At 29.6% G+C, this 72,089-nt stretch overlaps 8 protein-coding genes and 1 long non-coding RNA gene across 12 annotated transcripts in view; 4 read left to right on the plus strand and 5 right to left on the minus strand.

The window, feature by feature from the left end:
- The first annotated feature begins 739 nt into the window (after window positions 1–739).
- On the plus strand, window positions 740–8,689 carry LOC123270204 (clathrin interactor 1). 3 transcript variants are annotated; one of them, XM_044736150.1, is made up of 8 exons: window positions 740–924; window positions 1,179–1,278; window positions 3,972–4,051; window positions 4,161–4,282; window positions 5,568–6,570; window positions 7,164–7,283; window positions 8,168–8,389; window positions 8,467–8,689. In XM_044736150.1, the coding sequence occupies exons 2-8, from the start codon at window positions 1,238–1,240 to the stop codon at window positions 8,532–8,534; spliced, it is 1,656 nt and encodes a 551-aa protein (XP_044592085.1). In that variant the 5' UTR covers window positions 740–924; window positions 1,179–1,237; the 3' UTR covers window positions 8,535–8,689. The 3 variants fall into 3 exon arrangements, with proteins under 3 accessions (XP_044592085.1, XP_044592087.1, XP_044592086.1); XM_044736152.1 differs by having other exon boundaries at window positions 7,167–7,283; XM_044736151.1 differs by having other exon boundaries at window positions 740–892.
- Window positions 8,690–9,992: 1,303 nt separating this feature from the next.
- On the minus strand, window positions 9,993–13,282 carry LOC123270205 (nucleolar protein 56). The gene is made up of 2 exons (XM_044736153.1): window positions 13,127–13,282; window positions 9,993–11,707 (listed from the first exon to the last, which is right to left on the minus strand). The coding sequence occupies exons 1-2, from the start codon at window positions 13,127–13,129 to the stop codon at window positions 10,229–10,231; spliced, it is 1,482 nt and encodes a 493-aa protein (XP_044592088.1). The 5' UTR covers window positions 13,130–13,282; the 3' UTR covers window positions 9,993–10,228.
- A 14-nt stretch (window positions 13,283–13,296) lies between these two features.
- LOC123270206 (eukaryotic translation initiation factor 3 subunit M) lies at window positions 13,297–18,855 on the minus strand. 2 transcript variants are annotated; one of them, XM_044736155.1, is made up of 6 exons: window positions 18,670–18,855; window positions 18,339–18,518; window positions 16,503–16,597; window positions 15,930–16,417; window positions 14,567–14,710; window positions 13,297–13,385 (listed from the first exon to the last, which is right to left on the minus strand). In XM_044736155.1, exons 1-6 carry the CDS (start codon window positions 18,712–18,714, stop codon window positions 13,318–13,320), a joined length of 1,020 nt encoding a protein of 339 aa, XP_044592090.1. In that variant the 5' UTR covers window positions 18,715–18,855; the 3' UTR covers window positions 13,297–13,317. The 2 variants fall into 2 exon arrangements, with proteins under 2 accessions (XP_044592090.1, XP_044592089.1); XM_044736154.1 differs by lacking the exon at window positions 13,297–13,385 and adding an exon at window positions 14,022–14,324 and having other exon boundaries at window positions 18,670–18,854.
- A 953-nt stretch (window positions 18,856–19,808) lies between these two features.
- LOC123270821 lies at window positions 19,809–21,734 on the plus strand. Its single transcript, XM_044736969.1, has 3 exons — window positions 19,809–19,865; window positions 19,944–20,418; window positions 20,482–21,734. The coding sequence occupies exons 1-3, from the start codon at window positions 19,809–19,811 to the stop codon at window positions 21,732–21,734; spliced, it is 1,785 nt and encodes a 594-aa protein (XP_044592904.1).
- A 5,093-nt stretch (window positions 21,735–26,827) lies between these two features.
- Window positions 26,828–43,706, plus strand: LOC123270571. Its single transcript, XM_044736691.1, has 5 exons — window positions 26,828–26,995; window positions 34,691–34,834; window positions 41,863–42,031; window positions 42,113–42,473; window positions 43,394–43,706. The coding sequence occupies exons 2-5, from the start codon at window positions 34,732–34,734 to the stop codon at window positions 43,634–43,636; spliced, it is 876 nt and encodes a 291-aa protein (XP_044592626.1). The 5' UTR covers window positions 26,828–26,995; window positions 34,691–34,731; the 3' UTR covers window positions 43,637–43,706.
- On the minus strand, window positions 27,930–34,694 carry LOC123270822 (homeodomain-interacting protein kinase 2-like). Its single transcript, XM_044736970.1, has 2 exons — window positions 34,650–34,694; window positions 27,930–30,203 (listed from the first exon to the last, which is right to left on the minus strand). The coding sequence occupies exon 2, from the start codon at window positions 30,171–30,173 to the stop codon at window positions 27,930–27,932; it is 2,244 nt and encodes a 747-aa protein (XP_044592905.1). The 5' UTR covers window positions 30,174–30,203; window positions 34,650–34,694.
- A 10,795-nt stretch (window positions 43,707–54,501) lies between the features above and the next one.
- Window positions 54,502–55,079, plus strand: LOC123270572. The gene is made up of 3 exons (XR_006510630.1): window positions 54,502–54,678; window positions 54,736–54,873; window positions 54,939–55,079. It is a non-coding gene; the product is annotated as an uncharacterized LOC123270572 (long non-coding RNA).
- Window positions 55,080–59,632: 4,553 nt separating this feature from the next.
- On the minus strand, window positions 59,633–61,727 carry LOC123270644. Its single transcript, XM_044736777.1, has 2 exons — window positions 61,655–61,727; window positions 59,633–60,610 (listed from the first exon to the last, which is right to left on the minus strand). The coding sequence occupies exons 1-2, from the start codon at window positions 61,713–61,715 to the stop codon at window positions 59,811–59,813; spliced, it is 861 nt and encodes a 286-aa protein (XP_044592712.1). The 5' UTR covers window positions 61,716–61,727; the 3' UTR covers window positions 59,633–59,810.
- Window positions 61,728–67,275: 5,548 nt separating this feature from the next.
- Window positions 67,276–72,089, minus strand: part of LOC123270824 — a 7,169-nt gene continuing 2,355 nt past the window's right edge. The window contains exons 2-3 of the mRNA XM_044736971.1: window positions 69,121–69,276; window positions 67,276–68,075 (exon numbers count right to left, since the gene is read on the minus strand). Of these exons, the coding sequence (XP_044592906.1) occupies window positions 67,276–68,075; window positions 69,121–69,276 (956 nt within the window). The remainder of the gene's footprint in view (window positions 68,076–69,120; window positions 69,277–72,089) is intronic.

Here is a 72,089-nt window from a genome sequence, read left to right on the forward strand (position 1 = left end):
TATTAATTTTCGTTTTTTTTTTTTAAATATATTTTATAATCTATTATAAAATTTTGTGCATTTTAATAAAATTTTATATTTTTTTATAAATTAATGTGAAATTTCACAATAATCTATATTAGATAAATTTAAGAATAAAAATTCAATGCTTATAATTAATTTCATAAAATTCAAGTCTTAATATAACATTAAATAAAATTTATTCAAAAAATTTTATTTTACGAATTCTTTCACATTTCTACAAAATTTTATTGAATATATAAAATATCATCCTTAAAATTTAGAACTTAATAACAATTTTACAAACTATTATGTAATTTTGTCTTTTTTTTTTATAAAATAATATAAAATTTTATAATAATTTATGTTAGATAAATTTTATAATAAGAATTCCTCCTAGTCTTATAATTAATTTAATAAAATTCGAGTCTTGGTGTATCAATAAATAATATTTATTTCAAAAATTTCTATTTTACAAACTCATAAATTTTTATAAAATTTTATTAAGGTTATAAAATGTCATCCTAAAATTTAAGATCTTAATAATAATTTTATATAGTAAAAAATTCAACAGAATTTTTTTCTAAAAACCGTATGAAAAATTTTTTTTTCTTGATTTTACCATCAGTCCATCAAATCTAATGTATTCAACATTAAATTCTAAAAATTAGTTCCTAAAGCCCCCCACAGATGTCACCACAGCTCTCTTCTTCTCCAATATCACAACATGTATATGTCATAAGCTACATACCCAAAGATAAGGATAAAAAAGTGAAAAGTAAAGGACAAGATACACGAGTAAAATAATCAGCTGAAAATGGTCACACTGTAATTTCACATTACAACACAGATCTCACACACGAAACACATATTTAAAACCCAATTATCATCAGTTAGTTAATATTATCTAACAAATAAGTTCAAGTGCGTGCTAATAACGTTTTTTTTCTTACATTAATTACCTTCTTCACCCCGCTAATTCATTTTTTCACCCACAATATTGTTGATATTTTCCCCCCACTCCATTTTGTTTATCAGTCAATTAATAACTCCACTAATTGTTTATCAATTTTTTTTCCCATTAATAATTAATTCCACATTAATCTCGCTTATTAGCTTGCATCTAATGTGGTGAGTTATGACAGAAAGTTTTATTAATCGAATGTTTGTCCGTCCAGGTAATTGGGGATTACGCTAGTTATCATAATTGATAAGAAGTTAATAAAAAAACGCAGCTATGATGAATATGTGGAAAGTTCGAGAACTAATGGATAAAGCGTGAGTATTAATCTTTGAATTAATTTCTTAATTGATTAATTTTGCTTTATTTCAAGGTCTTTTAGTTCACTGATTTTAAAAACTTGTTTGTCCTTGAGAAACTAGTAATTTTTTTACAATTAATTTCCGCAGGTGGGGCTCTTTAATTTTCAGCCGCGTAAATAAATTATTTACGCTAGTAAATTAATCAAATCTTTGATTAATGATTAATAGTAAGCGGCCATTTTCTTGATAATATTATTGAATCTTTTCCTTGGATTTAAATCAATTTTTCATTGTTTAAGTCTGACAATTTTTTCCACCTTCCTTCTTTAAATAAGTTAACTTCCTTGGATTTAAATCTTTGAGAAAATTATCGAGCTGTTTGACACTTGAGCAGTAGATTAACTTTAAGAATAATAATTTGTTGACCCGCCAAAGACTTTTCTTGAGCGAACAATGTTACTTAGTTGACTCTCGGTTATCAGAGTCTCCAGCCCAACAAAGTTTCGCCCCGGATTCCCTGTCGGGTCAACAACAGACACCGATAAAACTAATTCGGGAATTGGTTAGAGCTTCGACAGCTCTAAGGACAGTGCTCAACACTTTTAATCATAAATATCTGAGTTAAAGTCCCACCAAAAGGACACCAACGATTTTGTTTTCAATAAATCTTTCAACAGCTCGACAAATTTATTTCTTCCAGGCTCAATAAACCTTTTTTCGATACTTAACAAGACAACTGTCTTAAAGAGCAACAAATATATTTATCGGGTTTTTTTGAGGAACATGTTAAACGCCCGAGAACAAAACATTCTCAAGCTCCACCAACACTTTTTTAAACCTTCAAACAATTATTGTTGTTGGTTCGATCATTTTTTCTATCGAGTATCTTTATTTTTTCTCGGCTCAGTAGCCAACTGTCCAAGGCTACCAAAATATTCGTCGGCTCGAGAAAAACATTCACCCGACAAACTTTTTCTCCGCTCAATTTATTTTTTTCCGACTTAATGTCTGCTATTAAATTTATCATTTGTTCGGTACTGTTATTCTAGATCTTTATTATTGTTAAAACTAATGTAAATTCCTTTTGACATTTTAAATTTGTTGGTAAGGTAAAGTACCCAGTAGTTGAACAGATTTCAAAGTAAAACATATTTGACTCTACTTTTAATATATAAAGATGTAATTATTAGTTCAAATTAGTGATTTTCATGAAAATGTAAACAATTTTAAATTGATTGAAGCGCAAAATAACAAAGATAATTGGTTATTTATATTTTGACAACGTTTTTAAAAAAGACTATGAAAGGAGTAGTAGTTGAACAATCAATTCTGACAAGCCGCAGTAGTTGAACACTCCGGGAGCAGTAGTTGAACTAATAAAATATATGGCAATAGGCGCACCAAAAATTTTCAACGTTTTATTGAAATATCAAAAGAAATATAAAATATTATTGAATAATATTAAAAATAATACTGTGAATATTTAATATGTTCATTTAAAAATGATAAATATTTTTATTTAATTTTTTAATTACATTTTTTATGAATGACAAAGCAAATTTTCAATCATAAATCAAAAAAACTCCATTCAAAACGTTCAATAATTTTTAATTACACTAATTTTTAGTCATAAAACTTATTTAAATTGCAGTAATTAATACAAATCACAATTCTGATCACTAGTCTATAAACCTATTAGAGGTTATAGTGCTGCTAAATTTATACGGCCTCAGCCTGTTCAAGTTCTGGGTACCACTTTAAAAATTTGGAGGTATAGTTGAACGCTAAAATTTAATATAAAAATTATAGTTTATGTCTTTGCAAAAAATATATGTTATTCAGAAAAGACTGTTTCATTAGATGGTACAATTTTTTTTACTTAAAATGATGATATACCGTTTTTTTGACTGATTGTTCGGTTTACGATTTAGTACCTTTTTCATGAAAAAAATAGCATCTATCGACGATTCTCGACATGTCAACTTTCAAGTTAATAAAAATATAATTGTTTTGATTTATAATTGAAAAAAACTTACAGAAATCAATTACTGTATCATTTAATAATTATAATATGCGCATATTACTCATAATAAATTTACGGATTTTGTATTATAACAATTCGAAAAGTCTGTTCAACTACTGGTCCCATTTTTACAAGTGTTCAAGTACTGGGTACGTTACCTTACAATTGAAAAAAATAAGTCAGATTTACAAAATACATTTTTTGCAATATTTAATTCAATTTTATAAGCTTAAAATTCAATACCTAAAAAAAAACCAATCCTCGCAACAAAGAAAATTCTTAAAAAAAAACCTTTAGACTTATCTTCCTCTTCAATTATCGGATGCAAATCTTTCCCGTTCCGATTTTCCATTCTAAATTTCTTAATTCTATAAAATTACCTCCTAATTATTGTTGCAAAAAATAAGTAAGATTTAAAAATACATTTTTTGTAATATTTAATTCAATTTTATTGGATTAAAAAAATCATTCTTCCCTCAAGAAATTTCATTATTTTTCCATAAAACAGAATTTTATCAAAATTCCGACCCTGAATTTAATTACCGTCCAACTCCAGGAGCGTTGTTATGATTATGACCTGCATAATTACGAAACTTTCTACAAGTTTAATCAATTTTCTCTTACACCGGCAAACTAAATATTTCTTCAATTAATAATTCATAATTGAATTTGTCATTGTTTTCAGGACAAATGTCGTGATGAATTACACCGACACAGAGGCTAAGGTACGGGAAGCTACCAATGACGATGCTTGGGGCCCTACAGGTTTGTACAACCTTATTATATATGATTAACACCTGTTTATTGTATTGATTTATTGGTAAATATTGTATGTTGTCGCAGATGATAAAAGTTTTGTTCATTTTTAAAACAGGTGCTATGATGCAAGAACTTGCCCAGGCGACATTTACGTACGAACAGTTTCCTGAAGTTATGTCGATGCTTTGGAAACGTATGTTGCAAGAAAATAAACGTAATTGGAGACGTACGTACAAGGTAATTGATATGCTCGAAAATAAGTAAACTATTTTTAATTTTTTTTTTTTAGTAAGTAAATAATTTACAGTAAATATATGTTAAAGTTATCATTTTTATTTCTTTAACTGGTCGGAAAATTTTTGTAAATCCCGAAAGATTTGATTAAAATTTTTTAAAAAATTTATATAATTATATATGACAGTAAGAAGTTAATATATAATTATATATTGTCTCTTCTATGATTTTACACTGCATTAATTTAGATTAATTTAAATTAAGTCAAAAGTTATATAAATTTATTTGATATAGAAATTATGTAAAAATATATTTTTATATATGTAAAATTATACGTTTCAAAGTCATAGAGAATTTAATATGAAACTAGATATAAAGCCATATAATTATATACGACTATAAAAAATTATATTTTATAAAAAATTATAGATGTAGAATTTTATATAAAACTAGCAACCTTGCAGTCACTATGTGACTGCCGTGACTTGTGAACTATAGATAAATAAAATGTTGCTTTATTAAATAATGACCTTTGTTAAATTGCACGGTATTATCTTAAATATTGATGTTTTTAAAGATATAAGCTCATCCCGATGTTACACTCATCAAGAGCTTTCATTTGAGTACCCACATGCACTTTTTATATATTTTTCATACATACATATATATAATATATATAAATATATAAAAAATTGATGTGGGTACTCAAATGAAAGGTCTCGATGAGTGTAATGTCGGAGTGAGCTTATATCTTTAAAAATGTCAATAGTTAACAAGATACAAGGTCATTTATTAATTACCCACAATTTTAAAGATATAAGCTCATCTTGATGTTACACTCATCAAGAGCTTTCATTTGAGTACCTACACGGAAAGAACAAAATGACACTGGATATCATCCCAGATTATACTGAGTTAAAGAATATTTCAGATAGTAGCTAGTATAATCCAGATTACAATGAGTATAATCCAGATATCACGTAGTATAATCTGGATTTTTCTAGCTACTATCTGAAATTTTTTTTCACCACAGATATCACTGAGTATAATCTGGGATAATATCCAGTGTCATCTTGTTCTTTCTGTGTACATGCATTTTTGATATATTTTTCATATATACATATTTATAATACATATAAATATATAAAATATATGAAAAATTGATGTGGGTACTCAAATGAAAGGTCTTGATGAGTGTAAGGTCAGGATGAGCTTATATCTTTAAAAATGTCAATAGTTCACGAGATACAAGGTCATTATCTAGAATAAAATTTTTTTCTATTTCTAGAGTCTTTTGCTTCTTAATTACTTAGTACGCAACGGATCAGAACGCGTAGTAACGTCCTCTCGTGAGCACATCTACGACCTTCGGTCCTTAGAAAACTACACATTTGTCGACGAAATCGGCAAAGACCAGGGAATAAATGTGCGACACAAAGTCCGTGAATTAATAGAGTTCATCCAGGACGACGACAAGTTAAGGGACGAGCGCAAAAAAGCCAAAAAAAATAAGGATAAATATGTCGGAATGTCTAGCGAAGCAATGGGAATGAGCTTCCCGACCGGCGATCGCTGGTCCGACAATCCAAAATGGCAGACGAATACCAAGACCGACAATTCTGTGTCGGCTTACAACGATTGGGGCGACACACGGCGGAACTTCGACGACACGAACAATTCCGACGACGGAGAGCGCGAAGATTCTGATAATGATAATGTCAATTCAAGGTCGCCGAAGAAGACTATAGAGAGTAGTAATAAAGATATCCGCGAATCTTTGGACACTTTGGATAAAATAAGAAAATTCACTGCCACTGCGTCGGTTCCTGCGACGAATTCGCCCAATCGCTCGCGGCCATTAAAAAAAGTTGATTTAGGCGCCGCTGCTAATTACGGGCGTGATTCTAATTTTGATAATAACGACAAAGATAAAGATAAGTTTAAGGAAAAGGATAAAGATATTATTAATGTTGATATTAAATTAAGTAGCGAAAAAAGTAAAAATATATTTAATGATATTTTTGATTCTCAAAATAATGGCGGTGATTATGATGATGATTTTAATCCTAGAGAGAATTCTGAGACTGGGAAAAATTTGAATTTTGATTTTAATAGAGCTTTTGATAAAAATGGTAAGGTGGAAGATAATAAAAAAGAAAATGGCGCGGATGAATTTGCCGATTTTACTTCGGCGTTTAGTTCGGCTGTTACGATAGACAATTGGGCCGCGGGACCAAAGGATGATGATTTGTTTGGGAACAATGGTACGAGAAATAGCAATAATAATACGGGTAACTATTTTTTTTTTATTTTTAACGATTAATCATATCAAGTTTTATCAAAATTTATTTTTATGTAAAAATTGAGGTTTAAAAATTGGAAAATTTATTTTTATATAAAAATTGAGGTTCAAAAATTGGAAAATCTATTTTTATGTAAAAATTGAGGTTCAAAAATTGGAAAATTTTTATTTTTATTGTATATGTAAGCTTTTAAAAATTTTTGAACAATTCAATTTAAAAAAAAAAAAAAACCATTTTGAATGAGTTAAATGATTAGAAAAAATTTATTTTTAATAATTATGTATAAATATAAATTTTGCATTAAGGTAATATTTCCAAATTCGTTTTTCTGATCAAGGAATAGATATTTAAAGATGAAAATTTTTAGAATTGTTTTTTTTTATTGAAAAAATTTTTATAAAAAAAATTTCATTTGTAAAAAAACCTTTAAAAACTGTAAGTGAAATTTTTGAAAAAATATTTTTTCGTTCTAATTTAATTATTAAAAAAAAAAAATCAAAAAATTTAGTATTATTATCTAGAGCGCTTTAAATTTGAAATTAGTAAAAGTTAGTAATTTTTTATTTTATTTTTGATTTTAGGAATGACTGCAGATTTGTTATCGGATTTTGATGGGTTTAATACATTTAATAGTTCACAACAAAATGTTGATATTTTTAATAATTCTACCAATCTTGACAACAGTGCCAATTTTATGTCATGTAAGTATCTATAATAATAATAATAATTATTATTATTATTATTATTATTATTAGCAACCTTACAGTCACAATATGACTTTTGTTACTTTAGAAAAGTTAGAAAATAAAATTTTGCTTCATCAGATAATAACTTTCAATAAATTGCACTGTAATTTCTCAACTATTGACATTTTCAAAGATATAAGCTCATTCCGATGTTACGCTCATCAAGAGCTTTCATTTGAGTACCCACTTGCATTTTTGATATATTTTATATATTTATATATATAAATATATGAAATATATAAAAAATTGATGTGGGTACTTAAATGAAAGGTCTCGATGAGTGTAATGTTGTAATAAGTTTATAACTTTAAAAATATCAAAAGTTCACAAGATATCTGTTAAATTGCACTGTAATTTCTTAACTATTGACATTTTTAAAGATACAAGTTCATCTTGATGTTACACTAATCAAGAGCTTTCATTTGAGTACCCACATGCATTTTTGATATATATATATATATATATATATATATATATATATATATATATATATATATATATATATATATATATATATAAAATATATGAAAAATTGATGTGGGTACTCAAATGAAAGGTCTTGATGAATGTAACATCGGGATGAGCTTATATCTTGAAAAATGTCAATAGTTTACAAGATAAAGTCATTTCTTAATTACGTATCTAGAATTAGAGCATTTTCAAATTCAGCCTAAATACTTAACATAATAAATTAACGATTTTATCATATGACTGTCATGGAGTCAAAATTTTTCTCATTCTCTTAATAATCAAATTTAATCATTCTCTTATTAATTAAATTAAAAATCTATTAATATAGATTATTATTAATTAAACCATAAAATTATTACATTAATCAGGTACCAATGATTCTGGATTTTTATCACCAATACCAATAAACAATAGAACGAATGAATCGATAACATCGCAATCGTCAACGATAACACCTCAAATTGGCTCGACGTGGGCCGGAGCTGGTCTTAAAATCGATTTAGATAATTTAATGGGCAGTAAAAATAAACAAACTGGTCCAGCACCGACTATGAATCAATTAGCATCTACAAGTCCCCAACATCAACCTCGTAAGTGATAAAATTTTATTAATCTAATAACAATTCAATTTATTTAATTAATTTTATTTTTTTTTATTTTTTTACAGAACCGAATTCAAGAATGCAGCCGTTAGGAACCCAACAAAATCCAAATACTTTTCCATCGTTTCTTTGAGTATAATTTTTCATTATTTTTGATGAAATATTTTTTTTTTTAACTTTTATTAAGTAAATAAGTATTAAGTTTTGCAGCTAAAATGTCTGATGGCATTAAAAAAAATTTATAAAAGTTTTTTTTTTTTTTATAAAGAATAATAATTAACTAATAATTACGAGAAATAATAATAAAAAGACAATACCTGTAAGCTTCCGAAAAAATTAACTATAATTTTTTTTCACGTGAAATTAGTATTTTTATTTGCGACAAAATGGCCGATATTTAATTTTTCTATTTTAATTCAATTAAAATGTCTAGAAAATTGTTAAATCATGGACCATACCTTTCTACTTGTCACTTACTTCACTTCCATGTAGTTTTTTTCATCAAGTTCCACTTTGGAACATTTTTAACCATTTGTGCGCATGCGCAGACCTAAATTTTTAATTTATTGCTTTTTATGGTTAAATATTGAATAAAAATATCTGCTAAAATGATTTTTATGATCAACAACCTTCATAGAATCATAAATTACAATATATACCCTCGGTTCCGCTGTGGAACATTTGGAACAGCTTTTGCGCATGCGCAGACCTGAAAAACTAATCTAAGCGCAATTTACGTTGTTTTTTTTTTTTTTAATAATTATAGTGCAAATGTAAATACTAATTTTACGGAGAATTTTAAATATTTAAACTAAAATTTAGCCAAAAAAAAAAGTTTTTTATTTTTTTAATTAATATTTGAGGTTAGATAAAATTTATTTTGGTGTGGGTAATTTGTGTGATTCGGGGTTTATAAATTTAATTTTGAGTTTCAAGACTTCTAACCTCAAAAAATTGGCTTAGCACAAAAATGATCATTCCAGTAATAAGAAAAATTGCAATAAAAATTTATAAAATCATTCCAAAAAATATAAATAATTGTAAATTAATTAGCAACCATGTAAAATAGACTAAGAAAAAAACATCACTTGTTAACAAAAAAAGAAAAAAAAAACTACAAAAAAAAACATATCTGTATATTTCATACGTCAATTAATTTGTTAATTGTCTTAAAATTTCAAAGCAATAAAAACTAAGTTAATAAAATAAAACTAAGTTTACACGGAAAGAACAAGATGACACTGGATATCATTCTAGATTATACTCAGTGATATCTGTGGTGAATAAAAATTTTCAGATAGTATTTAAAACAATATTTGAATTTCCTAATATTTAAAATACATAATACATAATACGCAGGCATTAGAAAAAAAATCCCGGAGATATCACTGGGTATAATCCAAGATTATACTGGGTATAATCCAAGATTATACTGGGTAAAATCAAAGATTATACTAGCTACTATCTGAAATTTTTTTTCACTTAATATAATCTGGGGTGATATCCAGTATCATCTTGTTATTTCCATGTATCAGTTGAGTAAAACAAAAAAGTTAACCATAATTAAACTTGTTAATTAATTTAAGCAGGATTATGTTATTAAATTCTTTATTGTACCACCTTAAAATGTACATACATAATAATTAATGCATTTAATAATGGATAATTATAGTTGTACATTGATATTAAAAATATTAAGCAATTATAAGTCCTTACGACTAAAAAAAAAAAAAAAACAATTACTTTTGTTTATAGTTAATGGTTACAAATGTTAACTTTATATATTTTAATTAAACACTCATTTGGTGCTGGTAAAAGATTTATTATTTACTCCGCCTCACTCTTCTTCTTCTTTTTTTTCTTCTTCTCGCCATTTTCTTTCCCAACGCCATTTTCCTCTCCATTGACCTCCTCTTCCACAATTCCCGCCTCTTCAGTTTTCCTCTTCTTATTCTTCTTTTTCTTCTTCTTCTCTCCTTCCACTTCTCCATTTCCATTAACCTCCGCTTCAATAGCAAGGGCCGCTTCAGCCAAAGCTTCCTTCATAACCTCAATGTTCTTCTTAGGAACATCACCGGTTTCATAGAACTTAAGCCTATCCTCAACTTGCTGTCTAAGTTTCTCGCCAAAAATGCAAGATGGCACGTCAGTAAAGCAATCAATTCTAGAAGCGATACTACATTTGTTCGCAAGGTATCTAGAGATTCTCCCTTTATTTTTAGCGCCAGCTCGTCCAATAAAGGTCGAGTGGAAGAGTAATCCGTATTTAGGAGTATTGCCTTTAGTTTTAAGTGCTCTGAACAGCGCTTTTTCCGCACCTAAGATCTGAACAGTAGAAGCTGGGTACTTGGCAAGATTAGTCAGCGATCCGGCATGCGCAATAAGCCTAGCGCCTACTTGGTCGCCAATAAGCGTCGCAAGATTTGGCGCCACACCGGCCATTTTGCTGCGCAAGTACTCCGCAAGCTGTTTTCGGTAATTAGCAAGGGCAATTACACGACCAGCAAACATTTCAATGTTTATCAAGTCTACTGGAGAGATGTCCATACCCATGGAAGATTTGGAAGCGTCAAGAATCGCTTGAGCCTTAGCACTGTCCATTACAATTTCTTCAAGATCCGCCATTTTGTCGGCATTTAGATCTTTGCGGTTTTTAATAAATTGCGCTACTCGCGCGTAAGTGTAATGTTCGGGGACGATTTTAACCAATTCGGGGAAGTGGTAAGAGTACCACTCGCGGATACGCATGCTAAAAGTATTAACGTCCTTGTCCAATTGGTCCAAAAGAGCGATACTCTGGATTATCATGTTGTCCACACGGTTGACATTGAACTTAACCTTGGCTCGGGAGTAAGAGTGACCTAGACCTAATTGCGCCACTGCGGTGCTTTGGGGAGTTAATCCTTTGACCATACGCGCGAAATGGAAACGGATTCCACGGAGAATCTCCGGGATGGCGCCAGTGTGGTCGCATTTTAGGGATAGAGCTTCCGAGATGGAAGCGCTTAGTTTTGGGTCCGCGGTTCCTAAGGTTATGTTTGAAGCTACTTTAGGGGGCAATGCAATGTCGAGGAATAACTTTAGGTCCTCTGGGAGCAGTCCTTCAGAGATGGCGTTGATTGACTCCAACGCGGTGATGGCGGATTTGAAAGGCGTGAAACTTACCAACTTGACGATCGCGTTGAAACGGGACAGGTCGGTTACGGAGGCTTCTACTTGCGGGAGTAGCATTCCTACTTCTTCGAACTCGGAGACTGAGAACAACGCATAACCCGCTGCGTGCTCGTACAGGACGTACAGGCGACCCTGGAACAATTTTTATTGTTATGATATATTTTCATGATATATTTTCATGATATATTTTCATATTTTTTATCTAAATTATAAGAGGGGATAAAATATAGAATTTTGAAAAGAATTTTAATTGATTTTTCATCTTGAAAAAAAAATTTTTTGCAGTTAAATAAGCAAGCTTAGAAATTTTTTTAAGAAAAAAAAATTTTATAAAGTTGTTTTTTTTTAAATACATTGAAAAAAAAAAAATTTTTCAAATTTTTATAAAAAAAATTTTTTTCAAATTATTTTAATAAAATTTGTAATCTTTATAAAGAAAATTTTTAATATTGAAAAAGTGATAGTGAAATATTGTTAGATCAATATAATATAACAATTTTATTGTTTTTTTTTAATAAAAATTCTGTAGAAATTTTTTTTTATAAAAAAAAAAACAAATTAGTTAGGAAACATAAAAAAAATTTTTAACTAAGGCTTCAGTTTATAAAAAATGAAAATTTTTAATTAAATAAAAAATAAAACTTTGTTTTAAAGTGACAGTGAAATATTGTTTGATAAATACAATATATCAATTGTATTGATATTTTTAGTAAAAATTCTGTTAGAATTTTTTTTTTTGATAAAAAAAAAATTAATTGAAAATTATGAGAAAATTAAAAGAAAATTTCTAAACAAGGCTTCTGTTTGCAAAAAATTCAAATTTTTAATTAAAAAAAAAAATAAAATATTAAAAATTTTTTAATATTAAAAAGTGATAGTGAAATATTGTTTGATAAATATAAGATGACAATTTTATTGTTTTATTTATAAAAACTCCATTGGAATTTTTTTTGATAAAAAAAAAAATTAGTTGAGAAATTAAATAAGAAATGTGTAAAAATTTCTAATCAAGATTTTATTTTATAAAAAATATAAATATAAATTTTTAATTAAAAAATTTTTTCATTTTTTGTTTAAAATAATTTTTAATTTCAATTCATAAAAAAATAATTTTTGAATATATTTTGACAAATAATTTAAAAAAAAAAAAAATTATTGAGTGTTTTGAACGATTTTAAAAAACACGTGTTGATTTTAAAAAATATTTTTTATTGTACTATTTTGTTAGAAAGACCAAAAATTGATTTTGAATTAATTTTTTCACTTTTAAAATCTAAAAAATTTTATAAATATTTTTTTAATAATGCGCAGTTAAAAAAATATAAATATTTAAGTAAAAATATAAAAGATTTGTTTGCAAAAAAAAATTTAATTAATGTTTTGTTTTGATAAAAAATGAAATTAAAAATTTTTAAAATAAAAAAAAAAATTAGTTGAAAAATTATGAATAAAATTAATATTATTTACAATTGTTAATAAATAGCAAATAATAAATTAACAAAAATATTTATGAAAAAAAAAGAATAATTTGAGGTTAGAAAATAAACTTACCATGATTGTTGTATTTCTACGTGGAATGAAACTAAATAATATATAATTATTTAATTCTTGAAAATATTTTTATTTATTAGAATATTACCAATTTATCACATTGGTAATTATTTATAATTATAAAAGATAATTTAAATATGTCGGCACATGAAGACATGTGCTCTCTAAACACTTTGTGAATTAACAAGCGTCTAACGCAATCCGGATGTCCGCCATTTTGACGCGTGCGCAGTAGTATTTTTTAAATTAGTTTTTAAAACTCCCGCTAGAAGCGCTTCGCGGGAATTTTCAAAAATTTTATTTAAAATTTTTAAGTGGTAAGTTAATTTAATTATTTTATAAAATTAATTACTATTTTAATAATTATAAATATATATTAAATTATTTTAAAAAAAAAATTCATTATTTATTTAAATAAAAAAAATTCATTTTTAAAAAAAATTAAAAATTTTTAAATTGTAATTTAAAAGAAATTTTTATCAATACTTAATAATTTTTTGGATTTTTTAAAAATTTAATATTTAAAAAAAACAGATTTGTTGAAAATTGCAAGAAAAAAAAATAATTTCAATTTTATTTTATTTAATAATAATTAATTTTTAAATAAAATAAAGAATTTTAAGTAATAAAAAATTAATGAAAATTTAGCAGATATTTAATAATTTTTCTAATAAATAATTTACTGCATAAAAAAAAATAAAAAAAATTGACATTTAGAAAATTTAATGAATTAAAAATGTAATGTTTTAAAAATAATTTTTCGGAAGAAATTTTTTTTGTTGAATAAAATTAAAAAATAATTTAAAATAAAATTTTCTTACAAAAAATTTTTATTGAAAAAAAAAAATTTTACACAATTCTGTTACAATTAATAATTATTTTATCAAACAGCTGGTAATCATTACAATTAATAATTATGTTATCAAATTTAAGCCCGTGTTTAATTTAATAAAAAAAAAAATAATATTAATAAATTAATGAGCAACGGCGGGCTGAGCTTTCGAAGCAAGTTCAATTTGCGCATTTGCGACAGACTTCATTCCTTCTTGCACGCTGGTCAAATTGGTCTTCCAGGCGGCTAATAAGTCCCGCAATTGCATCCATTGAGGTCGACCGAAGGTCCGGTGCATTGTGCTTGAAATTAGTACTTTGCGGTTCGCTTGGTCCATACGTGCGCGTACTAATTTTGTTTTTAAAACTGCAAAAATTGTTTTTAATTGAATTTAAAAAAATCTAAAATTTATAAAAATTACAATTTTTTCTTTTTCATTGTCGGATAATTCGATAACTTAATAAATTAAATCCATTATCAAGCCAGTATTAATTCTTTTAATATTCCCACTGCAAATTTTTTATTTTTTATTTAAGAAGAAAAAATAAAAAAAAATACTTTGCTTTGGGATTAATTATTAGAAAATAAAATTGAAGATTTTAAATTACCATCAATAATAAAACTTTCAACATCGGCTTCTTCGATTTGCAACTCGCTTTGAATTGTTTCAAAAGACATCTCCGGGTTTGTTTCAGCCAGCTGCATGAATGTCAATAGACGCATTTTTTTCATATTTTGCTCGTGGTTCAATCCTGAATAATAAAAAAAATTATTAGAATAATAAGAAAATATTTTTGTTTTATTAAATAATGACTTTTGTTAAATTGCACTGTACTTTATTAAATTCTGACATTTTTAAAGATATAAGCTCGTCCTGATGTTATACTTATCAAGAGCTTTCATTTGAGTACCCACATGCATTTTTGATATATTTTTCATATATACATATTTATAATATATATAAATATATAAAATATATAAAAAATTGTTGTGGGTACTCAAATGAAAGGTATCGATGAGTGTGACATCGGGATGAGCTCATATTTTTAAAAATGTCATTAGTTGACAAGATACAAGGTAATTTCTTAAATATTGTCATTTTTAACGATATAAGCTCATCCTGATGTTATACTTATCAAGAGCTTTCATTTGAGTACCCACATGCATTTTTGATATATTTTTCATGTATACAAATACATATATATAATATATATAAATATATAAAATATATGAAAAATTGATGGGGGTACTCAAATGAAAGGTCTCGGAGATTATAATGTCGTAATAAGCTTTTACCTTTAAAAATATCGATAGTTCACAAGATATTTGTTAAATTGCACTGTACTTTCGTAACTATTGAAATTTTTAAAGATATAAGCTCATCCCGATGTTACACTCATCGAGAGCTTTCATTTGAGTACCCACATGCATTTTTGATATATTTTTCATATATACATATTTATAATATATATATAAATATATAAAATAGATGAAAAATTGATGTGGGTAATCAAATGAAAGGTCTCGATGAGTGTAACATCAGAATGAGCTTATATCTTTAAAAATTTCAATATTTCACAAGATACAAGATAATTTCTTAATTATTGATATTTTTGAAGATGTAAGCTCATCCTGATGTTACACTCATCAAGAGCTATCATTTGAGTACCTACATGCATTTTTGATATATTTTTCATATATACATATTTATAATATATATAAATATATAAAATATATGAAAAATTGATGTGGGTACTCAAATGAAAGGTCTCGATGAGTATATCATCGAGATGAGCTTATATCTTAAAAAATGTCAATAGTTCACAAGATTCAAGGTCATTTCTTAATTAAGTATCTAGAGATAATATTTGAATGCAGCCTAAATACTTAGGGATTATCCTGGAGTCAACATTTTTTTCATTCTCTTAAAAATACAGATTATATAATGAAAAGTTTTGAGAAAATAATTACCAACGGTATGTTCAACAAAGTCCTTGTGATCCTTATAAAAATTCTGGTAAGCCGGCAACTTCTCTCTGACAAAGATATAAAGCAGATCATGGATAAGCTCTCCCTCCAAGAAGCGGACTGGCTTGAGAGCAAGCAGAGGGTCCAACAAAAAGGTGTTAGGATCGGCAAGAGCCGCTTGGATGCAATGCTGAGCGTCTTCTCGAGCCTCGCTGGCGTTCTCAGCCGTGTAAGTTCCCAGCAACTCTACCATCACCGCAGCAGCCTGGTCACCTTGCTTGCAGCTAAGGAGAATTTCGTGGAGGAGACGCAGGAGCTTTTGCATCTGCTCGTTGTTTGGCGGGAACGCCTTGAACTGGTCTTTAAGTTGCTCGACTCCGCTGTAGACCGCGTGCATTTGATTGACGTTACGAGCTACCTGGACCAAGTGATAGTACACGTGGTACCGCATTGGTGATTTTTTCTCCAGGGATTGGAAGAGAAGCCATAATCTGGAAATAATTCATTTTTTTTTAATATATATGATCATAATCATCATAAAAGGTAAAAAATTTTTTTTTTTTTATTTCAACTTACGCTTTCAGACAAACTAAACCAAGTTTCTGGCCTGGAGCTTTCTTTAACTTGTCACAGAAAACTAAGATTAAATTTTCAGCACGTTCAACTGGGATCTAGAAATTTTATTTAATTAAGAAATTACGTTGTATCCTGGGAACTATTGACATTTTTAAAGATATGAGCTCATCTTGACATTACACTTATTGAGACCTTTCATTTGAGTACCCACATCAATTTTTCATATATTTCATATATTTATGTACATTATAAATATGTATATATGAAAAATATATCAAAAATTGATGTGGGTACTCGAATTAAAGCTCTTGATGAGTGTAACATCAGGATAAGCTTATATTTAAAAAAATGTCAATAATTAAAAAATTACCTCGTACCTTGAAAACTATTGATATTTTTAAAGATATGAGCTCATCTTGACGTTACAATCATCGAGACCTTTTATTTAAGTACCCACATCAATTTTTCATATATTTCATATAGATATATGTATATTATAAATATGTTTATATGAAATATATATAAAAAAATGATGTGGGTACTTAAATGAAAGCTCTTAATGAGTGTAAAATCGGGATGAGCTTATATCTTAAAATATGTCAATAATTAAGAAATTACCTTGTATCTTGAGAACTATTGACATTTTTAAATATATAAGCTCATCTTGACATTACACTCATCGAGACCTTTCATTTGAGTACCCACATCAATTTTTCATATATTTCATATATTTATATATATTATAAATATGTATATATGAAAAATATATAAAGAATTGATGTGGGTACTCAAATTAAAGCTCTTGATGAGTGTAACATCAGGATGAGCTTATAATTTTAGAAATATCAATAATTAAGAAATTACCTTGTATCTTAAGAACTATTGACATTTTTAAAGATATAAGCTTATTTTCACATTACACTCGTCGAGACCTTTCATTCGAGTACCCACATTAATTTTTCATATATTTTATATATTTGCATATATTATAAATATGTGTGTATGAAAAATATATCAAAAATGCATGTGGGTACTCAAATGAAAGCTCTTGATGAGTGTAACATCGGGATGAGCTTATATCGTTAAAAATGTCAATATTTAAGAAATGACCTTGTATCTTATCAACTATTGGCATTTTTAAAGATATAAGCTCATTCCGATGTTACATTTCTCATGACCGTTCATTTGAGTACCCACATCAATTTTTCATATATTTTATATATATATATATATATATATATATATATATATATATATATATATATATATATATATATATATATATATATATATATATATATATATATATATATATATATATATGCTATATATAGCATATATATATATATATATATATATATATATATATATATATATATATATATATATATATATTAAAAATATGTAAAAAAATTGATGTGGGTACTTAAATGAAAGCTCTTGATGAGTGTAACATCGGGATGAGCTTATATCTTCAAAAATGTCAATGGTTAAGATAGTACAGTGCAATTTAACAAAAGTGAAAGTGATAATAATAATAATTATTGCTTAACATTTCATTATCATCATTGAAAAATAGGGTAAAAAATTTTTTTCATACTCTTAAATGTCAAAAATAATGTATTAAAAAAAAACGAATAATTAAATTCTATTATTTTGTTATAAAAAATTCTTAAAAAAAAAAAAACGTAATAAATCTGTTTATTTTTAATACTTCTTATCGAAAAAATTATAACAAATTTTTTTATTAAAATATTAAAAAAATTGAAATTAATTAAATATTAAAAAAAAATAATAATATTATCAATAATAATAATAATAATAATAAATACTCACGTGAATTAATATGGATACAATATCATTAAGCGTATTCTCAATATCAACTTCATTAGACTCCTTGAAACAAATGTCACAGACTCCAATAATCTTATGGAGATCATCCTCAATTCCACGTGGTGATTTTTCCTCGCTAATTTCAGCCCCAAGACTCTTGAAATAAACCCTCAGCTCTTGCGCCTAAAAAATTTTAAAAATTAATTATACATTCAAAATAACTTCAATAATAACAACATAGTAAAATTTATTAAAATTGTAAGAGAAAATTTTTAGTAAGCTGTCGTAGAGGTTATAATTGTTTTTAATATAAATAAAGTAAGTAATTAATTACCTGATCCTCGGGTGGAAGATCCATAAAAACAGCTGGGACAGTCATTGTAATTTTTGTTTAAATATTTTTGACAGAATAGATATTGCAACCCGGTGAAACAAATTCGGTATTTTATATATATTTTAGTAATTTATTGATGGGTATTGGTTGAGACACGTAATGACTGCCATTTTTTTTACAGGAGGGGAAAGTAAACGCTAGAGAAGCTACAGATTGCTTTGAGGTCGCTAGGTGATATTTTTTGGCGGTAAGTTTACAGATGCGCATGCGCGGGAATTTAAATTTTATGGCGCGAAAATTTTAAATTTCAAATTTAAAAATTAAAAATAATAATATAAATAATTAATTTTTTAATAATAGTAGACACAGAAATTAATTAATAATAATTTAATTAAAGAAAAAAATTAATTATTATTATTATTTTATTAGTATTATAATTTTATTAAACTAATTTAAAATTGTTGAAATTAATCCTTTTTTTTTTAGTTCGAAATTATCACGAATTTTTGTAAGTAGCGCTAAGAATTTATAGACAAACTTTTATTTTATTTATACATATAAGCAAGAACAAAAATGACAGACCTAAAAAAAATAGTATTATTTTGTGAATTTTAATACAATTATCAAGATAAAAAAATTGTTTTTAAAAGTTGATAGAAAAATGAACTTGATTGAAAATTTAAACTTTTATTTATTTTTCGGGAGTTTACAATGATAAAATTCTAAGTTTTATTCAGTATTAAACCGTGCGGTAGCTGAAATATATGAGCAGTACATGGTTTTGCACTGAGATGCACCGAGATAACGCTGGAAAAAAGCGAATAATGGATTTTTATTTAAACTATTGATTTCAAAAGCTTGCCACAACAAATATTGCCATGGAAACTTTGTATTATTTTCACAATTTTTTCTGCATTACACGTCACTAGAAAATTGTCCTTTGAAGCAAGCAGACGTCCAGATTTTTCGAGAAAAATTTCGCATTTCATCAATTCAACTTAATTTAAACAATTTTTGCCTATAAATTACAAAAGTATTCATTAATTTATATAAAAAATAATTCAATATTACAAAAATCGAAAATGAAGCAAGGAATTATCTTTTTCTGTTTGGTAATTGCGAGAGTCAGCGGGAATAAAATGATAATTAACGATCGCCAGCAAGAAAATTCTTTAGGACGTTTGAAGCGCGACGCGGTAAGTCTTATTGTTTATGTTATTAAAAAAAAATGACTTTAATTTTGAATAAAAATTCAACGAAACGATTGTTTACAGAGGGAATTAGTTGAAATGTGTTTCACGAACAATTCAAATCCAGTAATGATCTCCGAGGACTTGCTCGACAATAATTGGAACCCTGGTCAAAATTCGCTAATTGTAATCGACCGCAAATTCAACAAAAAGATCACAGGTTTTCTCCCCGCGTATCCGACATATGTCCTTCCATTTAAGTCAATCGATAATCTAAAACCGGCTGTCGACAATCTCCAACGATCAAAGTTTTGGAACATAGGATCGCCGTTTCTGATGGTCGGAACCGGGTCGCGTTGCTCCAGCACCAAGAAATTACTAGAGTTCATGTGGAACCGAGATTTGCTCTTTGTTTATTACTTGTGCGAGAATAAAAATTCGTCGGTAATCTACACGCTGAATCCTTATGCAAGCTACGCTCCAGCGCCGTGGAAGCTGATTGAAAAATTTGGCGACAGTGACAAGAAACTAACTCTCTTCAGGCTCGAATATATAAAAGGTACTTTAAATATTGAATATTTCAGTAGTGTTCTAAAAATTATAACTCGTTTCTTGTATTCAGACCCACAGATTTGCAAAAGCATCACCTTTGACAAGACAGATCATCTAGAGAATGCAGAAATAAAGTTTGTTCATTTCGAGAAAACTACATCTTTCCTGATAAGTGACAAAAAAAAATTAGCCAAAGCCGTTGTGGAAAGTGAATTGAAAGAAGATTTTGTTAATTTGGCTAAGATATCAGTCTTAATCAATGCCACGCCAATATTAGAAATTATTCCTAGTTCTGTACCGCGGCGGAGTGATATCCAAGAATTCGTCGACAGCAGAGGTGATATTAATAACGGTTACGGGTTTATCGATGCCACTGACTATGAGTACGTAGATGTCATTGCGGAGTATAACGATGAAAATATAGTTTCAATCGTGACCAAAAAGACTGTTTCTCTAACAGGAATCAGCGAAAAAACCAACAATGTACAGTTTCTAATAGAAACAAGCTTGCTGTTGGTCATGTTTACAATAGTGATGGTGATCATCAAGAGGAATGACGTAGGTTTGGCTGTGATGGAAATGGTGAGGTTAGTTACTGGCATGGCGCTTGAAACTCCACTAAATCGTCTTGCGATAAAGTTTATATTCTTTTTTGGTTTCCTGTTTGCATTTATGATAGTTCCTGATTTTCTGGGCAACACAATAGCCATGTTAATGAGGCCTCCGAAGCGAAACGTCGATAAGCTGAGGGATCTCTATGAGAACAAGTTCCATGTGTACTATTTAGACATATTAGAGACTGATATTATGAATGAACAACTGTGGGTCACTGATGAAGATAGAAAATATCTTCATCCAGTTTTATATACAGACATCCAAAAATATGTTCTCAAAGTAAGAGAAAATTCGACAATAGCTTGCATTCATTTTACAGACTACTTACTCACTGAGTCAGGTAAAGATAATAATTTGTACATTTCAACGAAGGCCGTCTTCAAGAAGCAATTAGTTTCTTGGGCCAGGAAGAATTGGCCCTTGATAAGTAAGTTCAATAAAATGGTTCTAAAAACTTCGCAACGAGGATTGGGACATGCAATTTTCAAGAAAAAAAGGTGTATCGCTAAATTAGAGGAGAAAAGCGTAAAAAAAGCAAGGATTAAGGAGAGGGAAATGTATGACTACTTTGATTTTGATGAATTGATTTTTAATTATTATTCCTTTGGGTTACTTATTGCGCTCGGGATAGTGACTTTCGGGATTGAGATAATACTTTCAAGATATTTAAGAAATTACAGACAGTTTCAAATTCAAGCGCGTCACTAGTCAGTTTGTTTGTGTGTTGAACTTTGTCAATTATTGTTAAGTGTGATTTCAAATTTCGAATCAAATTGAAGAGTGGTTTTTCATTCGATCTTTATTTTTTAAAAGCACATTAATGTTTTCTTTTCTTCTTAATTATATCTTGTAGTTTGTAATCAAAGTTAATTAATAAATCAAGATCAAATAAAAATAATTGACTTATTAATTTTACATTTTCTCTTGATAATTGCAATATTTATTTTGTGACTAATAAGCGTTAATTATGATACAAGGACATGTTAATTATTTCATTAATTCATTCGCAGCTAATCTGTTTTTCTTCACTTGCTCTTTTGTTTTCCTTATTTGCGCATAAGTAAATATCGTAATCAGTCAATCGAAAATAGTGCAATTTTTCAGTCTAAGCATTTAATATGTTAAATATATCCAATGAATTCATTAATAATCTTAAAAATATTATTATAATATATGAAATATTTAAGATTAAAATAAAAGTGGACTGCATGAATATTACTGCTAAAAAGTACGTTTTATTTAAATGATTTATATGATTTAAAAATTCATTCTTTTTAAATGTATTCTTCCTCAAATTTTGTAGTTTACTTAAATTTATAAAAATAATTGATAAATTTATTTTAAGCAGAAAAATTTTAATTTTGTGTTGGACAATTCTCCGGTAAATAACATTGACCATTGCACGCGAGTCATCCTTCGTGACATAGACAACCTCCTGATGTACTGTCACTGTATGCCTAGAGGAAAAAAAAATATCAATAATAATTGTAATATTTATAATCATGAAAAACTTATTTTTTTCTGGACATTCAGGGTCAGGATCATCACATGACGGTTGACAGAGCCTTGCGCATTCATTCCAATTTGCTTTGTTCAGGACAATCATGTTGGGAGTGGACATCAAACCCGTCACCTAATCAAATCAAATAAAAATTTACAACCATAATTTAAAAAGTTATAACTTATTTAATAATAATAATTGTGATTTTATATTCACTCTCATTGAAGGCAACAATCGTCAGAACAAAGAAGACTATTAAGTATTCAATAAGTAAAATTTCCTACTTTATCCACAAGCGCCATCTGACAGAAGTTAAAAAAATTAAATCTTGTTACAATATTCGACACTATTTCTTCTAAAAATATCAATAACTTGATTATTTAAGAAAATTTACTTTATCGACAAAAAAAAGCTTATGTAAATTTTAAAAAATAATTTATATAATTTTATTGATATTTACATTCTATCCAATGTAGTACTCGTCAAAACCCTGAGATTGATTAAATTTCTCTAGAAGTCTTATCCAAGTTGACAATATTTTATAATCTTTAATAGTTAGAAAAATATTTTTCATATTTTCACCGTTTTATAAAATAATATAAACAATCGATAATTTGATTTTGGATTATGATTCCTTCGGGTTTCTTATTGTACTCTTAACTTTTTTTTTCCTTGGGAGCTTACAATGATGAAATTCTAAGTTTTATTCAGTACTAAACCGTGCGGTAGCTGAAATATATGAGCAGTACATGGTTTTGCACTGAGATGCACCGAGATAACGCTGGCAAAAAGCGAATAATAGATTTTTATTTAAACTATTGATTTCAAAAGCTTGCCACAACAAATATTGCCATGGAAACTTTGTATTATTTTCACAATTTTTTCTGCATTACACGTCACTAGAAAGTTTTCCTTCGAAGCAAGCAGACGTTCAGATTTTTCGAGAAAAATTTCGCATTTCATCAATTCAACTTAATTTAAACAATTTTTGCCTATAAATTACAAAAGTATTCATTAATTTATATAAAAAATAATTCAATATTACAAAAATCGAAAATGAAGCAAGGAATTATCTTTTTCTGTTTGGTAATTGCGAGAGTCAACGGGAATAAAATGATAATTAACGATCGCCAGCAAGAAAATTCTTTAGGACGTTTGAAGCGCAACGCGGTAAGTCTTATTGTTTATTTTATTAAAAAAAAACGACTTTAATTTTGAATAAAAATTCAACGAAACGATTGTTTACAGAGGGAATTAGTTGAAATGTGTTTCACGAACAATTCAAATCCAGTAATGATCTCCGAGGACTTGCTCGACAATAATTGGAACCCTGGTGAAAATTCGCTAATTGTAATCGACCGTAAATTCAACAAAAAGATCACAGGTTTTCTCCCCGCGTATCCGACATATGTCCTTCCATTTAAGTCAATCGATAATCTAAAACCGGCCGTCGACAATCTCCAACGATCAAAGTTTTGGAACATAGGATCGCCGTTTCTGATGGTCGGAACCGGGTCGCGTTGCTCCAGCACCAAGAAATTACTAGAGTTCATGTGGAACCGAGATTTGCTCTTTGTTTATTACTTGTGCGAGAATAAAAATTCGTCGGTAATCTACACGCTGAATCCTTATGCAAGCTACGCTCCAGCGCCGTGGAAGCTGATTGAAAAATTTGGCGACAGTGACAAGAAACTAACTCTCTTCAGGCTCGAATATATAAAAGGTACTTTAAACATTAAATATTTCAGTAGTGTCCTAAAAATAATAACTCGTTCCTTATTTTCAGACCCACAGATTTGCAAGAGCATCACCTTTGACAAGACAGATCATCTAGAGAATGCAGAAATAAAATTTGTTCGTTTTTACAATAATACTTGCTCAAAAGAGGAAAATAAAAAAATTGCCGAACGCCTTGTGGAAGATTTATTAAAAACAGATTATATCAATATATATAAGATTTCAGCTTTAATCAATGCCACGCCAATGTTAGAAATTATTCCTACTTCTTTACTGCAGCGAAGTGAAATCCAAGAATTTGCCGACAGCAGATATGATATTTATGGATCTATGAGGTTCATCGACGCCACTGACTATGAGTACGTGGATGTCATTGCGGAATATTCTTATGACAGTACATTTTCAATCGTGACCAAAAAGACTGATTCTTTAACAGGAATCAGTGAAATAACCAACAATGTACAGTTTATAGTAGCAACAAGCTTGCTGTTAATCTTGTTTACAATAGTGATGGTGATCATCAAGAGGAATGACGTAGGTTTGGCTGTGATGGAAATGGTGAGGTTAGTTACTGGTAGGGCGCTTGAAACTCCACTCAATCGTCTTGCGATAACGCTTATATTCTTCTTTGGTTTCCTGTTTGCATTTCTGATAGTTCCTGATTGTCTGGGCAACACAATAGCCATGTTAATGAGGCCTCCGAAGCGTAACGTCGATACGCTGAGGGATCTCTATGAGAACAAGTTCCATGTGTACTATTTAGACATATTAGAGACTGATATTATGAATGAACAACTGTGGGTCACTGGTGAAGACAAAAAATATCTTCATCCATTTTCTCTTCATGACAACGTGGACTATATACGTAACTTAGCAAAAAACTCGACAATAGCTTACATTTTGTTCACCGAAGATACACAGTTTATGGAAAAAAGTACAGATTGGATGTACTCTTCAACGGACGCTGTCTTTGAAAAGCAATTTATTTTTTGGGCCAGAAAGAATTGGCCCTTGATGAGTAAGTTCAATAAAATGGCGCTGAAAGCTTCGGACCGAGGATCAGGATTTAAAATTTACTTGAAATACAGGTATCTTGATAATGTAATGAAGAAAAGTGTTAAGAAAGCAAGGATTAAAGAGAGGGAAAATTATAAGTACTTTGATTATGATGATTTAATTTTTAATTATTATTCTTTTGGGTTTCTTATTGCGCTCGGGATTTTGATTTTCGGGATTGAGATAATACTTTCAAGATATTTAAGAATTTACAGACAATTTCAAATTCGAGCACGTCACTAATCAGTTTGTCTGTGTGTTAAACTTTGTTAATTACCCTCACGGTTTTTGAAATACCGTAAATTTTCGGTATTAATGCGTTTACCATAAATTTACCGTTATAATTCTGAAATAATACGGTATTTCTGTGGTTATTTTGACCAGTTTTTTTTACTATAGTTCTACAGCATTTCTACCCTATTTTTGCTGTAAAGTTCAGAAATAATACGATAAAATTACTGTAAAACTCTAGAACTTTTACCGTAAAAAATCTATGTATTAACTATAATATTACTATAATTTTACAATAATAAAATGGTATTTCTACGGTAAAAATACTGAAGATATACTGCAATTTTGTCGCGTTTATACTGATATAATTAAAGATATAATGCTTTCTACCATAAGATGGACGGTGGTGTTTATTACTCGGTGGAAATTATTAGGTGACTGAGTAAATAGTTACGGATAGTGTCTCTGATAGCTCAACTGGTAGAGCCTTCGGCGCGTAACTAAAAGATCCGGGTTCGAATCCCGGTCTGGACAAAAAAAAATGATGATAATAATAATAATAATAATAATAATAATAGAGAAATTAATTTATCAACCTCTTAAAAATTATTCGTGATAATTTATAATATTATAAAAAAAATTTTAAGCTCTTGAAAAATAGTAGTAAAGCAGCATATTTTTGGTATTTTGCCGGTAATGGAAAGTTGGGATCTTCTTTCCCGGTTTTTTGCTGCAATAGTGCCGCAGATATACAGTAAATATGCGGTACATTTACGGTTTAAACGCTGTTAATATATTGTAATTTTTCTATTGTATTGCCGTAAATATTCTGAATTTATTTCGTAATTTTTTTGTAATAATTCGAGAAAAAAACTGGCTAAAATAACTGAATTATTACGGTAAAAATACAGCATTCATATAGTATAAATATAAATCTTTGCGGCATTTCCAAAACCGTGAGGGTATTGTCTAGTGTGATTTCAAATTTCGAATCAAATTAAAGAGTGGTTTTTTCATTGGATCTTTATCTTTCAGAAGCATATTAATGTTTCTTTTTAATTATATCATGTAATATGTAATCAAAGTTAATTAATAAAATAAGATAAATTCAAAATAATTTTACCTTTTATTTTAATAATTACGATATTTATTTCATTACTAATAAACGTTATTTATCACACAAGGAAATGTTAATTATTTTTCATTAGTCAACCCGCAGCTTATCAGTTTTTCTTTACTTGCTCGTTTATTTTCCTTATTTGCAATTGCACATAAGTTAATATCGTAATCAGTCAATTGAAAATTGTTAAATTTTTTAGTGTAAATATTTAACTTGTTAAATATATCCAATAAATTCATTAATAATCTTAAAAATATAATTATAATTATATTAAATACTTAATATTGAAATAAAAGTGGACTGCATATATATTACCGCTAAAAGGTACGTTTTACTTAAATAATTTATATAATTTAAAAATTTATTTTTATAAAATATATTCTTCGAATTTTTTTTTCGTCTTTGTATTTTTCTGTGCCTGTCGTTCGTCGCTAGTGTCCTTGGGATGCGTGCGCGCGACAGAGAGGTTCGACCGCTACTTGTTGTTTTTTGCGATATCTCCGAAAATATTTATTTTATTAAAAAACTGATAAGGACAATTTTTGTTGGTTTTTTAATTTTAAAACTTTTTTTTAAAATAAACTTACCCGTCAAATCAGTCCTTCTTGATTTATATCGCTTTAAACAATTAAATTGTTATTAACAATTAAACTTACCATCGGCGAGCAATTTTTAAAAATTAATTTTAAGATAAAAATATTTCTGCGTATTATTTTTTATAGACATTCTTTACACTTGGATCTCCTTCAATTCAAATAAATTTTACCTTGAAATTTAAAATTTAACACTAAACGCCATCTGACTGAAGTTAAAAAAAATTAAATCTTACGACATATTAACACCATTTCTTTTCAAAAAATCAACAAGTCTCAATTAATTAAAAAAATTTTGTTTATTAACAAAAAGAAAGCTTATGTACATTTAAAATAATAATTTATATAATTTTACTAATATTTACATTCTCTGCAATGTAGCACTTGTCAAAACCCTGAAATTAATTCAAATTGCCTAAAAGTCTTATCTATATATTAACAATAATTCTAAATCTTTAATAATTAGGCATGTGTTGTTGAATTCCTGATGAATCTTCCGGGGTTGATATAATATAAATATTATCTTGAGGTTGTTCCAAATGATCATTTCCATTTGACCCAATAGCAAAGTTTTGATGACTTCTAGCTGTACCAGCAAAATTGTGACTACTTCCAGCCGTACTAACAGCAAAATTTTGACTACCAACTGAACCAACAGCAAAATTCTAATAATTTCCTGAACTTAGATGACTATAACGAAGATTCGTATCTGTTGCTAAATCCAGTACCTGATCTTGCCTGTATATAGTATCAAGTCTATTCCACTGTTGATAATCCCTCAAAAGTTCAAGAGGTTGAACAAACTCATGTTGATCTTGAATTGGTCTTACCCTGCCAACAATCGGAAACTGATAATTCATAATTGGTATTAAATCGTGGTCATTAATTTGATCAGCATTCGTCACCGGATGACTCGAAGAAGCCAAGTATTCACTAAGTCCAGGATTGAATTGCTGAGACTGGACTCTCGGAACCTCGAACTTCTTCTGAAAATAATCAGTCGGGTACTGCAACCGTTCATCCTTAATATTACCTAACTGAAAAGGAAGCTGGCTTTGGGACTGATACTGCGCTCTAGGCGAGCTATAAACACCTATACGAATTGGTTGAGGTTGCACAACGCGACGTGGCTGCGAAAGGTTTTCCGGCTCATCATCACTGTCACTGAGTATAATCACCGGTATTTCACGCGACGGAATATCACGAACCGCACTAGATTGTTGAGTAAATGTGCTGCTCTCACTTTGCCATCGTCCTAATGTAGTTGGCAGGTGTCTTCCAGAGCTAGAATTGCTTTCTCTAGCTCTCTTCGCTTTTGGCGAATGAACCACAGAGAAGCTCCTAACGCCGTTGTTCCAAGCTTGTTGCCAATTGGAACTATCATCTGGTTGAACCGTTTCATACTGTGGCTGTTGCCATGGGTCTGTAAGTTTTCGTTTTCCTGTCCAAGATTGGATTGGATTAGGGACCGTTTCTGGAACATGATATTGTTGAGCCGGTTGTTCTAAAGGCTGAATTATCTGAATTGGTTGTGAAAACAGCGAAGCTTGGCTATTGCTGAACAATTGGTACAAATTGAACTTTTGACCTCTAACCGGCCGCTCAGGTTCTTCTGCCAATTGGTTATTAAACATAAGTGTAACAGACGGAACCAAATTGACAACCACGGAAGGTGGGGATGTTTTGGGTGCAGGAGGTAGCTGATGTTGATTCGCCATATTGCCTTGTTTCAAGAATCTCTCCATAACTAGCAAAGAAGCCTTGACATTATCGCAGTGGCCGTAATCTACCAAGTGTCCTAAGGTCAGAAAAGAATGGACCAAAGCTTCTTCGGGCTTCACACGATGTTGCTGGTCCATAGCGAGCATCTTCTTCAGAAGAACAAGGAATTCTCGCCTATCAGCAGTCTCTGCTAACAACTGACTCGCTTCCAAGCCTATTGTGGTGTAGACCTGGGTAATGTCGTCCAAACAATTCAAGATGAACTTCCTCGTTTCTTTAGACTTCTTGGCACCCGTTTCTGCTTCGTAAGCCTCCGGAGTCTTCAATCGCCAAAGTGGGTGCGTGCTGTTCTTGTCCTTGTAGAAGAACTTGCTGGATTTGCTGGTGTTGTTCAGCATCTCCTCTGTTGGCAATCCTTGGGTCTGGCTGATGTACCGGATTTGGTCGTACTCAGAGCGGCCGGGGAAGAGTGGCCAGCCGAGGAACAGCTCAGCGACGACGCAACCCAACGACCACATGTCTATCGCTTCGCTGTAAGGAAGACCCAAGAGTATCTCTGGAGCGCGGTAGTACCTTGATTGCAAGTAAGTGTTGCGAACTGCTTTTGCGGAGTAAGATGCTGATCCAAAATCGATTACCTTAACGCGGAACGGCTGGCGAATTGGATCCACTAGCATGATGTTCTCTGGTTTTAAGTCTGCGTGGATTATTCCGAGGCTCTTGAGCTTGACCAAGGTCACGAGGACTTGCTGAAGAATTGGTCTGATGTAGCGCAGTGGCAAAGGCGCGAATTCGTTCTTTTGAAGAAAGTCGTAGAGGTTTTGCTCCAGCATCTCGAATACTAAGCAAGTGTGGGATTTGTGCGTGAAACATTCGTAAGCACGGACGAAATTGAATTCATCCGCGTTTTCCTTCCCCAAGCGGGAAAGGATGGAGATTTCTACTTGGCCTTGGCGGGCGTAGCTTGGGTGACTTTTGAGGATCTTCACGGCGACTATTTCGTTGGTTCCTTTCTTCCAGCATTTTACTACTTGGCCGAAGGTACCTCGGCCGAGGTAGTCAAGGATTTCGTATTGGTGCTTTTCAGAGCACAAGACTTCGTGCTTTACTAGATGGTAGTCTCCTTCTCGTCGGGAGGAACTGGCTCCGCTGGTGCTAGCTTCTGTTTTTGTGTTCTGGGACGTCATTTGGATGCGGCGTAATTTTTATTGTGATGCCTAAAAGAGAAAAAAAAAAGATTGTTATAAGATAAAAAAAAAATCTGGAAAACGGTTGACCCTAAAGGCCATCCCTGCAACTTCCCGCCAATTCCATACCTAAACGCTTGAAATTGCACTTATGACGTTTCTGAGCTCTTCGAGCTCAAAAATACAATTTTTGTGTTATTTTGAGCTCTCAGAGCTCAAAGAAATAGCTTTTGTATGCTTTTGAGCTCTTCGAGCTCAAAAGGCTGATAGAAGTTTAATAAGACAGTATTTTTTGAATTTTCAAACTGCAATAATTTCTAAATGAATAAATCGATTTTCACACGGTTGGCAGTATTCCACGCACTTTTTCAGAATCTATGATATACTTTTATAACACAAACTGATCGAACCGAAAATCTTAGAGAAATTTGAAAAATTCACTTTTTCCGAATTTTTTCGACAACGATAATTCACGAACCAATCAACCAATTTCACGTTTTAGGTGGCGATCGACGTGATTTTTTGGGCTCTAATAATTATTCCATTTCGTCAAAAATGATCCAAAAAGAAATTTCGTAGTTATGTGAAAAAAACACTTTTTTCGAAATTTTTCGTTTTCGATAACTGTCGAATGAATCAACTATCGGCCGAGGCGAAGCCGAGGTCAACAAACATGTGATCTGAGGCTTTCTTATTTACTTCCCGTGGAGTGTATACTATTTTTTTGCTCGACGAAGGCAGTAAGGGGTAACTTCGTTTAGCGCAGCGGGCCGAAAGTTGACGCTTTCTGCCCGTCGAGCAAAAAACACTATTTCGTAAATTTTCAAACCGCAATAACTTTCGAATGAATAAACTGATTTTCACGCGGTTGGTGGCATTCGACGCAGTTTTTCAGGCCTCATAACAAATTTTTAGGTTTCAGTCGATCGAAGGAAGAATTTCGATGTAATTCCAAAAAAACATTTTTTTCGGTTTTTTTTTCGACAACGATTAACTCACGAACGAATCAACTGATTTTGATCGGGCTGGCAGCGATGGACGTGGTTTTTTAATTTTAAGAGCTGTTTAGCTTTTAAAATTGATCAGTAATGCTGTTTGAAAGTTATTCCAAAAAAACCAACTTTCAAAAAAAATTTTTTGTAGTTTTTTCGAGATTTCTCAAAATCTACCGTTTCGAATCGGTCCTAATTGTATTCAAAATCTAAGTTTGATTGAGTCCTTTCGAATGGCATCAACCGCGATGAAATCGGTCGAGCCGTTCAAAAATTATGAGAGGTTTACATACGGGCACACACACACACACACACACACACACACACACACACACACACACACACACACTTGCATACATACATGCGGACATCATTGCGGAAACATTCGGGGAAGCTTCCTAGGACCCCAAAACGTCAACATCTGTTGAAAACTCGATTTTCAAAAAACGGGGTGAAACCAATAACTTCCCAACTTTTTAAAATTTTCAATTTTCTTAGCGGGAAGTTAAAAATGTTAATATTAATTCCTTCTCAAGCAAACAATTGTATGATTTTTCGTCAGAAGAGTCGTTATTAATTAATTATTTTAGAAAGGTTGGAACTCCCAACTAATTGTTTAAATTTACATCCTGATCAGTAGATATCTGATGAAAGTTACAATACTTGATTAAAAGTTTTATAAAATTAATAATACTGCGGAACCAGTGGTCAAACTGTTGGATGCCTACAATGAAAGCTCAACTGCTGATAAAAAGTAGAACACTGATAGAAGGATTTGTTTATAGTTAAAAATATTTGTTAATATTTAACAAATCATTTATTAGAGACCACTTTTTAGTCCTTAACAAATATTTCTTAGTATTTAAAAAGATTTATTAATATTTAATAAATGAATATCTGATTTATTAAATACAAACAAATCATTTTAAATACTAAGAAATATTTGTTTGATACTAAAAAATGGTCTCTAATAAATGATTTGTTAATTATTAACAAATATTTTTTTAATACAAATAAATCCTTCTATCAGTGAAGCAGTACTTATTGCAAGTTGTAACTATGCACAGAAATAAATTTCCAAATGACAAGCAGACGTCAATTTTACCACTTTTACGATAATATAAAAATAAAATGATTAATTTATAATAATTTGACTTAGATTATTGTATTAAAACGAATTAATGTTTTAATTTAAAATTTTAATGCTCCAAAATATACAATAAAATAAAATTATTCATGTAAGAGTAATAAATTGAAAAATAAATGGAATTTAAAATGTCTTTTTTTAAATGTTACCGTTTGACGGGCTATAACTTCGAAACGAGTGGTTCTACAGACTTCGACCAAGGGGATATTTTTGTAGAGAATTTAATTTCCTACAAAAATCATAAGAAGGTTTTTTGGAAAAAAATTTTTTTCATAACGAAAAATCCACTTGAAACAAAAAAAAATATTTCCTATGTTATTTAAATGGGAAATCGAATTTTTTGATGAGCTAAGCCGCTATTGAACCTAAATCCTTTAGTCCATCGGCATAATTTTTTATTTTCTATAAAATACCAAATTTTCTGGTATAGCAGTAAAAAAAAAAATATCGCCTAAAAATGAAACACCCTAACACACACATACATACATACACACAGCCGCACAGACACTATCGCAGAAATAGTCAGGGAAGCTTCCTAGTACCTCAAGACGTCGAGATCTGATGAAAACTCGATTTTCGAAAAACGGGGTAAAAACAATAACTTCCCGATTTTTGAAAATTTTCAATTTTCTTAGCGGGAAATTAAAAAATTGTTGGTGGTTTAATATAAATCAGTTGGTATAACAAATTTTGTTGGGTAAATAGGTTACTTATTTTTGATAATTAATTATTTTGTTAACTATTTTACACGCTTTATATTAGCTTCACTTGTATGTCAGTTTGTCAGTATGTCAGTAACTTTCCGTGGGTAATCTGCGCGCCTGCGGCCTTCCTTGGTTCTGGTAGCCGTTTCTCAGGCTCGCTCTCCGAAATCGAACTCTGATTCCCCGTATTTATAATATTTATAAATAATTATTTTTTATTAGCTTCACTTCTATGTCAGTATGTCAGTATGTCAGTATGTAACTCTCCGTGGGTAATTTGCGCGCCTGAATATTTTTGATAATCAACAAATAATAGTTTAAAAAAACTAAAAAATCACGCTTTTATAAATAAACCAAACTAAAAAGTAAAAAATAAATAATAGTTTAAAAAACTAAAAACACGCTTTTATAGAAAACCAAACTAAAAATAGAAAATAAATTTAAATTAAGAATAGTGTTAAAAAATTTCAATAAATATAAATTAATAATAGTGTAAATAAAAAATGTATTTTATTTTAAAAAAAGCGTGAGGTGCATGGTGTCAATAGTTATAAATATTTTATTGACAGATATGAGTAGAGTGATTATCATTTTGATAATATCTTAAAAAGCACCCCACGCTTTTTTTAAAATAAAATACATTTTTTTTATTTACACTATTATTAATTTATATTTATTGAAATTTTTAACACTATTCTTAATTTAAATTTATTTTCTATTTTTTAGTTTGGTTTTCTATAAAAAGCGTGTTTTTAGTTTTTTTAAACTATTATTTATTATAAATTAAATTATTTCCAAGACAGTAACTAGATTATCGAGCTCCACGTTGGATTTCTAGCTTAAAAAGCTACTAACTTTACAATATAAAAGTTTTTTAGCGTTTGTTAACTTTAATATAACAGAAAATGTCCAGGGATTGCCTTTAGAGTTAATTATATCCAGGATTTTTAAATTGTTACAATAATAATCAAAATTTTAAATTATAACTTTAATGACAATTTTCGAGAAAAGCTTCTCTGAATTTTACAACTATTTTTTGCCAAAATTATTTTTTTATGCCCAAATTAATGACTTTGTTACAGCAAAAAAATGATTTTATTACTACAACAATAATTAACAGAGTAACGGTAGCTAAATTATTTTATAGTCCTAACAAAATCATTTTTGGACAACAGATTAATTTAGTGACGTAACAAACTGCTTTGTTATTACAACTTGACTAATTTTATTAAGGAAGCTAATAGATTTTTTATTTTGGCTAATTTTTATCCTTACGAAATATTTCAATATAAAATAAGTTGCAAAATTACAATATTTTAAAATAATTAAAATACTTGCAATTTTTTTTACGAAATAGTTATAAATTTTTCTTACTTAAAAAAAATTTAAAGTTCGGAGAATTTTCCCGGAGTCGTAAACAAACCGGGATTTTTTTATCCAGCCGGACCATTAGCTCACGCAAAAAGATCCAAGTTCGATTCCTCGATATTGTAAAATACTTTTTTTGTCAAAAAAAAATCTAAAATCACTAGAAAATAATTTCCAACTTCTAATATAAAAACAAAATTCTTATATAATTATTTTTCTCAGTTAAATTTTATTTTATTTTATTTAAAAAAAAAATTCTACTTACGTTGTTAATATAATTCACTATTATTTTATTTTTATTTCCAGTAATATCACTTAAAATTCATTTATTCACTAAAAACTAGCACATGTGCACGGTATCGAGTTATATTACTGTACTGCCAAATTTGAGACTACCTGCAAGAAAACTGACCCTCAGAAATTTCCACTTCCTCATTGCTCTTTTGACAGGTAAGGGCCCGTATACATTATTTGCTTTGCATGCGCATTACGCTTTGCGCATCGTCAAAATTTCGGGGTAGCTTATATATAATATCTCTCCCTTTATTCTCTATCCTTATTCTTTAAGTCTTATATTCACAATAAGCGGAAAATTTATGTCTTATGACATGCTATACTCTACTCCATGCATTTTTCCATCACAATAGAGTTTCTGAGGAAAGTTATTGTCCACTGTATTAAGTGACAGATGGTCAGAAGCTTTAGCTAGGTAAATTAGATATAAAAGTAAATGTAATTACTAAAAATTTTTAAAGTAAAAATGATTATAATCAATTTTTATTGCAGTACCTAAGTTAACGAAGGAAGTATTTACTAAAAGGGAACTAAACAAATTTTAGAAAAAAAAATATTTTTTTTAAATACTTGCTAAAAATAGTTTTATAAAAATTTATTAATATTATTATGATTGTATAGTATTTTTTTTTTTTTTAAATAATTATTAGCGTCAAAATTTTTGCCGCAAATTTTAAATTTATTGGTCCTATAAAAAATTTTGTAAAACAAAAGTTATTAAAAATTTGATTTTATAAAAAAAAAATGTCTTATGGTTTTTCCGTAAGATCAATAATTTTGCCGTGATTGCAAAAGTAAAATTAATATTATATGATGATCAGTATTTAGGCTGTATTCAAAAATGCTCTAGATACATAATTAAAAAATTACCTTGTATCTCGTCAACTATTGACATTTTTAAAGATATAAGCTCATCCCGATGTTACACTCATCAAGACCTTTCATTTGAGTACCCACATCAATTTTTCATATATTTTATATATTTATATATATTATAAATATGTATATATGAAAAATATATCAAAAATGCATGTGGGTACTCAAATGAAAACTCTCGATGAGTGTAACATCAAGATGAGCTTACATCTTTAAAAATATCAATAATTAAGAAATGACTTTGTATCTTGTGAACTATTGACATTTTTAAAGATATAACCTCATCCCGATGTTACACTCATCAAGACCTTTCATTTGAGTACCCACATCAATTTTTCATATATTTTATATATTTATATATATTATAAATATGTATATATGAAAAATATATCAAAAATGCATGTGGGTACTCAAATGAAAACTCTCGATGAGTGTAACATCAAGATGAGCTTACATCTTTAAAAATATCAATAATTAAGAAATGACCTTGTATGTTGTGAACTATTGACATTTTTAAAGATATAACCTCATCCCGATGTTACACTCATCAATACCTTTCATTTGAGTACCCACATCAATTTTTCATATATTTTATCTATTTATATATATTATAAATATGTATATATGAAAAATATATCAAAAATGCATGTGGGTACTCAAATGAAAACTCTCGATGAGTGTAACATCAAGATGAGCTTACATCTTTAAAAATATCAATAATTAAGAAATGACTTTGTATCTTGTGAACTATTGACATTTTTAAAGATATAAGCTCATCCCGATGTTACACTCATCAAGACCTTTCATTTGAGTACCCACATCAATTTTTCATATATTTTATATATTTATATATATTATAAATATGTATATATGAATAATATATCAAAAATACATGTGGGTACTCAAATGAAAGCTTTTGATGAGTGTAACATCAAGATAAGCTTATATCTTTAAAAACGTCAATAGTTAAAAAAGTACAATGCAATTTAACAAAAGTTATTATTTAATAAAACAAAATTTTATTTATTTATAGTTCACAAGTAACGGCAGCCACATAATAACTGCAAGGTTGCAAAGTTGCTAGTCATAAATAATATTTTTTTTACTAAAATAGATTAATTTTCTATCTTTAAACCCAAAAATCTGTATTTTTTAACTTCAATATTTTACATTTTTTTCCAAAAGAGGTGTCAACATCCACATTTGTATTCCAAATTTTCTTCAAATTTAAATAACTGCAACCTTCAATCCAGCCAAATTAGCAAATTTTTTATAATTTACCGCCAAATCTGAGTAGGGAGTGAATTCGAAGGTATTGAAGCCTACCAAAACTTTCTTGTCCAAGTCATTTTTCAGCGCACAGAACAAACTAGTCGCCTGGATGATCTATAAGGCAAACCATTTAAATATTTATGTATTTATTAATTCATTAGATCATGAGATTATATCCAATTATCCAAAAATAGAAAAGAAAAACATCGATAGAACATATTAATATCATCTACAAGGTAAACCATGTCAAATATTAACACTTACCTGATCAAGGCTGCTTATTGAGCACTCAATTTCATCTTTAGAATTGCGAAGACCATCAACATTCTTAACATTGCAGTTTTGGAAGTATGCATCAGATTCGTTCGCAACAAGCATGGAGCATTTACCTAAATTAACTTCGCTGATATCTTCAGCAATCTTCACAAAGGAGTCTTTATTGACTTCCAAGCTCGGAATTACTGGCTCATCAGTCTTCAGCACTGCAAATTTCCGATCGGTTGTATCCAAGCGATCCTTCAATCCTAGATCGAAGTATTTGCCACTGACAGGAATGTCTCTTTGGCTTCTCCAGGATTTTTTCCCAATTTTTACTACAAACAGCGAATATTCCTTGCTTACTCTGAAAAGTTTCGATAAGTGTGATTATTTTTGATTCACCATGTACAATGATAGAAGAATTTAGTACGGAATACTAAACTGATTTAGTAACAAAATTTATAGTCATTTATAAAAAAAAAAAAAATATTTTTTACCTATCAATATTATTTATTACAGTTTAATAAATTATTTTTTTATTCTAAATAAATTATATTATTATAAACAAAGCCTTATTATATCAAAATAAATATTTGTTTCCACCAAATAATATTTAGTAGTAGTTACTAAATATTTGTTTGGTAAGTATTGCCGGTAGATGGCTATGCTTTAATTCCAATGTCATACATGACCTATTAACTGACTGAGATTATTTTATTGAGGTCGATTTTGGGAGATTTATCTTCCCTTTGAAAAGACACATCCTCCCAAATAGCTTATATGTCATTTCTCCGTGGAATTTAGTTTAAATTTGTTCAATTAGTCTATTATTGATATGTTAAAAAGTTGTTTAATTTTAAATTTTATAAATGTCTCAAATAAAAAATAATTATTTAATGAGATTATTTTCTTTATAATACCTTATATTTTAACTTAAAATTATTTATTTTAATTATTTTGGTTTATTTTTAGTAAAAAAGTTAGGTTATACGGTAAAATTAGTTAAAAAATTAATTTGTTTAATACCAACCTTCGCGGTTTTTAAAATACCGTAAATTTTCGGTATTAATGCGTTTACCATAAATTTACCGTTATAATTCTGAAATAATACGGTATTTCTGTGGTTATTTTGGCCAGTTTTTTTACTCTAGTTATACAGCATTTCTACCGTACTTTTGCTGCAAAGTTCAGAAATAATACGATAAAATCACCGTAAAACTCTAGAACTTTTACCGTAAAAAAATCTATGTATTAACACTATAATATTACTATAATTTTACAATAATAAAATCGTATTTTCTACGGTAAAAATACCGAAGATATACTGCAATTTTTCCGCGTTTATACTGATATAATTAAAGATATAATGCTTTCTACCGTAAGATGGACGGTTGTGTTTATTACTCGGTGAGTCTTATTAAGTGACTGAGTAAATAGCTACGGATAGTGTCTCTAATAGCTCAACTGGTAGAGCCTTCGGCGCGTAACTAAATGATCCGGGTTCGAATCCCGGTCTGGACTAAAAAAAAATATAATAATTATAATAATAGGGAAATTAATTTATCAACCTCTTAAAAATTATTCGTGATAATTTATAATATTATAGAAAAAATTTTAAGCTATTGAAAAATAGTAGTAAAGCAGCATATTTTTGGTATTTTACCGGTAATAGAAAGTAGGGATCTTCTTTCCCGGTTTTTTGCTGCAATAGTGCCGCAGATATACAGTAAATATGCGGTACATTTACGGTTTAAATGCTGTTAATATATTGTAATTTTTCTATTGTATTGCCGTAAATATTCTGAATTTATTTCGTAATAATTCGGTAAAAAAAGTGGCTAAAATTACTGAAGTATTACGGTAAAAATACAGCATTTATATCGTATAAATACCGAATCTTTGCGGCATTTCCAAAACCGTCCGGGAATAAACGATTTATTGCGAAGCAATAAATCATTCGTTAATACTAAATATTTATTTGGTGGCAATGGGCTTCAATAAATTATTTAGTAACTATTACTAAATCTTATTAAATAGAACTAAATTTTTCTATCAGTGTAGATAATTCATTTTAATAATTACTCTTGAACGAAAAGCGAAGAGGTGAGAAACACTCGGGGTCCGATGAACAGCCCGTCACAGCGAGCAATATTTCGGTTCATTCTAACTTCCAAGGCCCATCCTTTGAATGTCCGCTCATCCGGTCTTTGGATCGTTGATTGGGAACCAAAAATGGTTGATAATTGAAGCACCAAGATCAGAATTGTCAGAACAATCATCCTTTTTGGATTAACTTTAGAAGATTCAAGATCAAGCTTTTTAAATTATAACTGAGCTGGTGCTATAAAATTTAGCTTATATAGTTGATACAGCTTAAAGTTTTTTGTGTGATAAGTTCTTTTTGGAAAATAATTTTACCACCCGAGAGCGGTTAAATAAAGATTACAAGGTTAATGGACTGATTAATTATTTTTAATCATGAGATTTTTAAAACATTAGAAGAAATTTATTTAGAAGAATTGAAAAAATATTACTTTTATAATTTTTAATCTGTTTTTTTTTTTTTTGGTAAAAAAAATAAGATTAGATTCAAATCTGTTTAAATTTTTGTAAAATTAAATTAATGCAAATATTACTTGTACACGGAGAGAAAAATATGGAAATCATTGCTATAATTTTAATGAAATGTTTTCCTATACCATTTTACGAACGATTACTTAAATTATGGGAATTTTACCCATAATTTCTGGGAAATGTTACTATAATTATGGGAATGGTTCCTACAATTATAGGAACGATACCTATAATTATAACTGTAATATCGGCATGATTCCCATAATATATAGAAATAATTTCTATAATATTATAAGAACTATTCCTATAATATTATGGGAACCATTCCCATAATATTATAGTGGTGATGCCTAATAACATTGAGATATTTATCATTACAACTCAAGTTATTTGTGACTTCGATGACCACTTTGAAGCATTTGAAATTATTAGTAATTTCGATAATTTTACTTGCTTCCCAATAACATCATTTTAAATATGTAAAATAAGTAATATTGTTCATATAAATAATAAAATTTACATACCCAAAAGGTGGATTTAATAAATATTCAACGTATGTATTGTAAATAAATAATTTGTTTTAAAAATAAAATGAAATTGTAAAAATAAACAATGAATTTCCATATCTACTTTGCTCCTCTAATTGTATAGTGAGAAAATATCCCTTTTATTAGAGAAACTTTAGAATTGCTACAATATTTTTCAATATTATCTATCACAATAATAACTGAGTTGGAATAAACAATTTAAGATTAAGTACACACGTGAATAAAAATTATGAAAAAGTAATTTTTTCACTCTACTGAAAGATCAATTTTTATTTACAAAAAAAAATTTATTAGAAAAAAAATATATAGTAATTACTTTATATTTTTGATGTAATTGCTTCATTGTTATGAGCATAAACATTTTTCTATTATTATGTGCGTCATTTCTATAATATTATGAGAACCATTCCTTTAAATTAATAATAATTAAAGTTCTCCACACGATAGGATATCTTTACGAGTCATGAAATTTGGAATCGATTGATACCTATATTGTGGAATCGATTTTTTAAAAGTTAATTAAGACTTAGAAAAAATTACGGACATCGAATCCCCATAGAGCTCATATTTTTTTAAACTTGTTAGCTGTATATTTGCATTAAAAAAAATTTTTTTTTTCGTATCGATTCTTTGTTGCCGGAAAAACATTTTTATGCAAAAAAAATAATTTAATTTCAATTTTAACTATTTTTTAATGCAAAAATTCAAAAAAATGAAAATTATTCATACAAATTCAAAAAAATTTTTTTGAGCTTAGCTGATTTTTTTGCTTATAGCGGACAACAATAGCTATAATTAAAAAAAAAAAAAAAAAAAAAAAAAAGTAAATTGAATGATTTTTCGCGGAGTTACAGCTATTTGTTTTGTTTATAAGCGCTTGAGCGGAACCGCGTTTTTTTTCATTAAAAAATTAATATCTCGTAAACTATTAGTCGTAGAGACATTAGGTTTGGCTCATTTTGTTCCTTATTCAATTCTCTAAATTTCATATGCAGCATGTCTCGACTACTTTTGCGTAGTTTCCGAGATATTTTAATTTATAGCTCAACGCTGAAACGCTATTTTTTAAACAAAAAAAAGCAACACTTCCCACATACACACAAATGTTTAGAATATTTTTCTGAGTATTTAAAAAAAAAAAAAATCCAAAATCGGACCATTTTGTCGAAAAGTTGCCAACAAACCCCTATTTATTTCCAGGCCGACTGGACTGTAATGTAGGGACCATTTCTTTAATATTATAGGAACCATTCCCATAATTTTTGGAAAGGTTCCTATAAATTTGTCTCCGTGTAGATTTAAAATTTTTTTAATAAATTTTAGTATAAATAATTTTTAAAAGTTAAATAAAAAACGATGAAAGCAAAATTTTTCTTTAATTTAACTGATAATAAATGATCAAAAATAGTATGCCATTAAAGAGTGGAAAAAACAATCCAATTAATTTTTTTTAACGCTCCTATATCTAGTATTTAATCATAGTGTGCGTTTAAAAATACGCACGAAATATTTCGAACCAATACAAACTTAAATTCAAAGTATAAAACGCAGAATTGTTAACTATTAATTTTTAGTATCTGATTTTTAAAACTAAAAGTCGTCTTTTGATTAAAATGATGTTATTAATAAGCCTTCTATTTATAATCATTCCTTCAGATTTTTTTTTAAACTCTGCGGATGCTAATTTGATCCAAAAATGGAAACTAAATCAGAGTTTTGTTAAAGAATGGGAAGTTTACGTTAAATCATCCACAGAAAGTGCGTACTGTTATGGTCTGTTTCTTGGACCAAATAAATTTCTTACTTTTGCTCATTGTGTTAAAAAGTAAAGCCTTATTTCTTTTTATTTTTTTTTTTTATTAAACAATTTCAATTCAGTTTTTGATAATTATATTATTTTTTCCAGAATCGAAGCTCACCAATTTGTTTTCGTCACTAATGAGCACAATGTTGAAGTGCCACGTATAAGAAACATCTCTGTTGATCGCAAGAGTATCTACTTTGGCATGGAATTGAGAGGAGAATTTGACGAAAGTCAACGAGAATTTGCAGTTCTCAAAACTGAAGACGAAGTTATTGCGGAATCTGACGTTACTGCTCATACTTTCATTAAAATAGCTGAAGATATCAATCAAGTCGACCCTAAATCTTGTTTCATACTTGGGTCAGAGATTCCCAGGGCTTCGCACGTAAATTGCAAAGTTTTGAACTCGAAAATTGTTGGCAGTGCTAACAGGTTTAACTGTGCTGTTGCTAGCAGTGATAATGTAAGTAATTCAAATTAAAAAAAAAAAATTAATATCTATTTATAAAGTTGAACTAATTTGTTTGATTCAAAATAAATTTAAATAGGATTACACGGAAGAAAATTTCTACGAAATTTTCCAATAAAATTGTCGTAATGCTGGACTGTACTTGTATTACCGGTAACTTTCAAATATTTTAGACGAAAATTGTCCAGTGTTGCCTCTGGATCTTTCCAATAGAACTAACTAATTTTACAATAGTTTAATTGGAATGTTTTTAAATTAGTGTGAGTGTTGGCCGTGCACAGCGCTAGACTCGCGAGTTTATGTAAATGCTGAAGGACATCAATAGTAGTTTACCTCGGATAGCGTAGAGGGAGAGTCGTCTGGCTACCAACTAAACAGTTCTGGGTTCGATTCCCGGACGACAAATTCCGATTTTTTTTTTTCGGTTACTGCAAAGTTACCAATCAGTCGAACCTCCTACCTTCTCCCTCCCTAAAATTTATTAAAAAAAAAAACCTTGTGTCAATTTTTACAATAGTTTAATTATAAAGTTCACTAACACATCTTGTATAATTAGCTCTATAGTATTGGACTTTTTAAGTCTGTTGGTAGTGTTATTTGTTGAATAAAATTTACAATAGTAGATCGTAAAAATTATTAAATTACAAGTATAGTCCACCGTTACTATTTTATTTAATAAAAATTACGATAGTAAAATAGTAAAAATTCCTTCTATTTTCTTTCCGTGTATGAAAATATAAACTAAAACTTTAAGCGTTAGATCAAGATAACAATTTTTAACCCAAAAATTTTCCATGATTGAAATACCCGCAGTTCGGGTAATTCCCCGAGGTTTGTTAACACTAATTGAAGCTGTGCAAGAAAAATTTGTTTTTATATTAAGAATAATAATCAAAATTGTAATTAACTTTCAGGTTTGGCGACAAAGCGGGCTCTTCTGTAACCTAAAGGAAAATTCTAGAACCATAGTCTTGCTTGGTTTGGTGTCAAACGGTTTTTACAGATCGAAAGATTTTAATGATACTATCAAGTCAGTTATCAATTTAACTGGACTTAAGATAACAACAATTAATCAAATAACTGAAATAAAAAACTATGATGATTACCAGTATGAAACTGAAAGCATTGCCATGCTCCAAGAATACCAAATGCCATAATTTGATTTATTTTTTGTAATAATTGTTCTTTACTTATTTTAACAATGAATTAATAATTAGAAAATAAAATGAGTAATTGACGAAAAAAGAGAATGACAGTAAAAAAAATCCATTAAAACGTTATCAAACAGCTTAAATTTTGTTTTTATTAGAATTTTTATTAATATACCTAAAAGTATATTGATGTCTCATCAATTTTATTGTCTTATCAAATGTCCATTAGTTATTTCCCAGCTGCTTATGATTTGTAATTCTCCTCGACGGGATATAAATAAAAAATTTATCGATAACCGTCAGAACTAAGAATTTCGAGGGTAATCTAATTAAACTTCTACAGCTGTAAAAAATTTTTTTAGAAATAGTTTTCAACATTTTTAACAAAAGTTTTATAAAGAAGAGTTCCAGGTAAGTTAAATTATTTTTTTAACCTCCCGCTAAGAAAATCGAAGATTTTCAAAAGGGCTTGTTTTTCATTCGAAACAGCTTGGCCAAACTTAGATTTTGAATACAATTTGAACTGATTCGAACGGATAGATTTTGAGAAATTTCAAAAAAACTACAAAAAAAATTTTTTTGCAATGAGGTTTTTTTGGAATAACTTTTAAACGGCTTTGCCGATCGATTCCAAAAACTAATCAGCTCTTAACATCAAAAAACCACGTCGATTGCCACCAAGCCGGTCAAAATCGGTTGATTTGTTCGTGGGTTATCGTTGTCGAAAGAAAACCAAAAAAAGTGTTTTTTTTTCGGAATTACTTCGAAATTACTACACGGAAAAAATTAAACTGTAATAAATAACAGTCGATTTATAATAAGTAATGATCAACTGCTAAAAATTACCATTTCAAACAGTAAACTCGTGATTTTACTATTCACTTTATAATATTTACCATTTAAACGTTACAATTTACTCTTTACATGGAAGAAAATACTATTTCAAACAGTAATATTCGCTATGTAAATGTCTAAAATGTTAAAGTATAATAATTAAGAAGTCAGACTTTGATATTTATCATTTGGTACCTAAAAAATGATCGCAATGATATGTAAAAAGTATAAAATAAAGTTAGTAAATTTCTAATACCAGCAACGTCAATATTTACAAAGTAAAATGGTAAATTTTAAACGCAACGCTAAAGATCAAACGGTAATTATTGACTTGCTTGGACTGGTAAAATGTATATTTTAAAAGTATAATTTTTACTGTTTCAAATGTTAAATTCTCTCAGAGTGAGACCCCTTCTTTCATCTAAGTTCCCCTTCTCCTCATAATATCGACTATATATTGAAATGGCAATTTTTACTGTTTGAAACTGTAATTTTTTAAGATGAAAGAGTCGTTATTTACTATAGTGACAGCTACTTATCACTTATTTTGGATATTAAATTATGAATTGTGACTTCTATAGTTTCTACATTAAGTTCTGTAATATTTATATTTTTGCCACCCCGATATCCGCTTTACTGTTTGAAACTATAAAAATTAACCGGAATGCGAGTGAATATTACAGTTTACTTTTTTCCGTGAAGTTTGATCAATTTAACCTTGAAGATTCTTTATGAGGCTTGAAAAACTGCATCGAATGCCGTCAACTGTGTGAAAATCGTTTCATTCATTCAAAAGTTATTGCGGTTTAAAAATTCAAAAAATAGTGTTTTATAGAGCTTCTATTAGACTTTTGAGCTTAAAATGACACAAAAATTATATTTTTGAGCTCTTCGAGCTCAAAAAGCATAATAAGTGCAATTTTGAGCGCTTAAGTATGGAATTAGCAGGAAGTTGCCGGGATGCCCTTCAGGCTTAACCGTTTTCCTAATTCTTATTTTCAAAATCTAATCCAATATTTAGTTTCAGAAAAACATTGAAAGATGTTAACGAGAATTCTACTGCTGTGCCTAACATTTGGATCTATCCAACAGTTAGTATTTTTTATTAGAAAAACTGTTATTTTGTGACTAAAAAAAATTTATTATAACAGTAAAAAAACATTTCTATTTGGAGCATTGAAAACTAAAATGAAATAAATTTTGGTTTTTTTGCTATAAATTGGTAAACCACCGAAATAACAGTCCCCTGGGCTGTCCCATTCCCAAAATTAAAACTTTAAGATTAAATTTCAAGTTATTCGTCCATGATATATAATTTGGTCCATAATGTCTATAAACTTAATTAGTTAACTAACTATCTTCTTCAATAAAAAGTACCGAAAATTAATTTGTTTCATTAAATTCATTAAACCAAAGTTTGTCCCAGGCATTTTAAGAACAGTCCCATGCCAGAAGTTCAAAGCCAAAAAAAAATCCCAGCGCGTTATTTTACCTTTTGTAAGGTTTATAAGGATCTAACTAGCCTTGAGTTAATAACCATAGGGCTGTTAGCGCTTTATCGGCATTTTATTTAGTGTCAAAGCACCGTTTGTGCTGGAAATATGTGTCTGGGCCACTTGAAAACTCAGTCCCCTGGCAACTATTTTTATTTATAATTTATTTATAAAATTCGATCCATAAGTCTTAATATTATTCTAATTAATGTAAACATTCATTGAGAACTCGAAAAGTTGAATGCATTGAAATAGTTTGCTTGATTTTTCTCAATTTGATAAAAAAAAAAACAGTCCCCTGTCATGTTATATGGCAAAAGATACATAAATATCGAAAAAGCAAAAATTAATTCGGCTGTTTATTTATTATGATTAAGCTGATAGTTTTGTAGCCCTTGTTAATTTTTTTTCTAATAAAATCAAAAATAATTTGGTCGGACAATTTTGTACAAATTTTGTTAAGACGTCCTTACAGAGAATCACCCATGTATGAAAAATATATCAGAAATGCATGTGGGTACTCAAATGAAAGCTCTTGTTGAGTATAACATCGCGATGAGCTTATATCTTTAATAAGCTTCTGTTTTTTCTGTTTTTTCTTTTAGTTAAATAAGGTGATAGATGTATATATATTGATAGCGCTGATTTCTCGATCTCTGTAACTAGGTTAAGACTCGATGTACATAGAATATAAGATAGCTAAAATTAAGTATGTAATTTTTGTAAGCGGAACGGGGGTCCGCTATTGTACCCCTAATTTTGGGCAATAAATTCTATTATTATTATATCTTTAATAAATAATGGTTAAAAAAACTAAAAACACGCTTTTTATAGAAAACCAAACTAAAAAATAGAAAATAAATTTTAATAAATTCAAATTAAGAGTAGTGTTAAAAATTTCAATAAATATAAATTAATAATAGTGTAAATAAAAAAAATGTATTTTATTTTAAAAAAAGCGTGAGATGCATGGTGTCAATAGTTATAAATATTTTATTGACAGATATGAGTAGAGTGATTATCATTTTGATAATATCTTAAAAAGCACCCCACGCTTTTTTTAAAATAAAATACATTTTTTTTATTTACATTATTATTAATTTATATTTATTGAAATTTTTAACACTATTCTTAATTTAAATTTATTTTCTATTTTTTAGTTTGGTTTTCTATAAAAAGCGTGTTTTTAGTTTTTTTAAACTATTATTTATTTTTTACTTTTTAGTTTGGTTTATTTATAAAAGCGTGATTTTTTAGTTTTTTTAAACTATTATTTGTTGATTATCAAAAATATTCAGGCGCGCAAATTACCCACGGAGAGTTACATACTGACATACAAGTGAAGCTAATAAAAAGCGTGTAAAAACGTCAATATTAAAGAAAGTACAGTGAATTTCAATAAAACAAAATTTTATTTATTTATAGTTCAGAAATTACGGCAGTCACATAGTGACTGCAAGGTTGCTAGTTAAATATTTATTTATTTTTAAAAAAGTTCATATGTAAAAAAATTTATATGATTTTGGACAATAAAATGTATTACCCAAAAAAATCAATTGTTTTTTTAATTCTAGTGTAATTTTTTATATCAATTTTCGGAATGTTAATAAGTTACTTGGTAGATAAAATAAAATTGTAGATAATATTAATTAAGTATGACATCTTTAATTACAATTGTCTGGTAAGAAACAGCCAATCATCAAATTCCACCATTTATCTCTTTGATAAGGAACCACTATAAGTAATAAACCACCAAAAAAATAGTACAATACATCAAGTGGCAATAGTATTGTATAAAAAAAAATGGGAAAAAATATTAAGAAAATATCGTTAGTAATATTAGTAATTTTCGCAAACGTAGCGTTATCCGTGACTCCCGATTGTTCGGAAATAACGGAAACCTACGAATTAACTCTAAAGCCTGATGATCAGGATGTGTTAAAATTAGCTCGGGACAGTTGGAACCTGCTAGTTAGTAGTGGAAAAAATAGGGGTGCGTTAAAATTTATTAATTTGGGGATCGAAAAAGCTCAAGTGCAAGTCGTAGGCTCGGAAAGACGATACACCATATTGCTTCAGTATGATGTAGGGAATTCAATGAATTTTTATCTGAATTGCTACTTATTTGTTTGGACAGACCACAGCAACATTAATTTCATTGATTGTTGGCCAGGATTTCCTTATGTGAGTAGAAGATTACATATTTTTAATAAATTGCACGACTCATAATGTAAAATAATGAATTTTGAAATTTTAGGGTAAAAATATTAATTTTACCCTAATATTAATATTAAATATGAATATTAAATAGTAACATTAAATATTAATATTAAATATTAATATTAAATATTAACATTAAAAATGAATATTAAATATTAATTTTAAATAGCAATGTTGAATATTGAACATTAATATTAATCATTAAATATTAATATTATATATTAATATTATGTATTAATATTATATATTGATATTGTTATGTCCAGATCGGACTTAATTAATTAATTTTATTTCGGCCCGTCTTTTGACCTATAGACCGGGATTTTAATTTAATTTTGTCTGGAAAGGTTAATATAAATGATACGATGAGAATTCTCAATTATAAAATACATTGAACACAAATTAATGAAATTGAAAGTATACAATACAAAACTAAATTGATTGTTATGTAAAGAATTTTTCTTTACATATTTGTTAATTATAAAAAATTCGAGTATGATTTTATTGCATTTTTTAACGATTGTAAAATATAATTCGAGTGTGATCATTAAGTGTCTCGTTCGACTCCTGTAAGAGGCCCAGGGAATTTCCCGTAATTAGTCTGGGCCCAGGTACATTTAAGAGATTAAATAGATAAATGGGTTTTCTTATACGTAAAAGAACTTGTAGCCGATTGAAAGAAAAATTGGAAGATATTATCTGGAAATCTTCAAATCTAAAGATACTCTTAAATGCACTGTGGCACTAAAGTCCAGACTGGGAAATTTTCGTAATTATAAACTCATTAAGAAAAATATTTTTTGGTCTACTGTATAGACGTATAATAAAAAGATAATAACTTAAGTTTAGAAAAATAATAATTTTAAAATACTAAGTAAAACCCTTAAACAACATTTTTAAACTATAACCTGGAATAAATTTAGTTAATACACGTGTTAAGAGTAATAAATAATTAGAAGTAAAGATAGACAAATAATAACTCAAAATGAATAGTTAATTAATAAAACTATAAAGTAAAATATAATTTAAATGTTAAAAGATATAAATAAACAAATCGGAAACTACAAAATTAATTATTAACAATGATTGACTAATTGTTCATTGAATTTTTAGTCGATTGTTAAAATACATTATTTAATTGTAGTTTAATCGCTTAAATAATTTAGTTACGTATATAATAATTTAGTTACGTATATAATAAAATTCAGTTACGAAATATTAATATCTAAATTTTTCATATAGTAAAGTACAAATTAACATTAAGATCTCTATGTGCATATGTGTGTGTATAGATGCGCCTATCCATTATCACAAATGTACAGTGCATAACCGTGACCTATACTTGTGCATCAATATACAAGATAGACCGCCACTATAATAGTTTTCCGAAACATCCGAAGAGGGGGTAAGAGTCCCCGAAATTCGATAGCTAATTGGGCATTAGGTTCTCCCTCCAATTAACAATTAAGAGACCCGGTAAATAGATATTACGTCATGATTAGATAAGAAGGGTTCCAATGATTGATCAGATTGCAAGACTTTATGAAGATCGTCAACTATACAGAAATCAATCCACGAATCAGATTCACGTAAATGGTGAGTTGGCTGATAGTCTACAATGTCCAGGTTGAGGCTAGTACAAAAGCTACGAAGCTAATCTCCGTAAAAACATTTTTTGCTAAGATCAGAGTTAAAATCTCCTAATAATATGATATTGTTGTATGAAACCATGAAAGTTTCAAGCTCATCCTCTAGATCATCAAGATGCCCTATGTTGGGAGGTTTGTAGATTACTCCAATAAGTATTTTGTGTCTCAGAGATGCTGAAACTTCAACAAATAAATATTCAGGATGTTTATCTTCATTGTTAGCTGAGGATGCTACATACTTAGATCTTAATTCGTTTCGGACATAAAGAGCAACCCCACCACCACTCCGAAGACCACGAAATAAACACAATAAATAATTTAAATGTAAAATCAATTAATTTCCCTAAATTAATTTTTTTTACATAACATTGATTAAATTGAGATAGAAAACAATGAACGGTTTATAAATGATTACAAATAGTACAGCACCTCTTAGTTCTCACTGATCACTTATTAAATTTTTGAAAATACACAAACGGGATGACCACGTTGTTATAGAATTTTAGATATAAGCGGTAGGACCACGCTTTTTAGACAAAATTGAATATAGTATAAATCGAACCATTCACTAGAAGTTCGAATATTTTAGTAGACATAGTACGAGCGGGGTAGCCACGCTTCGTTAGAAATTCTACATAATGACTAGACTGAATGACCGAGTTGGTCACTCAGAAATCGAAAAAGAATATATTAGTAATGACCCCTTTTTGATGGAAACGTGCCCTTTTATGGTTTTGAAGTCAGACCCAGATTGTATATTTTCCGGAGGAAACTTCTATCCAATGAGGATACAGTTTTCCGGACTCTAGTCCCATTCCCTTTGGGAAAGCGAATAGGACACGCCCTAATGCAAGCCTGTGTGTGTGAGCACCCACACACATACCGACATGTAAATACTTATTTATTTATTTTAAAATCTTACGTTGAAATTATCCTATTTTATATTATGAAAATTATAAAATCTTAAAATTAATTACATTTTTTAGTTAAACAAAAATTTATTAATTTTTGTGATCAGTGTAACTTTTGACTTTACTTAATTACCTCATTTCATTTCACATTTTAATATCAGTTATTAACGATTGTGAAATTTAAATTTTAGGGTGTCAATCATCTCTTCTAGAAATTTATTATGGAATTTTATTTTTAATTTTTTTAGAAATTAAAATTTACTATAGAATTTTATTTTAGTTATTTGAGAAATTAGGAATTTATTATGGAATTTCTTTTTTAATTATTTTAGAAATTAAAATTTACTATAAAATTTCATTTTAGTTATTTTAGAAATTAGAGATTATAGAATTTCTATTTTAGTTATTTTAGAAATTAGTAACCGAACAAAAACAGTTTCACTGTAAAAAAGTCGCGCCAAGTCCACGTTCATAAGACTATTAGGAAAAAAAAATTTTTTTTTTCTTTACAAAAAGATACAAAATAAAAAAATTAAAAAATCCAAGTAACCGATATGATTGTTTATGATTTTCGGAAATTAAAAAAAATTTTATTGTAAATTTAAAAATTAAAAAAAAAATTTTTTTGCCCTCCGGGCGGAAAGTGGCAACTTTCGTCCCGCTGCGCTAAACAAAGTTGCCGCTTTCCGCCTTCGTCGAGCAAAAAAATAGTATACACTCCACGGGAAGTAAATAAGAAAGCCTCAGATCACATGTTTGTCAACCTCGGCTTCGCCTCGGCCGACAATTACATGTGATCTGAGACATTTCTTACTTTACTTCCCTAGGCGTGTAATATACTATTAGAACGTATTTAGTGTGCGTGGTTGCAAAATATTTTACTTTTAATGAAATTCGTAAAATCTATTTATTAGGACTTAAAAAAAATTGAAATACACAATGACGCACACCATTGGTGAGAAAATTTTTTTCTCAGCTGAAGTAGGTGGCGCTGCTTCCCAAAAGTATCTAAAAATCTTGATTAAATATAAAAATTTTTTGTATCAAGTATTTATGATAATTTGAATTAAGAAAAAATGACTTCCATCAAGAATAGAATTTTTCGAAAAATTTTAACTTCGGCCAACACAACTTCGGTCTTCCTTCAGGCACTCGACAAATTTTCTTGAGCCAAGAATTTTGTTCTCCAGTCAAGAAATTTTTTCTTTTGTGTATGATTTTCATAAGAACTTTTAATATAATTTATATTTTTATTAAAAATTTAAAACAGAGTTATGAGTCGTGCACTTTTTAATATTATACAAGCCTTTTTCTTTATTTATTTTTATCAATTTTAGGATCTGAAAATTCCATCATACAGAGCGCAATACGAGATGTTTTATTATCTTCACCGTAGTATGAATATTTAAATATAATATAAGTATTCTATATAATTATCCATATATTTTCCATAAATTTATCTCATTTTAATTTCCTTACAAAATAAATTTGACCAGTTATATGTTCAAAAAAATACCAATAAATCTTAAACCAGTTAAAAAAAAAATTATTATCATTTTAATAATCTCGTTAATTAGTTGGAGTTTCTTAAGTCAATAACAATTGTTATTATTATTTAAAGACTATTATTATTTCCGCTATAAAAAACTCAAGGTTACCCGATACAGTCGAGGATTTATTTGTTAAAAAAGACTCTTAAAAACAAAATCAATTAATAGCTTGTTTGTATAGTAACAAAATACCGATAAACGATTTTTAGTGTCTTCCAAAATGATTAGCACTAAGTACCTATTAACGAGTTCCAAGTACCCTCCTAGTATAAAGAATGTCTATAAAAAAATAATACGTAGAAATACTTTTGTTATGTATCTTAAAATTAATTAATAACATTTTTGAGGAAATTTCCGATAAATTTACTTATTAAATAATTATTAACATTTAATTGACTAATAAAACAATATAGCACTCTGAATTACCGGTATATACTTTTGACAACACAAAAAGAGTGTCCCTAACCTTAAATTTATTTATGCTTACTGTCTAACTAAAATGACTAAGATGTTCTAGCATTAAAAAAACATTGGTTACTTATGCGCATGGGTAACTAAGCAAGCGGTGTTGCCAAGTCAAATACAAGACTTTAAACAACGCAAGTTCCGAGTGATTTTTCATAAAAAATATAAAATATCTCCGTAATACCTTCGGAAAGCTACTTTTTTATTGTTTTAATCGTTAGCTTATTATTTTTTCAATCAAATTCAATGAAAATAAAATTTTTTTAAAATCGTTAATTGCATTAAATTCTTAACCAAATACACGGCTGGTGGTTTCTTCATTTTACATGTAAAAATTATAATTTTCAAAGCTAATTATTTGATTAAACCCCGAAAACTTACCGTATTTTTATTTTTTATTAATTATTTACGTAGATTGAATTTACAAATTTTCAGGAAGTTTTAAAAATTTGACTACTTCGCCCGAGACTTTAGAAGCTTAATGTAAAACTAAACTGCTTTTCAATGAATAAAACAATTATATACTGTAAAAAAAATTAGTAAAACGGTTCACCCTAAAGGCCATCCCTGAAACTTCCCGCTAATTCCATACCTGGGCGCTTAAAATTGTACTTATGATGTTTTTGAGATTTTTGAGCTCAAAATATAATTTATGTGATATTTTGAGCTCGCTGAGCTCAAAGAGATAGTATTTATATGCATTTGAGCTCTTCGAGCTCAAAAGTCTGATAGAAGTTTCATAGAACACTACTTTTGGAATTTTCAAACCGCAATAACTTTTGAATGGATCCACCGATTTTCACGCAGTTGGCGGCGTTCGACGCAGTTTTATCAGCTTCATAAAAAATTTTCAGGTTTTAATTGATCGAATCAAAAATTTCGGAGTAATTTCGAAAAAACACTTTTTTCGGTTTTCTTTCGTTCACGATATTTCTCGAACGAGTTAACCGATTTTGACCAGCTTGGTGGCGATCGACGTGGTTTTTCATTGTCTAGAGCTGATTAGTTTTCGGAATCGATCGGTAGAGCCGTTTAAAAGTTATCCAAAAAAAATCACGTTTGAAATAATTTTTTTTCTTAGTTTTTTTAAGATTTCTCAAAATCGACTGATCTGAATCGGTTTAAATTACACTCAAAATCTAAGTTTAGCCAAGCTCTTCCAAATGGCACCAACCGCGATAAAATCGGATGAGTCGTTCAAAAGTTATAAGCGGTTCACATACTTTCAATCACACACACACACACACACACACACATACAGACACCGTGACAACCTCACGAGAGTAGTCAGGGAAGCTTCCTATGACCTTCAAACGTCGAGATCTGATGAAAACTCGATTTTTGCAAAACGGGGTGAAAACAATAACTTCCCGATTTTTGAAAATCTTCGATTTTCTTAGCGGGAAGTTAAAAAGAGCTTTTTTTTAGTCTTTGGAGGATTAGGCCAATCCTGCAGACAGAATGAAGACTGCCTCCAAAAAAACTCAGAGTGCAGGGGATCGACTTGCAAATGCGTGGCTAATTTCATTAAGTTCGATGGTAAGTGCATGCCGTTGATTGGAGGCACCTGTGAGAAGGACGATGACTGCCCAATAGCCAACACTTACTGTTACGAAGTCTGCAAGTGTAGGGTAGGACTTGAACCTGCAGAGGACAACACTTATTGCAAGGTCAATACTACAAGTAAGTATTCAGAAATGGGATGAACCCATAATGATAAGTGATTATTGACATGGTTGCTCCTTGAAGGAATTGGAGACAGCTGCAAAGGCGATGACTGCAATTCGATTGGAAATGCCATTTGCAAAGAAGTGAAAGAAAGCGCGTTATTTTCCTCACTTAAGGAGGAAGAGAACACAAGGTTTAAGTGTAAATGCAAACCTGACCATTACCAACTGGGGAATACATGTGCCAAGTTCGCAAAAGGTAAGTAGAAAGAGTGGCTGATTGGGATGATTGGGATGATGATGGAGAATATTGTAGGGTTGGCGGACAAATGCGAGGACAGGATTGGATGTGCTAGAATTCATGGAAGCAGGTGTGATAAGGTCAGCAAGACTTGCCAGTGCTTAGAGAAGTACTTCTACCAGGTTGAAGACGTTTGCTTCAAGAAAGCAAAAGGTAAGGTCACCTTGGATTAGAAGAGAAAATTGATGATGACAGACTAATTGGTTGGTTTGTGGTAGGTCTAGGAAATCAGTGTAAGAATGATAATGGTTGCACGAAAATTGAGAACGCAGAATGTCTGGATTATACATGTCATTGCAAGGAGAAATTCTACAATTGGAAAGGAGTGTGCTACAAATATGCAGATGGTAAGTTTTGGGAAAATGGTACAAGGAGAGAAGTATTGTAAAAACAGACTACCTAACATCAATAATCAACTATATTAATTGAATCGTTTATTTGAGAAACCCTATAAGTTATATTTTTTTCGGAATCGGACTTATTGCAATTTCGGTTTTTTGAATTTTCCCTTACTTATACCCGGGAAAAAAGGTTTAGATCTGACCAGATATATTTATATCTGACCACCTTCACGGGTTTGGAAATGCCGTAAAGATTCGGTATTTATACGATATGTATAAATACCGAATATTTGAGACATAATCAGATCTAGTCATATCTGATTAGATCTAAACAGATATAACCATATCTGAGTTGAAAAATACGTCAAACATGATCAGATCTAGTCATATCTGATCAGATCTAGTAATATTTATTTGGGAGGAAAATGTCGTATCTGATCAGATATGACTAGACCTTATTATGTCTCAAATCCCATATCTGGTCAGATATAAATAGATCTAACCATCGGGATCCTAATGAAGTGGTATGTTAACGTTCAGCTTCACTGGTATGTTATCAACCTGGTAGTAAGCGAATTTCTTTGCTTTCAGATACTCAAGAGTCCTCTGCAATAAAGGAGTTAAAATTTTACTCTTGATACCGCTATTGTGAATTCTGACCCAGGAAATGGAAAGGTAACGCTCAAGTGTCGCGCACAACACAACGGCAGTTTACAATTAGGACGACATGAATTTCCTTTGTACAATAAGTGTAATTTTGATCATGATGGAGAAGTATTAGGGTATGATAGTTTTGAAGTTTTAGTCGATAATTCATTGTAGAATATGATGACAATAAATTAAAAATTTAAACTTTAAGTATGTTCTACTATTTATAGGTAAATATTTACATTGATATTTATAATAACAACATCAGGAGGTTACCAATATTTTGGGATGATTGGTAACCCTAGTAATATATTATAATTTAAGTCATAATCAATAACTTCATTCAAAATTAAAAGTAATTACTCACACCTACTAATTTTTTAATTTTAATAAATATTTATTTCTTATATTAGTTGCAACAGAGGGGGTATAAATAAATATATAAATATAAGTATATAATGTCTGATTAATAACGATAGATGACTACATTGCCGGGATATTTTATCAAACGGTTTTATATCATTTGGACAAAGCTGTCATGAAGGAAGTGAAACTAAAAATCATTCAATACAAAAAGATTAACATTGTCAAAGTATTTGATAAGCAATGACTTGTGATAAATACTAACACTACAACTAGCCTCGACTAGTTTTTTACAGTCTTCAATCTGACGTCATCCATGCGGACTAATCAAAGCTCTATAATCAAAATTGGAGCGTAGTTACTGTTTCTAAACAATTAGCCCGTGATAAAGTTACATCACTTGTCACATACATGTAATGACATCAACTTCACAAAAAGTGCTTGAGATTTTGGTTTACTCGACTGCAAACAGCACCTATCAATAGATTACTTCTATAGCTTTTTGAATAATGAATTGAAATAACGATCAGATATTCTAAGACAGAACTTTTCGGTATGTTGAACAGTCACACTTATATTATATCGAGACTGGTGAATCTAGTGACTTCTACTGAGACAAAAGGATTCTAGATGTGGGTAGATCCACAAATCCCATTTTTCTTATTTGTTTTGTTCGCTGCTTATCTCGTTAATTGGCATTGTTTCAGAACTGATTTCCTGTTTTGCGCCACAATAATAGTAATGATATTACTCATTGGAATAAAAATAAGTTTATTATATGTATTGTTATCATTTGGTTAATTTGCACAACTCCCCGTTAAATGACAGATATCATTAGGTATTGACCGAATTGACCTTAAACGTTAAACCAATTCTTATAAATTCAAGAAATTGAAATTTTCTGTTCAATTGTTAGATATTGTCATTATTTTTGTCACACATGACGCTGATACGACGCCTTTATTTCTTACTTACAATAATATGTAGCGATTCTTCATAAAGATAGATTTTAACTAATCGATGAATAATTAAAGGCGACAATTTTCTGGATTAAAACATCAATTTTTTCTGCGGAAGTAAAACAACAAAAAATTCTTTCAAAATTTTATTTAACTTTCAATACATATGCATGGAACATTGACCGAGGACATATCTTAATAAGTAACTATCAATACAATACACTTTAAATTGTTTAAGGTACAAAACTATACAGTATTAAGACTAAATCTAATTGAGATAATGAGAATTCTTGAATTAAATTATATTTAATAACTTATTGCCTAAATCACAATAACTAATACGGAAATTGCAATTTACGTTGGCTTGTTTACTTATAACTATTTATGAGAAAGAATGAGAATTTTCAGTAATTTTTTTTTGCTATTAAATCATGTTATTTTACAAAAGTAATAATATGCCATTATTACACAATGTTTTGACTTGAAGTCACGAAAATTTGGAAAAAAAAAAATTTATAATTTCCAAAGTTATAGCTGTTTGTGTTGACCCAGTCCCAAAAAAAGGTCCTTGCGGTGGCTATCATAAGTCCTTGGAGATTCATCAAAAATCAATCGGATGAAAAAAATTAGTTATATAAATAGATTATCTTGGGCCTGATCGAAGATTTTTTTTTTTTAAATTAACAAAATGGCGGCCTCAGGAAATTTTTTTCTAGATTTTCGGGGAAAAATCAACAGTTAATTAGTCATAAAAAATCGAAATTTTTGAAAAAAAAAAAATCCTTCGATAAGGCCCGAGTTTATTACGTATTCTAAAAGCTGTATAAATTTCATTAAAATCTACCAAGCGGTTTTTGAGTTACAGTTGTCACCAGTTCAAAAAACATAGTTTTGAGAAAAACGCATTTAAAATTTCACATTAGATTTATGTACAGTAATACGCTCTTTTTTATTTGTTGAATAACTTGAAAAGTAATTATCGGATTAACTTGAAATTTTCAGAGAAAATTAAATCACGTCTTTCATGAGCGTTTAACAAGTGAAATAATTTTGTTTAATAAGGGCTAGCTATATCCTGGCCGTTTTGTCTCTTAGTTAATTAAGGAATATTGTAGGCGTTAACAGTTGATGAGTCAGCTTGTTTGCGCTTCAATTACTGGAAAAACCAGATACTTGGTAAATTAAAATAGGCATGCATTGATATCTTATTTCACAGCAAAAATGTAGAATACAATAAAGTATTGTAAAAAAAATATCACTAATCGATAATGATCGGTAGAAACAATAAATATGTTCGGAGCATTCAATAAACGCAATTAATAATTACCTAAGGTCTCCATGTGCCAGAATAATTACAACTCTTATCAAGTGGTAACCGGGCTCTATATCCGCGGACAAAATATCCCCGACAAAATATCCTTGTCAAAATATCCTTAGACAAAATATCCTTAAGACAAAAAATCCTTAAGACAAAATATCCATGGATAAAAAATCCGTGGACAAAATATTCTTAAGTTCAATAATATTTTTAATTTAATAATCATACTTTTAATATTAAAAATGTGTTAAGTTGACCCTCAATAATTTAAGGGTGTTTATCGAATAAACACACACAAAAACCATGTTAAAAGAGCGCAACACGATTACCCGCGTTTGTGTTGGTCTAATATCGAATAAACACACACAAAAACCATGTTAAAAGGGCGCAACATGATTGTCCGCGTTTGTGTTGGTCTAATATCGAATAAACATACACAAAAACCATGTTAAAAGGGCGCAACATGATTGTCCGCGTTTGTGTTGGTCTAATATCGAATAAACACACACAAAAACCATGTTAAAAGGGCGCAACATGATTGTCCGCGTTTGTGTTGGTCTAATATCGAATAAACACACACAAAAACCATGTTAAAAGGGCGCAACATGATTACCCGCGTTTAAAATAAAATTTGAAAAAATTTCTATCTAAAAAAAAAATTAATTTCAAATTAAAATAAAATTAATTAAAAAAACAAACTAATTAAAAAAAAATCAACTTTCATAAAAAATTTCTATCTAGAAAAAAAAATTAATTTTAAATTATAATAAAATTAATCAAAATTATTTATTTAAAAAAAAATTAATTTTCATAAAAAATTTCTATCTAAAAATAAATGTGACCGAGAACCGAGAACCGATAATAATCTATAAATATTAATTTCAATAAACAACTGTTGCAATTCAGAGTATCCGCGTGTAAATTTATTTGTATTTGATATGTCAATTTTTTTATATTTTGTCCACGGATTTTTTATCCATGGATTTTTTGTCCTAAGGATATTTTGTCTTAAGGATATTTTGTCCAGGATATTTTGTCGGGGATATTTTGTCCGCGGATATAGAGTCATAGAACCTATCAAGTGACCCGACCACGTAAGTTGTATGTGACCAGTCTTTTCAATTCGTGCTTTTGGTAGGTATTTAAAGAATATTGGAAGGTATGAATAATTAAAGGTGAAAAAATTCCTAGATTAAAACATCAATTTTTTCGCGGAATTAAAACAACTTCTTTCTTTCAAAATTTTATTTAAATTTCAATACATATGCATGGAACATGGAACGAGGAGAGATTATGATAAGTAACAATCAATAAAATTGGACACTTTGAGTTGTTTCAGGCATCAAACTATACAATGTTAAAAGTTGATATAATTGATGGAATGAGAATGAAAGAATTCTATAATTTATTGTCTAAAATACCATTATTCATTATAGTTATTTATCGTTACACCAGCAAGTATTACAGAACATCATACTCGATTCCCTTCAACTTCAAAATCTTATCATTGCTATCATATAAATTTGTACTTATTTTGCATTCTTTTCCACTTCCCGTAAGAAACCAACTATCAAAATTTTCGTTATAATCATTATTATCGTTGCAGAAAAAAGGTGCGTTAATGTGGTAATAGCGATGATTTCCCCGAAAGACGCAACCTTGCCGCACGATATATTTACTTTCATTAATAGTGCTGTCAGGATTTCCGGTCCCAAATTCAACAAGGTTGTAAATCGGTAGGTCTTCAGAATATTCGTTGCGAATCTGCTGTATATCGACTGTTGTCAGGTTATGATACTGATAAATTCCAGTAAACATGTCCAATTGTTCCTCTATGTAAGATCCGAGCACTTTATAACTTGAATAATCACCCACATGGTCGTTCTGGCGTGTAGAAATATTAATTCCCAGAGCTTCATAGGTTGAATTATCGCCAACGAATCGGTTAGAGTATAACTCTATATTTTCTGCAACTATGCGTATAGTGTGGTTGTTTCCAATAATCGTGGTTCTAAGAAGCTTGACGTGATTGGCAATCAAATAGAGACTTGTTTCTTCCACCAAAATTATACTGTCTTCTATTATTATACTATTTGCTTGCAGTTTACAAGTGTTATCTAGCTTCAAAATTTTCCATTGATTTATTAATATTCCCTCATGAATTAAACCAGGGCAATTTAAAAACTCAATCACTCCATTAAAAGGATAACCTGTTAAAGTTGGCTTCGGCATCGTTGATTGAACCAGTTGCTTTTCAGTAACTGAAAAAACGAAAAATTTGATAAGTTAAATTAGGCATACCTTAATTGATATCTCATTCCAAAACAATGATGATCAGTAGGATAAATTAAAAAATTAGGAAAACGATTGACCCTGAAGGCCATCCCTGCAACTTCCCGCTAATTTCATATCTAGGCGCTTAAAATTGCACTAAAAATGTTTCTGAGCTCAAAGAGTTCAAAAACACAATGTATGTGTTATTTTGAGCTCTTCGAGCTCAAAAAATAGATTTTCTATACTTTTGAGCTCTTCGAGCTCAAAAGTCTAATAACGGTTTGATAAAACCCTATTTTTTGAATTTTCAAACCACAATAACTTTTAAATGAATGAACTGATTTTCTCGTGGTTGGCGGGATTCGACGTAGTTTTTTAAGCCTTACAAAGAATCTTTAAGTTTGAATTGATCAGACTATAAATGTCGGAGTAATTCCAAATATATTAAGAAAACGGTTGACCCTGAAGGCCATCTTTGCAACTTCCCGCCAATTCTATACCTAAACGCTTGAAATTGCACTTATGATGTTTTTGAGCTCATCGAGCTCATAAATACAATTTGTGTGTTATTTTGAGCTCTTCAAACTCAAAAAAATAGCTTTTGTATGCTTTTGAGCTCTTCGAGCTCAAAAGTTTGATAGAAGTTTGATAAAACACTATTTTTTGAATTTTCAAATCGCAATAACTTTCGAATGGATAAACCGATTTTCACGCGGTTGGTAGTATTCGGCGCAGTTCTTTAAGCTTTATGAAGAATTTTCAAATTTAAATTAATAGAACTAAAAATTTTGGAGTAATTCCGAAAAAATACATTTTTTGGTTTTCTTTCGGCAACGATAATTCATGAACAAATCAACCGATTTTGACCGTATTGGCAGAGATTGGCGTAGTTTTTTGAAATTAAAAGCTGACAAATTTTTGGAATTGATCGATGAAGCCGTTTAAAAGTTATTCTAAAAAAATTACATTTGAAAGAAATTTTTTTTTCAGTTTTTTTGAGATTTTTCAAAATCTATCTAATTAATACTCACACATTGATGTGCACGTCGCCATGTGTATAGCAAGCACGAAGATTAGTAATTTTGCGATCATCTTGTCCGAGCTGCTGTGATCCAACTGTGAATTCCGCAATTTTTGTTCGGCTTTTATAGTATCAATAATTAACATGCACTGAGATAAGTTCAAACCTATTAAAAATAATTTTTGTCTAATCATACTTAATCATGGAACCATTTTGATGGAATTATCTATATAAGATTGGATCAAAAAATTAGCCAGGTCCAATTACATATAATCATGTATAATAATATAAAATAATCACAGTATTTGAGATGATTATACGCAATTCCATGAGTAATTTAAATACAAAAAAGAAACTTATAAGTAATTTTACGCCTAAGATTACATCAGGCCGGAAATGAATATAATCAAAAATTTTTACATAACCTTATCAGCTTATTTATATCAACCCTGATTAAAAAAAAGTATTGAGACAAAGAAAAAAGTATTGAAAAATATTGGTTTTCTAGTCAATCCAATATTTTTCAATACTTTTTTCTTTGTCTCAATACTTTTTTTTATTCAGGGAAGCCTGATCAGAATATTTTTTCACGGAAAATCAACGTTGAATTCCAGAAATGTCTGTTTAAAGTTTGTTTTTATTTGGACCGAAAGAGTTAATGACTCTTATCAAGTGACCAGAGCACATGATTGTTTCCGCTAGGTATATTGGATAAAGTACCTTCAAACTGATTTGATATGATTAAATCACGTCTTTCATGAGCGTTTAACAAGTGAAATCATTTTGTTTAACAAGGGCTAGCTCTATCCTGGCCGTTTTGTCTCTTCCCTCGCGGTTTTGAGAATGCCGTAAAAATACCGTAATTTTTCGGCATTTATGCTCATGCCGTATATTTACCGTTATAATTCGGTAATAATGCGGTTAAACTATAGTTGTTTTGGCCAGTTTTTATACTGTAGTTATCCAGTATATATACTGCACTCATGCTGTACAGTTACCAAAAATATACTATACAATTACCGCATTAATGCCCAAATTTTACCCAAAAAATTCCAAATAATTACCGTAATAATACAGTAATTTTGCCGAATATTTTCTGACATAATGGACAATAATTGAAGATTTAGTTTTATTTTTAGTTCACTTCTATGTTAGAAATGAATAAAATGAAAAATTTCAAATTTTGCTTTTTAATCTCCATCGCTACTTTGCAACATGAAATACTGATTTTGAATAAAAAATATGTAGAATATTATTTTTTAATTAGGTATTTAGCAGTAATTAATATAAAATAATACATATGTTAAGTAAATATATTCTAATTTTAATTTCAATTTTTAATTTCTCACTTAGAAAATTGCAAATTTTCTAAAATCGAAAAGTTATATTGTTTCACATATATAATTATATTATTTAATTTTAAATATGCTTATCGTAAGATGGACGGTGTGGCTTAATGTATATAGAATAAGCAAAAAAACAATATGGTATAGACCGGCTAGCTTAAATGGTAGAGTAGCCGACATGTCCCCTGGAGGTTCTGGGTTCGAATCCCAGTCCGAGCGTTATTTAATTTGACACCATTTTTTAAATATGGTTTTAATACAATCATTTTACCGCCTTATTACCGTAAATATGCCGCATTTTCAGCGTAAATATTCTAAATTTTTAGCGTAAATGTATCGCATTCTTACGGTAAATGTTCCGTAATTTTTCGATAAAAAAACTGACCAAAACAACCGAAAAAATGCTGAAAAAATACCGCATTAATACTGTATAATTGCGACATTTTTTCGGCATTTACAAAACCGCTAGGGTAGTTAATTAAGGAATATTGCAAGCGTTAACAGTTGATGAGTCAGCTTGATTGCGCTTCAATTACTGTAAAAACCAGATACTTGGTAAATTAAAATAGGCATGCATTGATATCTTATTTCACAGCAAAAATGTAGAATACAATAAAGTATTGTTAAAAAAAATATCACTAATCGATAATGATCGGTAGAAACAATAAATATGTTCGGAGCGTTCAATAAACGCAATTAATAATCACCTAAGGTCTCCATGTGCCAGAATAATTACAACTCTTATCAAGTGACCCGACCACGTAAGTTGTATGTGACCAGTCTTTCCAATTCGTGCTTTTGGTAGGTATTTAAAGAATATTGAAAGGTATGAATAATTAAAGGCGACAATTTTCTTCCCAGGTAGGGTTTGCCAATGCTGACAAATGGCCCAGCCTTGGACCATTTGTTACTTTGTCAAGCATTGGTAAGTTACCAGTGGCCCAGGCCTGGCCCGAGGCTTGGCCCAATGGTTCAATATTTTGGAACCAAGCCTTGGGAGATCACGACTGGCCAAAGCCTGGTCCGAGGCTCAGCCCAATGGTTCGACATTTTCAAGTCGAGCCTTGGGGTACACCACTGGCCCAAGCCTGGCCCGAAGCTTGGCCCAATAGTTCAATATTTTGGAACCAAGCTTTGGGAGATTACAACTGGCCGAGGCCTGCTCCGATGCTTGGCCCAATGTCTCGATACATTTCAACCAAGCCTTGAAAAATCACCACGGACTTAAACCCGGTTCGATACTTGGCCCAATGCTTCGAACACTGATAGAAGAATTTAATAAATGACTTGTCAACAAAAAAATTTTAATAAATATAGTTATTAATCGTTGACCAATTATTTCTAACTTTCATTTCTTTGTTGCTGAAAAATGTATAAAACTCTCGAAGCTGCTCAAAAAATAGTTTTCATGTGAATAAAAAATGATAAATTAAATACTGATACATATTGTGAATATTTTAAAAATGTTTATTTTTCTCCACAAAAAAAATATTGAAAAAAATTGTTAACAAGTAAGTTTGCTTATCACTCTCTTACACATATACAAATTACTTCTAATACAAATATATCTATCAGTGAAACTATAGTTTTGGGAAGTCACTGACACTCGAGGCTTGGCCCGGGTCTAGCTTGAGACTTGGCTCAATGGTTCGATATTTCCAAATTGAGCCTTGGGAAGTTATTACTATCGGACCAAATATAAATTCAGAACTAGCTTGGTGCTTTAATTGAATCATAGAAAAATTTTTTTCAATGATAAAAAATATTAATTTTTTATGAAGAAAATCTAACGCTAAAAAATGCTTCAATTATTCATTATTTATAGTCACATTATCTTAAATAATAGTAAGAACATTTCGTAAAAAAAAAATTATTGAATGAAATTATACTAAGTAGTTACTTTTCTATAAATTAAAAGTGACAATTTCTTAATTTAGATGTACTCAATTATGATCATGTATTTATTTTTGGTAATAGAAAATTTAATTATTTCGTTGAAATCAAATGAATTAAAAAAAAAACATTTCATAACTGTATTCTGTCAACAAATTATATTATCTGAACTATACAAAATTTTTAGCAGTTATAAGTTCAATTTTAATTATGGAACATCATGTAATAAAGCAAAATGACTGAGTGATGTTTAAGTTAACTAAAACTAATCTGTTAGTGTTACTACGAAGTGCAGCGAAGTCAGTACGGTTCGAGACTTCAACGCGGGTGACTCAGGTTCGATTCCCATCGTGAGCAAAGATTTTTTCAAGATAATCTGGTGTAATCGCGAGATACGATAATGTAAAGCTGATAATAAACCGTAAAATCGCGAATACAATTAAAATCAAATTTAATTTTTTAATAATGTTTGCATTTTTTTTAGTCCTGGTAAATTAGTTCCCCAAGGCTTGGTCCGAGCCCTGGGCCATTTGTTTCCCAAGACTCGGCCCAAGCCTTGTGTTTTTGTTTCCCAAGGCTTGGAACATGGCCATCATCCAAGGCTCGGACCATTGTCCGCCCAGTGGTCAGCCGAGACTCACCCTAGCCTCATGCCAAGGCTTGGAACACTGGCATGACGGCTGGCCAAGATCTGGTCCAGGCCTTGCCCAATGGTTCCCTCCAACCAGGGTTAGATTAAAACATCAATTTTCCCACGAAAGTGAAACAACTTCTTTCTTTCAAAATTTTATTTAACTTTCAATACATATGCATGGAACATTGACCGAGGACATATCTTAATAAGTAACTATCAATACAATACACTTTAAATTGTTTAAGGTACAAAACTATACAGTATTAAGACTAAATCTAATTGAGATAATGAGAATTCTTGAATTAAATTATATTTAATAACTTATTGCCTAAATCACAATAACTAATACGGAAATTGCAATTTACGTTGGCTTGTTTACTTATAACTATTTATGAGAAAAAATGAGAATTTTCAGTAATTTTTTTTTGCTATTAAATCATGTTATTTTACAAAAGTAATAATATGCCATTATTACACAATGTTTTGACTTGAAGTCACGAAAATTTGGAAAAAAAAAAATTTATAATTTCCAAAGTTATAGCTGTTTGTGTTGACCCAGTCCCAAAAAAAGGTCCTTGCGGTGGCTATCATAAGTCCTTGGAGATTCATCAAAAATCAATCGGATGAAAAAAATTAGTTATATAAATAGATTATCTTGGGCCTGATCGAAGATTTTTTTTTTTTAAATTAACAAAATGGCGGCCTCAGGAAATTTTTTTCTAGATTTTCGGGGAAAAATCAACAGTTAATTAGTCATAAAAGATCGAAATTTTTGAAAAAAAAAAAAATCCTTCGGTAAGGCCCGAGTTTATTACGTATTCTAAAAGCTGTATAAATTTCATTAAAATCTACCAAGCGGTTTTTGAGTTACAGTTGTCACCAGTTCAAAAAACATAGTTTTGAGAAAAACGCATTTAAAATTTCACATTAGATTTATGTACAGTAATACGCTCTTTTTTATTTGTTGAATAACTCGAAAAGTAATTATCGGATTAACTTGAAATTTTCAGAGAAAATTAAATCACGTCTTTCATGAGCGTTTAACAAGTGAAATAATTTTGTTTAATAAGGGCTAGCTATATCCTGGCCGTTTTGTCTCTTAGTTAATTAAGGAATATTGTAGGCGTTAACAGTTGATGAGTCAGCTTGTTTGCGCTTCAATTACTGGAAAAACCAGATACTTGGTAAATTAAAATAGGCATGCATTGATATCTTATTTCACAGCAAAAATGTAGAATACAATAAAGTATTGTTAAAAAAAATATCACTAATCGATAATGATCGGTAGAAACAATAAATATGTTCGGAGCATTCAATAAACGCAATTAATAATCACCTAAGGTCTCCATGTGCTAGAATAATTACAACTCTTATCAAGTGACCCGACCACGTAAGTTGTATGTGACCAGTCTTCCTAATTGAGTGCTTTTGGTAGGTATTTAAAGAATATTGGAAGGTATGAATAATTAAAGGTGAAAAAATTCTTAGATTAAAACATCAATTTCTTCGCGGAATTAAAACAACTTCTTTCTTTCAAAATTTTATTTAAATTTCAATACATATGCATGGAACATGGAACGAGGAGAGATTATGATAAGTAACAATCAATAAAATTGGACACTTTGAGTTGTTTCAGGCATCAAACTATACAATGTTAAAAGTTGATATAATTGATGGAATGAGAATGAAAGAATTCTATAATTTATTGTCTAAAATACCATTATTCATTATAGTTATTTATCGTTACACCAGCAAGTATTACAGAACATCATACTCGATTCCCTTAAACTTAACAATCTTATCATCGCTATCATATAAATTTGTACTTATTTTGCATTCTCTTCCACTTCCCGTAAGAAACCAACTATCAAAATTTTCGTTATAATCATTATTATCGTTGCAGAAAAAAGGTGCGTTAATGTGGTAATAGCGATGATTTCCCCGAAAGACGCAACCTTGCCGCACGATATATTTACTTTCATTAATAGTGCTGTCAGGATTTCCGGTCCCAAATTCAACAAGGTTGTAAATCGGTAGGTCTTCAGAATATTCGTTGCGAATCTGCTGTATATCGACTGTTGTCAGGTTATGATACTGATAAATTCCAGTAAACATGTCCAATTGTTCCTCTATGTAAGATCCGAGCACTTTATAACTTGAATAATCACCCACATGGTCGTTCTGGCGTCTAGAAATATTAATTCCCAGAGCTTCATAGGTTGAATTATCGCCAACGAATCGGTTAGAGTATAACTCTATATTTTCTGCAACTATGCGTATAGTGTGGTTGTTTCCAATAATCGTGGTTCTAAGAAGCTTGACGTGATTGGCAATCAAATAGAGACTTGTTTCTTCCACCAAAATTATACTGTCTTCTATTATTATACTATTTGCTTGCAGTTTACAAGTGTTATCTAGCTTCAAAATTTTCCATTGATTTATTAATATTTCCTCATGAATTAAACCAGGGCAATTTAAAAACTCAATCACTCCATTAGAAGGATAACCTGTTAAAGTTGGCTTCGGCATCGTTGATTGAACTAGTTGCTTTTCAGTAACTGAAAAAACGAAAAATTTGATAAGTTAAATTAGGCATACCTTAATTGATATCTCATTTCAAAACAATGATGATCAGTAGGATAAATTAAAAAATTAGGAAAACGATTGACCCTGAAGGCCATCCCTGCAACTTCCCGCTAATTTCATATCTAGGCGCTTAAAATTGCACTAAGGATGTTTCTGAGCTCAAAGAGTTCAAAAACACAATGTATGTGTTATTTTGAGCTCTTCGAGCTCAAAAAAATAGATTTTCTATACTTTTGAGCTCTTCGAGCTCAAAAGTCTAATAACGGTTTGATAAAACCCTATTTTTTGAATTTTCAAACCACAATAACTTTTAAATGAATGAACTGATTTTCTCGTGGTTGGCGGGATTCGACGTAGTTTTTTAAGCCTTACAAAGAATCTTTAAGTTCGAATTGATCAGACTATAAATGTCGGAGTAATTCCAAATATATTAAGAAAACGGTTGACCCTGAAGGCCATCCTTGCAACTTCCCGCCAATTCTATACCTAAACGCTTGAAATTGCATTTATGATGTTTTTGAGCTCATCGAGCTCATAAATACAATTTGTGTGTTATTTTGAGCTCTTCAAGCTCAAAAAAATAGCTTTTGTATGCTTTTGAGCTCTTCGAGCTCAAAAGTTTGATAGAAGTTTGATAAAACACTATTTTTTGAATTTTCAAATCGCAATAACTTTCGAATGGATAAACCGATTTTCACGCGGTTGGTAGTATTCGGCGCAGTTCTTTAAGCTTTATGAAGAATCTTCAAATTTAAATTAATAGAACTAAAAATTTTGGAGTAATTCCGAAAAAATACATTTTTTGGTTTTCTTTCGGCAACGATAATTCATGAACAAATCAACCGATTTTGACCGTATTGGCAGAGATTGGCGTAGTTTTTTGAAATTAAAAGCTGACAAATTTTTGGAATTGATCGATGAAGCCGTTTAAAAGTTATTCTAAAAAAATTACATTTGAAAGAAATTTTTTTTTCAGTTTTTTTGAGATTTTTCAAAATCTATCTAATTAATACTCACACATTGATGTGCACGTCGCCATGTGTATAGCAAGCACGAAGATTAGTAATTTTGCGATCATCTTGTCCGAGCTGCTGTGATCCAACTGTGAATTTCGCAATTTTTGTTCGGCTTTTATAGTATCAATAATTAACATGCACTGAGATAAGTTCCAACCTATTAAAGATAATTTTTGTCTAATCATACTTAATCATGGAACCATTTTAATGGAATTATCTATATAAGATTGGATCAAAAAATTAGCCAGGTCCAATTACATATAATCATGTATAATAATATAAAACAATCACAGTATTTGAGATGATTATACGCAATTCCATGAGTAATTTAAATACAAAAAAGAAACTTATAAGTAATTTTACGCCTAAGATTACATCAGGCCGAAAGAGTTAATGACTCTTACCAAGTGACCAGAGCACATGACACTGGCATGACGGCTGGCCAAGATCTAGTCCAGGCCTTGCCCAATGGTTCCCTCCAACCAGGGTTAGATTAAAACATCAATTTTCCCACGAAAGTGAAACAACTTCTTTCTTTCAAAATTTTATTTAACTTTCAATACATATGCATGGAACATGGAACGAGGAGAGATTATGATAAGTAACAATCAATAAAATTGGACACTTTTAATTGTTTAAGGGATCAAACTACACTACTAGAAAAAATTAAGGTATCAAAAAAAAATTCCAAATTTTTCGGTAGTTTTCAACAGGCCGTAACTTTAAGAGAAATGGTCGTACAGGAAATCTAAAAAAAGAAAAATGTAACTCCAAGTGTCTAGTTTTTGGATTAGAACTTCAAAATTTTGTAGGTTTTTGAGTAATCATAGTGAATCCAGCAACAAAAAAATTATCAAAATTTTTTTAGTTTTTTTTTTTGGTTTACGAGCGTGAAAAAATTTTTTTAGTTTAACCACTATAAGAATCAGATACTTTGTTCATTTAACTTTAATTTCGTTTTTTAAACACCCTGATACGTCTACTCCTCGCCGAGATATCGGTCTTCAAATGGAAAAGGATCTTTTTGTCTTTGATTATCGATATCTCAGCAACCAATGATCGCACAGAAAGTTAAAGGTGGGTTTCAAGAACTTGAATGAATTCCCCTTAACGACTGTTCATTGCTTTTTCGAAAAAAAAATTTTTTCTTTTTGTCACATGAATTTGAAAATGCAACAAAAAAAGGGCTTTTGGTGGTTTTTTGGAAAATCAAGCGCTGGATCGAAAATATTGAGGAAATCACTAATGTTAAGTGTGCCTTTTACAGTTCAATGTGCCTACAAAAACCCTACAAAGAACCAAATTAATCCAGCCAGCCGTTTTTTGGTTTCACTCGATCGAATTTTTGAAAAAATTAAAGGATCACGTTTTTTGCTCTGAAAAGCTCATAATTTTTTAAAATGAGAAAAAAAATTGTTTTTCCGAGCTTTTTCCACATTTCGGTACCAGAAAGTGCTTAAATTTTCAAAAAAAAAAAAAAATTCAAAAAAAAATTTTTTTTTGGAAAAATTTTTTTTTTAACAAGTTAAGGAAATTCAAAAAAACATCGCCCAATGATTTTTATCATCTTTCCGCCGCTGCATTCCTTGATTCTACTGATGTCCTTTTAATTAAATTAATAAAAAAAGTTAATACCCCCAATCGAATTTCGATTTTTGTCATACGCTTTTCGGAGATTGTTTTTCTTTTCTTTTCGTGAACCCTTAGCAAATCGCTTCATTCAACAGTTTTTTTCAAAACTAATCCCTCTGCGCTAAAAAAAATTTTTTTTTAATTTTTCGGTCAAAATTGGAAATTTCTGACTTTTTTGATTTTTAATCATGGTTAGACGACATTTATCGGAGGTGGAAGTCGCTCGATTAGTGACTCTTATTGACGCTCGATTAGTGACTCTTATTTTTTCCACGCCCGTTAACCAAAAAAAAAAAATAAAAAAATTTTGAGAATTTTTTTGTTGCTGGTTTTTCTATGATTACTTAAAAACCGCGGAGACTACAAAATTTTGAAGTTCTAATCCAAAAACTAGACACTTGGAACTACAATTTCCTTTTTTTAGATTTCCTGTACGACCATTTCTCTCAAAGTTACGGCCTGTTGAAAACCACCGAAAAATTTGGAATTTTTCTTTGATCCCTTAATTTTTTCCAGTAGTGTACTTAGAGAAAATGCAAAAAAAAATCGATTTGTTGAAAATCCTGTCTCAAGTCATAGCAAGTACCAACTGTCTGTGGGGGCGCATCGATTAGATAGGAGAAAAAAATGCGGTGAATTCCAGTCATTGGCTTTCTGGAAGTTCCATAGGCAGCGTTGCCAACTTAACGGCTTTCCCGTTAGATTTAACGGGTCAGCAAGGTCGGCAACGGGAAAAAATTGCGCTTAACGGCCAACGGATTTTTCAGCGGGACAGTATTTGGACAGTATATTGAGCGTACAGTGTCGGTCATAACGTCGTAGATTCACTTGCGTTTGCACCGTAAATATTCAATAAATTTATAGTAGATATCGTTTACAATGGTATCCGATGCTGACTGACAGATCGCTCGGTAAGAACGAACTTTATACGGTGAAACGACCGTGAAACAACCGTCATTCGGCCGTACTTTCACCGTGTCACCGAAACCGCCAGGGTATATATATATATATATATATATATATATATAGATAGATAGATAGATAGATAGATAAATAAGTTTTATTTGATCTTGGAGTCAAGACTCCCTCAAGACCATCAATTTTACATAATTTTAACATTTAGTGTACATTAAATACAGTGCTTAAAGTGGGGAAAAATATAATAGCAAACATATTATATATTTTTCAGACAATAGTTAATAGTTAATAGCCAATGATAAATAATTAATTAAATTCAGAGTTAATTATGTATAGAGCTAAATGCTGCAATAATCAATACAATATTATCAGTTTTATTATTTTGTTAATTTCTAATCTCAGTATAGTAATTAAAGCACG

This window comes from Cotesia glomerata, linkage group LG8, assembly GCF_020080835.1.
Source record: "Cotesia glomerata isolate CgM1 linkage group LG8, MPM_Cglom_v2.3, whole genome shotgun sequence".
NCBI classification, from domain to species: Eukaryota; Metazoa; Arthropoda; class Insecta; order Hymenoptera; family Braconidae; genus Cotesia; species Cotesia glomerata.

Coding starts and splice junctions, on each gene's coding strand:
- LOC123270206 (XM_044736154.1), bottom strand. CDS start 18,714: ATGACTGTCCCAGCTGTTTTTATGGATCTTCCACCCGAGGATCAG. Junction 18,519..18,669: donor ATCTTCCACCCGAGGATCAG/GTAATTAATTAC, acceptor AAAATTTTTTAG/GCGCAAGAGCTGAGGGTTTA. Junction 14,325..14,566: donor TGAAAGTTTTATTATTGATG/GTAATTTAAAAT, acceptor CAATTTTTGCAG/TTTTAAAAACAAAATTAGTA.
- LOC123270571 (XM_044736691.1), top strand. CDS start 34,732: ATGTGCACGGTATCGAGTTATATTACTGTACTGCCAAATTTGAGACTA. Junction 34,835..41,862: donor CCTCATTGCTCTTTTGACAG/GTAAGGGCCCGT, acceptor TCATTCCTTCAG/ATTTTTTTTTAAACTCTGCG. Junction 42,474..43,393: donor CTGTTGCTAGCAGTGATAAT/GTAAGTAATTCA, acceptor ATTAACTTTCAG/GTTTGGCGACAAAGCGGGCT.
- LOC123270821 (XM_044736969.1), top strand. CDS start 19,809: ATGATAATTAACGATCGCCAGCAAGAAAATTCTTTAGGACGTTTGAAG. Junction 19,866..19,943: donor GACGTTTGAAGCGCGACGCG/GTAAGTCTTATT, acceptor GATTGTTTACAG/AGGGAATTAGTTGAAATGTG. Junction 20,419..20,481: donor CAGGCTCGAATATATAAAAG/GTACTTTAAATA, acceptor TCTTGTATTCAG/ACCCACAGATTTGCAAAAGC.
- LOC123270204 (XM_044736150.1), top strand. CDS start 1,238: ATGATGAATATGTGGAAAGTTCGAGAACTAATGGATAAAGC. Junction 4,283..5,567: donor ATTGGAGACGTACGTACAAG/GTAATTGATATG, acceptor TTCTATTTCTAG/AGTCTTTTGCTTCTTAATTA. Junction 7,284..8,167: donor CAGTGCCAATTTTATGTCAT/GTAAGTATCTAT, acceptor TACATTAATCAG/GTACCAATGATTCTGGATTT.
- LOC123270644 (XM_044736777.1), bottom strand. CDS start 61,715: ATGATCGCAAAATTACTAATCTTCGTGCTTGCTATACACATGGCGACG. Junction 60,611..61,654: donor GGCGACGTGCACATCAATGT/GTGAGTATTAAT, acceptor TCGTTTTTTCAG/TTACTGAAAAGCAACTGGTT.
- LOC123270822 (XM_044736970.1), bottom strand. CDS start 30,173: ATGACGTCCCAGAACACAAAAACAGAAGCTAGCACCAGCGGAGCCAGT.